Source organism: Marmota marmota, unplaced genomic scaffold (assembly GCF_001458135.2).
Source record: "Marmota marmota marmota unplaced genomic scaffold, marMar, whole genome shotgun sequence".
Taxonomy (NCBI): Eukaryota; Metazoa; Chordata; class Mammalia; order Rodentia; family Sciuridae; genus Marmota; species Marmota marmota.
The window spans coordinates 23,647-95,303 of record NW_025999895.1 but is presented as its reverse complement, the minus strand read 5'-3'; the positions used below and the strand labels follow the sequence as shown (position 1 = coordinate 95,303).

The window sequence follows — 71,657 nt, the reverse complement described above, 5'->3', positions numbered from 1 at the left end:
GGCAGGTGCCTGGGCCGGGGAGGCTGTGTCTGGGTCCGGGAGGCAGGTGCCCTGGGTGGTGGCTGGCTTCGCAGTCCTGTCCAGCCTGAGCTGTGGCTGTGGCCATTTGCATCCAGTCTGCTGTGTTGAAGACTTTGCACTGTGATTCAGCAGGGCCTTAAACCTGTGGAGGTCACGTCCCCAGCCTGCAGGTACTGCCAGCCCACCAGCCTTCCTCAGGGCCCTCGTCATCCAAGAAGCACTCCTCAGGCTCCGGAGGGAGCACGGTGTGCTTGCCTCCAGCTCTGTTCCCTTCCTGCCCACTTCCTGCTATGCTCTTTGTACTCCTCACAGGCCCACACCTGCTGGGCAGTTGGCAAGATCACTGCTAACTGCCTGGGAGATTGAGGCAGGAGGGCACAAGTTGAAGTCCAGCCTGGAAGACTTGGGGACACCCTGTCTCTAATAAAAAGGTCTGGGGGTGTGGCTCAGTGGTGGAGCACCCCTGCTTCAGTCCCTGGTACCACACACACACACACACACACACACACACACACACAGGTCCCTGGGTTCCTGCTCCCAGGGAGCACTGGTGTGGAGGTGGGAACACAAGTGGGCCACAGCCCAGCCCTGCTGACCCCCTTAGTTGGTTTGAAACCCTACCTTCTCTGTGTTTGCCAAGTGGGTCCTGGTTCCCACCTGAAGTCTCAGGCTCTCATATCTTCCTAGTCAGTCCCTCCAGCTCCTCATGAGAGACACTGTCCCGTCCTGGAAGCCCTGGCCCCGGTGCTCCCCGCTGAGCTGAGGTCTGCCTCACTCACCAGCCAGGCCTGCCCCCTGGAAGACCTGCCCTGACCCTTCTAAAGAGCCGTGTCTTAGCCAAGCCCTGCCTCAGCTCAGACCTCAGGGCAGTTCCCACCAGGTCCTCAGGGCTGCCCTCTTGATTCTGGGTGGTGACAGCCTTTAGTGGGACAGGAAGCACCAGGACCTTCTCAGCCAGATGTCAACCCTAGTCTTGCAGGTTTGCATCTCCTGGTTCCTGCAGGGGCTCAGGTCTTCCTGCCCTCGGGTCTGGACCCTGGCTCTGGCTGCACACTGTGCGCGGCCAGCTCCAGGTGCTACAGATCTCTCTCTAGCCAGGATGTACCTACACGCCATCTTGCCTTCTAATGATTAGTTCGGCTGTGGGGACTTCACCAGCCTTTGCTTTCAGGAGCTTCCTCTGAGTGTGGTCGCACATTCTTCCAGTCTTGGCACACACAGTATTCCTGGGATCTCTCACGGGCAGAGTTGCTTTTCACGTGCAGGAGCTGGTCATCTGGAAGCAGTCAATCTTCCTGATTTGGGCTTGAGGAAGGGGTCCAGCTCCATGCTTCTTTGTGTGCACAGCCAGGCCCTGGCACCTTTCGTGGCTCTGCACTTGAGTCCAGTGTAAGTCAGTTTCCTCTGTTCACGGGCTCTTTCTGGGCTTTCTGTTCTGCTCCATGGGTCAGTGTGTCTGTCCTGCACTAACACACCTGTCCTGAGCTCTGCCACTTGAGAATAGGTGTGGGTGTCCTGCAGGCCGTCCAGTGGACCAGGCTGGTGTCATAGGTCTGGGTGTCCTGTAGGGTGTCCTGTCAGGCAGGTGTTCCTGCCTGTTTTGTGTCCCCCACACAAGTGTTTATTGAGCACCTACTGTGTGATAAGTGTTTATTGTGTGTCCTACTGTGTGTTGGAGAAATTGTCACTGGCCAGTCTATGACTCTTCAAAGACTGCATTTATGTTGGAATATGTCATCTTTTTTGCATGTACACCAGCTTTCTAAGTAAACAGAAAATTCTGCCTTTCTGGTTAGAGAAAAATGAGTGGATCCAGCCATGGGGCGGGGGTGAGGGAAAGTTTCCTTGGTATTGGTCTATAGCTCACAATACTCCTGTCCATCACAGCACCTTGGGCCAATGGGCGGGCGGCTTCATCTGCAGATGGTACTCTTCTCCCGGAGCCTCCGTTGCTCTGCCGCCTACCTTCCTCTGGCTTCCTTACATTACTCACGCACTGCTTTTCTCTCTGTACCCATGTGCTGTCCCGTGATGCCCTTACCTCTAGGTGTTATGATCTTCCATGATGAACCATCATTTTTGCTTTAAGCAGACAGGTTTATTTTAAAAACATTTACAAAGAGGCTGACCCTTCACGTTGTGTGTGCTTGGGATACAACTGCTATCTGAGTTCACCCCTCCTTAAGGTACTGCACAGTACTGCTGGGGACACCTTCTCTAGGCTCCCACATGTCCTCACCTGATGTGGTCTTCTTTGTTTTGAAGGACGTCTTTTCCTTCCCAGCACTCTCAAGGTCCATTCTGCTCTGCTTTCTCTGCTTCTGGTGAGAATTCAGGGCATTTCTGATTAGTGCATCTTGTCAGGATCTACCCATTCTGGCTGGGCAGACCCTCTTCTGGTCCTGGGCAGCTGTAGACAAAACCCTCACTGCAGGCCTTTCCCTGGCCCTAGGGGCTGGTGTGGCTGGTATGGTGCCAGCCCAGGTGCAGAGCCGCTGAGCGGCCCTCTGGAGCCGCTCTCCTCAGATCTCACCTACCTGCGTCTCCCCAGCCTCTCTGAACTCTGAGGTCTGTTTGCGGCTCAGCTGAACCACTGTGCTCTCTTGGGTCTTCTTCACCTGTGCTGGGGTCAGAAAATGCCACCAGGAAAGCCATAGGGCCAGCCTGGTCTCTGGTGACAGCTGGCATGGTCTGCTGTCTGTGCATTAAAACACATTGGGGGCTGGGGATGTGGCTCAAGCGGTAGCGCGCTCGCCTGGCATGCGTGCGGCCAGGGTTCGATCCTCAGCACCACATACAAACAAAGATGTTGTGTCTGCCGAAAACTTAAAAATATTGAAATTCTCTCTCTCTCTCTCTCTCTCTCTCTCTCTCTCTCTCTCTCTCCTCTTTTCAACATTTTCTAATCTGCAGGTTAGTCCACCCGAGAGTCTGTCTGGTATTCCAACTGCCACGAGCACCCTCTCTGGCCAAGTCTAGATCCCCACTCAGTGGCTGAACAGACTTTCAGTCACTCACCTCTCCTGTCTTCTTCTTGCTTTTCTACAGCCTTTTATGGCAACCACCAGGGGACGGCTCATGCTGCCGTGGCCCCGGCTGGCCAGCAGCTGAGCTGGGATCCATCCCCGGCTGCTGACCCACTGAAGCCTCAGGAGACAACCTCCCCAGAGTCAAGGTCCTCCAGTCCTCGCAGCAGCTCAGGATCTGGGGTGCCCCTGCAGCGCCCCTCCCCTTCTAGTCTCTGACCTTGGGCTCTGCTGAGCTGTCTTCAGCACCAGTTCCTAGAGACTGCCCATGACTCCCTGGCCCCTCCTGGGTGCCAGTGCTTCTGGGTTCCACTGTGTTCCAGGGCCGGCTCCTGCTCTCAGGCTCACTGAGCACCCCACCATGTCTCCAAAGCCCTCCGCTCCATGGTTTTGGCCTCTGGATACATGTCTTTTGGGGATGGGTTTGAGAGCACAGGACCTTCTGGGCCAGGCTGAGGCCCTTGAGCCTGGGAACCACAATGCGGGTGGAGTGTTTGGTGCCCTGGCCCCCATGGTCTGGCCCCTGCTGCATCAGCAGTCAACGCTGGGTCCAGCCCCACGCCTCTTCTTTTGGTATTTGCATTCTGACTCATCATCTACTGTTAAACATGTGAGTTTTCTAATTTGCAATTTCTGGGCGGTGCAGGCCTGATCTGCTGGCTGTTTACAAACTGTCCCCCAGCGGGCTCCACGTGGCTGCCTCCCCTCACTCTGGGAGGGAAACTCGAGTCCATACCCTGGACTCCAGCCTGGATGAACCCGTGCGGTCCTTAGCTTTCTCACCCAGACTTGTCGGCAGGTTTGTGCCTTCTCCGAGTCTCTGCAGTTGCTGTCTTTCCTAGAGAGCAGTGGCCCCTGGGGACAGGACCACATCCCTAGTACCGCAGCAGGAGAGTTGCTGGCCTCGGGCTCCTAGGACAGCTAGAACTCGTGAAAACCTGGCAAGTAAACTCAGCTCTTGGCTGGACCTCAGCCCAGGGCCAGACAGGAGCTGTGCCACTGGTGGGCTTTGCTCCCTGTGGTGCCCTGTGTGGGGTGGCTGGGCAGCCTTGAAGCCCAGGAACTGCAGCTGGACATAGGTGGCAGAGTCAGGGCTCTGACCAACTGGGAGACACTGCCCTTTCCTCCCACAGGCATTTCCCCAACCCAACCCTCCACAGTGGATTGTCTGGCAGCTGCTTCTCACGGGACCCCAACTATTCCCTGCAGAAGTGGCTCATCCCCAACAGGCCCAGAGAAACTGCACTTCTTCCTCCCCAGCTATCCACTGCTGGCGGGAATCCTATACCCACACTGCAACCCCCCCCCCTCCTCTGGAGGGTGTGATGGCCTAGCTGTGGGGGGCCAAGCAGAGTGGCATCTCCCACAGAGGCTAGAGCAGGATGAGGAGGGTTCCTTGGCCCCGGGTCAGGTCCACATACCCAGGAAAGGTGCACAGGGCAGGGCAGTGGTGCAGATCACACGGAGGCTGCCGGCCCCCAGGCAAGCCACTGAGGCTGTGATGCCAGAATGGTAAATCGAAACTCCAGCAAGGTGTGTGTGACTCAGGAGAATATTCTAAAGTGGTTTCTCCAAATTTAGCCTTCTGGGTATTTCATTGGAACAAAAGCCCCTCTCATAATGCCAAAAATTTTCTTTAGCACACACTGATCATCCCCTGCAGAGACCTCACAGAGCCAGGATGAGGACACAGGAAGGGCCTTGCAGTCCTGGAGCTGCAGCAGGCCCCATTTAGGTCTACTCATGGTTGAGTCTTGCAGAGAAGGAAGAGCTGAACGGAGCAGCTGGACCACAAGGCCTGAGCCCTATTCCCAGCCCCTCCTGGCAGCAGGGGGCCTGGCCCAGAGCACCCGGTTCTCCACCTGCGGGGTGTGTGTGTGTGTGTGTGTGTGTGTGTGTGTGTGTGTCAGCAGTCCTGCTCCTGGGACTGATGGGGGTGGTGGGGAAGCATTGCTACAGATCAACTGACAGAGGCCGGCCAGGAGGGGACACTGACACACTCTAAAGCCTGTTCGGATGAACATCTTGCATGGACAAGTAATTTCTTCTGATTTTTAAGAAAAAAAACAACCACCCTGAGGGGAAAGTGGCAAAGGACACAAACTGGCCATCTGCAGAGGCTCCTCAATCCCAGGGGGAGTTGGAGGAAGTCAGAGGAGCTTCAGCACGGGACAGTGAGACACCATGGCTGGGGTGTGATTCCTGGGCTGCATGAGGGTGGCCCCACACATTGGACAGGACTGAGCTGACTGCCGTGTGCTGTCCACGGCAAGCTGCCGTGGACAACAGACATGTGGGACACGGGCTCTCGACACTGAGCACTCGGCAGCAGTCCCTGGCAGCGAGTTAAGAAGATGGACCAGGACTGCCCGGCCCAGGGGAGGACTGAGGCAGTACCGCCTGGGCAGGGGTCAGGACAGGCTGGAGTCTGAAGTTGGGAGCTGCCAGTCTCCCATGGCACCTGGGGACATGAGGATGCTGACTAAGAAGGTGGAGCCTGACACATGCATCCTTGAAACTCAGAGCAGCTGGTCATGTTTCACAACATGTCAGAAGAGCTGCCTCAGGTGGGAGGAGGACTCACAGGGCAGAGGGTGACCAGGCCACGCTGACCACCCTGATCCACAGTTGCACAGGAGCTCCTGGCCTCCCGCCCCAGCAGGACAAGGCCGGACGGGGCTGTTCTTGGTGTGACCCGTCACACAGATGTGCAGCTGTGAGGCTGGAGCTTAGCTGGTTCTAAGAAGGCCCTAAATTGTGGGGGATGAGAAGAGAGCACCTGATCTCCTCCCCCCAGGTGGTGGACAGCCACGGTGCCGTGAGCGGGGCCGTGGCTGAGCTCATCTGGGCTGCGGAGGACTGAGAGAGGGGCAGGACTAGCTTGGGGGCGGCTCGTGTGGGGTGAGGAGAGGTGGGAATGGCCTGGTGGACAGCTCTGGGGAGGGGCTTCATGCACAGGTGGTGGCCTGGCTGGCTCTGTGCCTCTCCCCACCTGGAGACATACCTACTGGGAAAGCTGCCCCAGGCCAGTCCTGCAGCAGGCGGCCCTGGTCCTATCCCCTGGCTCTGCGTCCCAGCGACCTCCCCTGGGGTCTCTCTTCTTGCCCTCTGTGCTGGGGCTTGCTGACACCCCAGCCAGGAGCCAAGGCTACCATTTGCCGGCCCCATACAGCCTCCAAGGAGGAGCCCCAGGCTCTGCTGGGAGTGGGAGGTTGGGCCCTAACCTGCGCCCTGAAGACCGATGCATCCAGCACTGACCTGGCTGTGTCTAAGCTGGACACTCCCCACCCCAATGTCCCGAGCCCAGCTCTGGGCGCCTGGTGGGGCCAACACCCAGATGCCCCTCTGCAGCACCCTGGAGAGGGCTGGGTACCTCCAAAGGTAGGGAGCATCTCTCTGGCCCACATGTTTCCCAGTGCAGCTGCCCATTTGCCTGGGTTCCAGGCACAGCACTGAGGACAGTTTCAAGATGTGGATTCTTCCAGGAAGCCACACGAGTGGCCGCTGTAGGCTGCGGTTTGTGAGGAGTAGACAGAGGAGGACTCGGGAGCTATGGCTGGGACAGAACTAGTCTGTCAACCACTGTGGAGGAATGACAGGGAGAGCTCTGGGGGCCTTAGCTCCAGGGCACGGAGGCAGCAAGAGGGAGCCACCTGGGCCTGGTGCAGATTGTCTCAGGTGACTTGTTCTTCACCAGGTAGTGGGCCAGAGATCAGACCACCAGGGACAGCGGTCCCAGAGCATCAGGATCGTGTTCCGTTGGTTCAACTGGTGGCATCAGGCAAGAGACCTTGACGCCATGGGGTCCTCAGCTTGGCAGAGATGGGCTTCCCTTGAGCAGTTTGGAGCATGTGTGGAGGTCTAGGCAGTGGCTTTAGTCTTCCAGGTCAGGCCTGCAGCACAGGTCTTGTTGAGGTCTGGCTTTGACCACAGACAGGAAACCATGGACCTACCTGGGACAGGGCCAGGCCAGCCTCTGTGTGGCACGGGTTCCATTTCTAAACCCCTGAGAAGGCCCTGGTCCCAGAGGGAAGTCACAGTTGAGTGGAGGGGAGGGAAACTCAGGCATGGATTGAGAAGGTAATGCCTAAGACAGAAGATCCCACCTGATCCCCTGGAGTTTGAGATGACTGAGAATTAAGTGTGTTGGAGTGTGTTTCTGCTTGGGTTACCAGGAGCAGAGCACAGGCCAGCCGGGCAAAGCAGGAGTGCTAAAAGCCGTCCCCAACCCCAAGGCCAACCTGGAGCTGGCCCGCCCGCGAGGCCGTGAGGCCTGGGAGAAGCAGGGTGTTCTGGCAGGCAGGCCCCAGTGCTGCTGTCCCCAGAAGCAGGCAGTCGGGTCCCCTCCAGTGCTTTCCAGACCTGGACACTCACTGCTTCTGCCTCACATTCCCCTGCCCCATCTTCCAGTTGAGCTGGACCTGGCCACCTTTCCTAGAGCACATAGGGACCCCTGATGGTACCACTGCTCGTTAGGGTTCCAGCAGGTTGAAGAGCTGTGTGGGGCCAGGGCGACACCTCCAGTCCACACCTCACACTCACGTGAGAAGCAGAGTTCTGCGCCCACGGCTGGTCTCAGCTCCTCAACAGCACTGTCCCTATCATTAGTCTCGGCCTCTGCTCCCACCATTGCCACCGTGAGACTTTCAGGAAGCATGCTGTGGCCAGGCAGTCCTCTAGAGTATGTGTCCCCTCTACACGTCCCTCTTCAGCAGCCATGTGTCTGGGCCAGAGGTGTGGATACTGAGACTCAGAGAGACTGTGCAGCTTGCTCAGGGGCACACAGCTATGAATCAGCAGAGCCAGGATGTGGGCCAGGTCTGGCTTCAAATCCTGGATGTTCTTCTGCTTGCTAAAGCACTGACCCAGCTTCAAAGTGCCTTCTTTCCAAGGGAAGCCTTTTTCTGAAGTGGCCACGCAAACATCCAGGTGGGCGGGATCCCGGCAGGGCCTGGGATCAAAGCCTCAGCGGACTGACTGCAAGAGCAGGGCAAAGGCCCTGGCCAGAGCAGATGAGCTCTGTCCACCCTGTTCTAGGCCACCTGGCTGGCTTGGTCAAGGTCGAGACACTTGTTGGCATAGGCCCAAGGCACAGCCAGGGCTGGCTTGGGTCAGGGACACGGATACAGTGGTGACTTTGGTGTCCCTGGTACGGTGACCCCTCTTGGCTCATCCTGCTGTCAGTCGCACTCCCTTCCCACCATGTTTCCTTCATAACAGGAAGGCAGATGGTGTAGCCCTCAGGGGCTGTGTGTGGCAGACACACCCCACAGGCTTCAAGGCGGGTGTCCACTCCATGACCCTGGATGGGGATGGGGCACCTGGAAGTGCCCCAAGCATGCCTGGTGGGCAGGATATGTGCTGGGGCCTAGGGTGCCCTCCATCACCATGTGGCTTGTGGCTCGTGAAGGCGAGATTTCCTGGGGTGGCCGCGCTCTCCGTCTGCTGCAGGCCCACAGTGCTTTTCTGAGGTTGTTTTTGACTCAAGGTACTTTGTCCAGTGTAATAGAAACAACTAATCCACTCTGATATTTTGCTTGGAAAGCTCTTTGCCCAGAGCCAGGATCACATTAGGTGCAGTTCCTGTTTCTAAGTTACTGCAGGAGCCAATTCTGGGACTTTTGTTGTTTACCATTAATTAACACAGGTTGCCATTTCTTGATTCTCCACACCAAATTCTCTGAGGTACTGCCAGGATAATGCCATGTAGCAGACAGTCCTGCTAATGCCCTGCTTAGAATTGTACTAGTCCCTCCCTCCTGCACCTGGGCCTCAGGCTGCAGAGCTGTGCAGAGCCTTCCCATGTGGCTCCTTCTGAGACCTGTGGAGAGGCAGAGCCCTCTGGCCCCTGCCCAGGCTGGATGGCGTGAAGGCCAGGAGAGCCCACTTTGGAGACGGTTGCTCAACACTCCCCCATTCCTCAGGCCACCTTCCAGCGTCCACAGCAGGTCCACATCCCTGCCACAGCAAGGTGGCATGTAGGCCAGGAGGGGAGGGAGGATGGTGGACGACTTGCTGTGGGCTGCTGGAGGACTAGATGAGGTGGAGGTGAGATGAGTCGTCCATCCCTCTGAAGCCCTTGCTATGCAGACAGGACAGGACTCAGAGGTCAGCAGCTGCCCCTCACATTCTGCCAACTGCCTGGTTGCCCTCCGAGGTGCTCAGGCATGCGGCCTGAGGGGGAGAGCTGGCTCTGAGATTCGGACAGTCACCACCTCCCACCTGGCTACAAGAAGAGGGGCTCAGCCCACAGCCACAGCCCCCCAAAGCAGAGACATCTGCCTGCTGCTCCATTCAGCTATAGACTTAGGGAGGGCAGAGGTGATGTGTCCCAGCCCATGGAGGTTGTGGCCCCAGAGACAATCCCACTTTAGCCATGAACACACCTTCACTGCCTCTGGGGTCCAGTATCTCTAGTGGGCTGGTGGCGGTGCCCAGAAGTGTGTCCATATCTTAATCTCCAGAAAGTGACCTTATTTAGACAAGGGGGTCTTTTCAGGTATAAATTAGGGCGCAGACATAAGGAGGTCAGTCTGGATTGTCTGGATGGCCCCATTCCCATGATAAGTGTCCCGATGAAAGACAGAGGGGAAGAGATGGAGGAGTGGACCCCAGAGGCAGAGCCTGGGCATGTGGCCACAGGCCAGGGCATCTGGGGCCCCAGAAGCTGCGAGAGGTGGTAAGGATCCCAAAGGGGATGAGCTCTGCCCACACCTCAAGTTTGGGTTTCAGGCCTCTGGAACTGTGAGAGAATAAATTTGTGTTGTTTTAAATCATCCTATGAGTGGTAATTTGTTACAGCGATGCAGGAAACTAACACCCATCTTATTTACATTAGGAAATTCCATGTGGCAGATCCTTGATACCCATTCTACAGGAGGATAAACCAAGGCCCAGCATTTAGGTAATGTGACCCTTGTGGCTGCTAATGGTGTAAGCAGAATCCATCCACTTCCACTGCAGGAGCCTTGGCCCTGAGTCAACCCACAGGCGGGGCAGGTTAGTGGGGAGTGGCGATGGTGTGTTCTCCGAGGAGGAGTGAGGAGGCTGGTGAGCTGCCTCAGAGGGCTACTGAGTGAAGTGTAGAAGTGGATTTGCTGAGTTGGCTTCTGGTCCTCAGGGAAACTGGGGTCTCAGGCCCCCACGCCTGGGGCTCTCTGGGTTCGGCTGACACAGGGCCCAGCCTCGTGGTGCCTGCTTGCCTGGAGTTGACAGGAAGGCCCTCCTCCTGTGGTCCTGTCTGACCACCAAGACCACCAGATTCTGTGACTTTCAGTAGCTGGAGGAGACCATGAGGTGCCACGGGGGGCTGGGCCTTGCTGGGCTGGGGAGCCAGGGGACCCCCGTGGGCTGAGACCCAGTACCTGCTGTGCCTGGCCATGTTGCCAGTCCCTTTTCCGGAGAGGACAGAGGAGTAGAGGAGAGCTTCTGGGCAGAGGTGAGTGGTAGCCTCTGGCCTTCCCTGCTGAGGTTCTCCCTTTTCCCTCCCATATTCTCTCTTTTTGAGCAGGCAGGTCTGTCCAGAGAGGAACTTGCACCAGGATGGGTCACACCCAGAGTCTCCGCCTTCCTGACTGAGGCTCTGATAGAACTTCTGAATGATCAGTCTCACATGATTGATTGGGGGCTTTATTTAAGGCTGTAAGGGGTTTGACTGTTATAGATGTCAGGATGGAGTATTTTGCATGTGAATTTTTGAAAGCCAAAGGGCAGACTGTGGTCAGCAGAATAATGACCCCCAAAGGAGTCCACATCCTGATCCCCAGCACCAGTGACGTATGTAAGGTCAGGCAGTGGTGACCAAAAGGAGGCAGATTTTAAAAGGCTGCTGAACGAGGCTTTATTGAGATTTCACTCCTGGGTGGAACCCTCAGACCGGCAGAGTGGGTAAGAAGAGGGTCTGAGGAGAAGGAAGTGGGGGCTTGACCAGACTGGAATTTGATTGGGCTTAGGGCAGGGAGGGAGGGCTGGGGACAGGAAAAGAGGTTTTCAGAGTCCCTTGTTTTACTGGAGTTGGTCGGGGGGAGCTGGCTAAGATCCAAGATTGGCCAGGAGACCTCGCTGATTGACAGGTGGTCCCATCAGGCCTGATGGGTATTTCTTTTGTGCGCGGAGATTTCTTGTTGCTTTGTTCCTTAGTCACCTCCATCTACCTAACATCCCAGCCTTTTTGATGATATAGGGCGGCTCACGGCTAGGGGCACTATGGGGAAGTGGGTGGCTCTGGGGTTGGTTCGGTGGGGAGGCGCCGGTAGGGGTGTAGGAGTGTCTGGTTGTAGGTCACTCTGGCGACTTTACCCAGGCGCTTCAGGCGAACCTGAGACGGCAGGGAGCAATCATTAATAGCAGTTCTATGACTGATACGGGACTGAGAAGGGGAGCCAGCCACGCAATGAGGGTTGAGTTTAGCCAGCCTGGCCAGGGGTCATTTGATGGTTGCTGTGTAAGCCTTTCACCCAAACGATGAAGGATATCAACATTTTTTTCGACCAATCCAGTTTCATTGATAGAGTAGCAGCATTCTTCTTTCAGAAAGAGACAGGTTCCTCCTTTGTCTCTCATCAGAAGATCTAGGGCTCGACGGTTCTGTAATGAAACTTGGGCAAGAGATGTTATTTGCCTTTGTAGGGAAGTGAGAGAGGCGGCCGATGCCTCTATTGCGTCCCGACGTTGTTGTTGAAGCTTCTGAGTAGCGGTTACTGCATAGCCAAGGCCTCCTGCCCCCAGTCCAGAGGCAGCGAGGGAGGAGGCCAGGGAGAGTCCAACCGATACTGGTAGGAAGTCGCCCATCTTGTCCTGGGAAGGGAGGTGGTGACAAGCCATGCCAATTCAGCCTCACTGGACAGAGTTAATTGAGGGGCCAAGGTGGAAGGAACCCAAAAAGCCAAGGGCATATTGAGGCTTAGACTTTTTGTTAGGGTACCATTGCACCAGAAAAAGAACCCGGGCAGAGCAAAGGTGGGGGAAGAAACTCAAAAATATGGTCACAGGGTGCTGAACCAGAGGAAGTGTAGCAGCAGGGAAACTCCCTGAAGAGTTACGAGAAAGAGGTACTTCCTCAATGGGAATCACAGTCAATGGAGTACGATCCAAACCTATGCAGAGGAAACAGTCTGAAATGTTATTAACTTTGGATAAACTAAGAAGCTGAAGGCGCTGATGTATTAAGGCCACCCATGAGAAAGGGTCAGCTTTAGGATGGGCAACTAAATCCAACTGGTGTTGGAGTTCTTTCTCTTATTCCTGGATGGTTATGTGAATTTGAGGGAACACTTGTATATAAGTTCTCCAGATTCTGATAGAGGCTGAGGGGTGCTTGGCAAAACCCTAAGAATAAAATTAACCATCAACACCAGAAGCCCATTTCGGGTCCCATGGGTCCCAAATAGTTTTTTGGTGTATGCTCGACTCTCATAGCAAGGCTTATCTGGAAAGCATTTTTTTTTTTTTTAAGAGAGAGAGAGAATTTTTTAATATTTATTTTTCAGTTCTTGGCAGACACAACATCTTTGTTTGTATGTGGTGCTGAGGATCGAACCCGGGCCGCACGCATGCCAGGCGAGCGCGCTACCGCTTGAGCCACATCCCCAGCCCTGGAAAGCAATTCTTGCATGAATTATAAGGGCACTCGCCATAGGTGTTAGGTCAGCGCTTACAAGGTTCCTCAGTTTGGTCTGATATGAAGCATAGCCTTGCTGAGCATAGGTAAGTTGAGGTGGCCCGGTTGAATCCAGTAATGTTAAGAGTGACTGTCTGATTGCAGCCAGCGGAAAGACAATCGCCTTGACCCATAAACTGAGAGTGGGTGGTGCCATCCTGTTGCCATGTCGCTTGGATGTAGAAGTGCCATCTGTGAGTTGGAATAGAAACTTGAGAGAGATTAACGATTAGTAAAAGAAGAAGAGGGTTGGCGAGAAATCTTGAGTTTGGTGGTCCCCAGCATGGCGGAAGTCCAGAACTGGACATTTGGAACAGGTGCTTTTTTAAAGCGGGAGTCATGGTACCAGGGGAAGTGGCCCAAAAGCTTGGCCGCCGTGGGTAGTAAGTATGGTGCATCCACATTTGAAGTAAGACCCTTGCGGAGAGGAATGCTGGGTCCCCTGCGAAGCTCCCGCTTGAGCCGTAGGCCTCAGGGCCACTGCCAAGGCCTGGTTTGGAGTGTTACCTTTTTCTGCCATTGAGCCTGACTGGCTAGTTCAGCGGATTCCTCCCAGGCATTATAAACTTTAAAGGCCATTTTCAACCAGATCTTGGACAGGGGTCTGAGGGCCCTTTTTAGCTCATTTGAGCTTTTTTTCTAGTATCATGGGCCAATTGAGTAATGAAATGGGTTACTAACGCTGTAGCCCTGGAGGGAGACTCAGGAAGGCAGTTGAGAAATAAGGCTGGATTCTCAGCTGGATCCTGGGTGATTTCTCTTAGCTTATCAAAGTTAACCACCTTATGGGCACCTTATTGGAAACTACCTGCAGGCCCACCATAAGACATCAAACCATGCGGACGCAGTGACGGCGACCTTGTTGGCCATCGTGATAGTCCCAGTTGGGTTCCGTTAGGGGAACGGCTGCTTCACCTGTGGAGAGAGTCGTGTCTGTCAGATGAATTTGATCGGCATGATCTCGTGCAGCCTGCTGGATGCAGACTTGCTCACTGGGGGTAAGGGTGGAGGGCAGAAAGACGCAGACCTCGTGCCAGGTAAGATCGTAAGTCTGGGAGAGGCATCGGAAGGCCTTAATGTAAGCAGAGGAGTCAGCAGAGAAGAACCCAGGTGCTTTTCAATCTGGGAAAGATCTTGAAGTGAGAATGGACGTGTACTCGGACAATCCCTTCAGCACCAGCCACTTCCCTGAGAGGACAAAAGAGCTTTGGGTTATCTAGCAAGAGGGTCTGGTGGGACCGGGTGTGGGCACTGACAGGAGAAGAGAGGGGTGAGTGGGCGGAGGTAATCATGGCTGCAGGAGAGGAGGGAGAAGAGGAGGGGCAGGGTCCTGGAATGGGGGAGGGGGAGCTGTGGTAGCAGGAGGAGGGGGAGACGAGGGTGCAGGTCGGGGAGGGGAGGAGGGAGAGGATGGGCCTGGGTAGGGAGGGGGAATTTGGGAATGTGTGGCCGAGAGCAGCTTGGGTGGATCTGAGAATGTGGAAGGAGAGGTTAAAGAACAATGGAGAGGGTTTGGGGATTTTCCCTGGCAAGGAGGACTTGAGCCATTGACAGACAGAACAGAGCAAATATCCCCAAAAGCCTGAATGTAAGGGACTTGTACCCACTTCCCTGCCTGGTGGCAGAAACTATCCAAATCAGTGAGGACTCGGAAGTCAGAAGTTCCTTCTGGGGGCCATTTTGACCCACTCTCCAGTTTATATTGGGGCCACGCCACAGTGGAGTAAAAGACCAGGTGTCTATGGTGTAGGTCTTGAGGGAGTCCCAGTTTGGCAAAATTTGAGTATAAACATCCTAGAGGAGTTTTGGGGTCTGAGGAGGATGTGGTGTTTCACATGACCTTCTGGCACCCTCAGGGGTGAGTGGGAGTAGAAAAAGGCATCCCAAATTCTTTTCACACTCACCCCAGGAATGGATCAGGGCTGGGCGGGGTTGAGGCATCCCTGCAACCCACCAGGGGCCCAGATGTATTGGAGTGGCTCACAGGAGGACTGGGACACCTCCACAGTTCCCGGAGCCTTGAGTGGAATGGGTGGGGGTCTAGGGCACGCGTGACTTACATATAGACCTCGCGGACAGAAAGGGGCTGGAAGTTCAGGGGAAATGGGGCCCGGATGAAGGGAGAGGGAAAAAAAAGAGCAGCTTAGGAATCTCCCGATTCATTTGAAGGTTGGAGGGTGGGTCTCAATCCCTTTTGGGAGAAGCCCGAAAATCCCTCCCGGGTTTTAGCACCAGATTTAAGGTCAGGCAGCAGTGACCAAAAGGCGGCAGATTTAAAAAGGCTGCTGAACGAGGCTTTATTGAGATTTTGCTCCTGGGGGGAACCCTGAGACCAGCAGAGTGGGTAAGAAGAGGGTCTGAGGAGAAGCACGTGGGGCTTGACCAGACTGGAATTTTGGTTGGGCTTAGGGCAGGAAGGGAGGGCTGGGGACAGAAAAAGGGGTTTTTAGAGTCCCTTGTCCTACTGGAGTTGGTCCAGGGGAGCTGGCTAAGATCCAGGACTGGCCAGGAGACCTGGCTGATTGACACCATCGGTGCCTCATCGGTGTTTCTTTTATGCGTGAGGGTTGCTGGGTGCTTTGTTCCTTAGTCACCTACATCAACCTGACAAAGTACTTCATGGTAGGTCACAGGGGTCTGCAGGTGTGGTTAAGGTCCTTGAGGTGGGGGGGGGTCTCCAGCTGGGTCCGATCAATCATGAGACCCTCACAGGAAGGGGCAGCCCTTCGGTGTCTGAGTTGTGGCCTGGTGGCAGGAGAAGAGGTCAAATGATGACATAAGGGTCTGTAAAGTGGAGGAGGGAGGGGCCAGGAGGCAGAATTGTGGGCAGCCTCGAGGAGAGGCCAGGAAGTAGCTTTGGCCCCGGAGCTGCTGGAGGTAGGTAAGGCTGCTGATACCTCCAGTTAGTTCAGTGAGACCCATTTTGGACTTCTGATCTCCAGAATGGTAAGACAACAGACTTGTACTTTTTGGTTTTTTAAAATTTGTTTGTTTGGTTCTTGGGATGAAACCCAGGGCCTGGCACATGCTAGATAAGTGCTCTACTACTGAGCTGTACCCCACCCCTTATTCAGTTTTTTGAGACAGGGTCTCACCAAGTTGCCCAGGATGGCTTTGAACCTGGGATCCTCCTGCCTCAGCCTCCTAAGTTGCTGTGGCTACAGGCTGGAGCACTGTGTCCAGCAAGATTTGTGTTGTTTTAAAACACAAAATCTGTGGTGCTCGTTAAAGCAACAATGAAAAATCAACACAGAGTGTGTGATGGAGATGCAATTGAGTCCAGCAGCAGACAAAGCTGGGAACCACTGCCCAGACCAGGCCACTTGGAGGCCACTGGAGGCCTTAGCAAGGGCATTTTTGTGGCATAGGGGAGATAAAGTCAGGGAAGACGAGGAGGAGGGTGGAGGCTGCAAGATTATCTGCCAGGAGAGGACCAGGGGTTCTAGTCCTGCCGTGGGGGCCAGGTCCAGCTGTCTCTGCAGAGAGGGCCAGGGTGGGCGGTGCCTGGAGGGAGCACGTGGAAATTCTTTTCTGATTGCTTCTGTTTTCTCAGTGAAATGGAAAACGATTGTATTTTTCACTTGGGAAAAGTGCTGAGCAGGCTGAAGGGATGCACGGAGGCGGAGAGCAGGGGAACGTCCCACATGCAGCTTCAGCAGTGTTTGGTCAGAGAAATGGTATACACCCCCCTAGTTTATTTTAAATTAGACAAACACCCAGAGCCCACCTGCTGCTGGAGGGTCGGCCCAAGGCTGTCTGGGGGCTCTCAGTGCTGAGGTCAGCTCTGTTTCACATTCCTGAAGTGTGAAGGGCGGAGCACGGCCCTGGGCAAGCTGCTCCGTGGAGCTGCTCCAGGGTCAGTGATCCTGTCTGAACATCTGCTGGTGCTCGTGGAACGTAAGTCAGGCTGTGCCGCCTACTGCCCTGAGAGGGCCTTGCGCCCCACAGACCTGGTGATGCATGAGTCACTGCCAGCCCCGACCAGACCCCAGATCACATTGCCACCTGCCCGTATGGGGCACAGCCAGACTGAGAACAAGGGCCGAGGCTCCCCAGGAGCTTATCCCCTGAGGCCAGCTGTGAGGGCGGCATGCCCTGCCTCCCATCCTCTCCTGGCCAGATGCCCCGTGCCTCTCTGGTCTGTCTGTCCACTGAGGCCTGTCTCACTTCTCTCCTGGTGCCCCCGAGCACATCAAAGCAAACTCTTCCACCCACCATGAGTCACATTCCACACCCCCGTGGGCGAGGCAACTCACAGCACTGTGTTCTATTCCTTGAATCCATCTGGGGCCAGTTTAGAATCCCATTCTTCTGGGGTGTTGGAAATGTGAGGCTCAGGCTTTGGGAGGGTGCTGCCTGGCCTCTCCCAGGGTCCCCTCCTCCCAGGCTGCCTCAAGGCCCCACCCACAGGCAGCTCTGTTGACCTACTTGCCCTGGTCTGAGCTCTGCCCCGCAGTGCACTGCAGGCCTCTTGGTTTCCTGAGGGGCACGACTCTGTCCACTGCTCTGGACGCATCTGCAGGCCGAGAATGATGGTCCACATAGGTGAGAAGGAGGGCCAAGGAGCACTCACTGACCTCAAGAACCTCATTCCGTCTCACCTTGGAAGCCAGGAAACACAAGTCTGGTGTTGGCCATGGCTGATACCTGGCAGAATAAGGCCCTGTTTTCAGTCACAGTGAAACAGTTCTTCGAGTCTATAGCATCTTAGCACATCTGTCCTGCTGCCCACCCATTGTCCAGCTGTCCAGCTGTCCAGTGTCTCTGCCTCCATTTCCACCCTTCATTTGGTGAGATATTCACACACATACCCTCAGTCCCTGGCAGTGCTGTGTCTGTCTGACCTACAGCCTTGCTCACCTTGACCCCACTGACCCCTCAGTCCCACCTCTGCTTGTCTGGCCTTTCCATGTTTCTGCCCCTGCTGGATGCCCTCTGGGGTTAGGGCCTCCCTCGTGGTGGCCTTTTCCCCAGGCACACAAAGTGCACAAATGGAGTGTCCTCGTAGCCTGCTGGGTATCTGCAGGGAGGTGGAGCTACACTGCTGGGGGGCCAGACCTTGCTTCTGCTTCCTAACTAGGGTGGTTGGAGGCCCGGAGAGAGTGACCCATGTGGGGCACCGGTGGGTGAAGATGTGGTCAGTAGTGACGGTGGAACCCGCAAGCTGAGCCAGCCTCCCTTATGCCAGGCGCCATCTTCACCTCCTTGCCAGGCAGCTGCCTCTGAGGCAGGACAGTGGACAGCCAGTGTGGGACTGGAGGAGGGGTCAAGCACCTTATGGGTGTCTATTTGGAAGCAGGAGGCCTTTGTGCTTTCTCCTGGGCCACACCCTGGCTGGGGTGGTCTCCTTCCCACATACCTAGGCACCCAGGCCATGAGGAGCTGCTCCTCCCAGGGCCACAGGCCCCTAGCCTGCCCCATACCATAACCTCACAGAGTCAGGTAGGGACAGACCACGGGGTCAAGGGAGTTTTGGCCAGAGGGGCAGCCCTGCCTGTTCATTCTGAGAATGTGACCCCAGAAAGAGGCCTCTGGCCCTGCTGCCAGCACCTCCAGGCAGCAGAGGAGCACGCCTGGCACCGTGACGTAAGCTCGCGAACATTCATGACGAACCTCGATTCCACAGTTACTCCCAGGACCAAATGGTCTCACTGGAGACAGAATGTTCTGGATGGTGTTCCCCCATCAGGCGACAAGTACTTGGCTCAAGAGTGGGACAGACAACGGAGTCTGTCATTTCAGCAACTCAGGAGGCTGAGGCAGGAAGATTGTAAGTTCAAGGCTAGCCTCAGCAACTTAGTGAGACCTTGTCTCTAAAATAAAAAGGGCGGGTCTGGGGCTGTCGCTCAGCAGTAGAGCGCTCTCCTGGTATGTGCAAGGCCCTGGGTTTGATCCTCAGCACAGAAAAATAAATAAATAAAGGTATTGTGTCCCATGACAACTAAAAAAATAAAATAAAAAGGGCTTGGGGTACAGCTTGGTGGTGGACACTGGTGCCTCTGTTGTGGGCAGGCCCAGCGCTGCGTCTACCCTGCTGATTTGGGAGCAGTGGCCCCAGAGCAGCTGCTTCCCTCTACATCTGTCAGCTGCCCTGTCCTCCTGCGCTGGGAGCAGAGGGGGAAGCACGCTTAGCCAGGACCCACAGTTGGTAAACTCGTGTGTGTGTTCCTCAAGATGCTTCAGAGAAAAGCATCCCAGACGGATAGGGGTGGACAGGACATGGGCTGGGGCTGCCCCCTCCAGGGGGGCTGTCTGGAGGTGGGTAGGGGCTTTGGCCCTGGAGTGGGGGCTGTTTCTCACAGACTTTTTTCCTGTCTCACCCAGTGAAAACACTTGGGTTCCACCTGAGAACAAGCCAGTTTACTGGGGCTGACACTCTTTCCCAGAGGCCTGTGCTGGGAGACAGGGGGCCCTCCCTGGTTATGGGAGCCTGCCTGTGGGCTCTGCCTCTATGCGTGTGACACCAAAGCCCAGGAAGGGGGTCTGGTGCCCCTCCCTGCAGGTCCAGTGATGCCCCGGAAGCCTGCCTGTGCTCTGCCAGTTATTCCTGGTGGGAGGTCCCTCCAGGGTGAGCCCAGGACAGGAGTGGGCTCCCTAGCTGCCCCTAGGTTTTCTAACCCCCTCTCAGTCCCCTGGGGGGCTGTCCTCTAAGGACAGTGAGTGTTTCTATGCCGACCCAAGAGGGCTCAGCCCTTCACAGGAGGTAAGGTCTTGCTGCCACTGGCTGAGACTCATTTTGGGGCCAGGTTCAAGGACAAAGGGGTCGCCAAGGTGGCTCCAGGGTCCCACAAGAACACTGATGCCACCTTCTTCCTGCTGCTGTCCCTGTGCCCACTGGAGCACAGAGCTGCAAGGTGCGCAAGCTTTCCAGTTCTGGGTTGCTGATCACGGCCAGTTTGGGGGCAGCAGGCTGGGAGCATCAGCAGGCCTTTGAACTGGGTATATCAGGGAGGAGATTTGAGACTGAGGAATGGGCCAAGGTTGAGGTCCACAAAGACCCCAAGCATGAAAAGGGGCTGTTCCCTGAGTTGGGGGCAGATCCACCTCCGGGGACAGGCATGGCTATGTGTGGAGACCCCAGCTCCAATTTAGGCTGGAGAGCTGAGAAACTTGCCTGATGGTGGGTCACTAAGCCCTGGGAGCTGAGGAATGGGAGGGACCCAGGTGTCCGAGGTAGGTGGCTGAGCTATGCTCACACACCAGGGCCTGGAGGAGCTACTACCCGGACAGTGCTTCACCAGGCAAGGGGTCCCCTGGTCCTCTGGGCCCCGGAATTTGAGATATACTCTGTGTAGGGACTTGGGTAAATTTGGATTCAGCTGGAGTCTGTTTGTTGGAATTCCAGGCAGTGGGCTGGTGCTGGCCGCACCACAGGGAGGCTTGGCTCCAGGAACAGGGCTGCCAGCAGGCTCCTCCTGTAGGGCATGGCAGGCCAGGGTTGGCTGGAGGGCTGCCCGAGCCTGGCACCCACTTGAGCCATAGGGCGGAGGCTCCCATGGCTGGCGATGCCACAGGACAGAGCCTGGGCTCTGGGGCCCTCTGCTCCCACCCAGCAGGTTCCTGGCCTGGCTGCTGGCCTGGGGTACATTCCTGAACTCATACCTTGGACCTCCCAGCTCCTTACTGCCCCTTGGTCTTGGCCCTGGGGGAACTGGGGCGTGTATCTTTTGGAAATGACTCCGATTTGTGGTCATCCTTGGTAGACATGTCCCCTACTAGGGATGAGAGCTCTCCCTGGGCCTTGGTTTAGGGAGGAAAATGGGCTCAGGCCCATGTTAACCTAAATAGTGTTTTGTTCTATAAGTTCCAGAGTCATATTTGAGGCTGAGCTCGGCTCCTGCCTGCCTATGGTGGCTCTGAGATTCAGGGCTTCCATTCTGAGAACATTCCAGTGAGGCACCCTGGGCACACCCGACACGCTCACCTGCTGAGCTGCAGGAAGAGTGCTGAGGGGTCTGTGGGAAAGAACAGGCCTCCTCCTGTGAACCTGGGCGCGATGCCCTCACTCAGTGCCCCCCTCCCGCATTTGTGGTTCCTTCTGACCTTATCGCCCCAGGGATCCCCACCCAGCCTCAGGCTGGGCCCAGTGCTCAGAGCCCTGGGCCTGGCCCTAACACCAGCTTTGCCCCAGGGCCAAGGGGGCTCTGTCCAATCTGCTGCTGTACCCTCGAGGGGCATCCAGGCAGGTGGGGACAAGGAAACCTCAGCATGAGGTCAGGGTGCCAGGGAGAGGTCCCCAACAGACCTAGTGCCTTGCAGGAGGCCCTAGCTCCAGCCACAGGGTGCTGCAGCTAATGCTCATGGGTCCCGGCACGAGTACAGGTCAGGTCCTGGTGGGGACGCCATGGAAAACAAGCAGTGAACACATTATGTGGGTACCTCGTGTCTTGTCTGGGAAGGAGAAGAGGAGAAACGCTTTGTGAGAAAACATCCGGGTGGGGCCGGGCAGTGGGGTGTGTGTGGCCTTTGTGGGGTCGGCCCCTAGTCAAGGCCTTGATGTGGCCTTGAGGCGTCTGTGACCAAGTTGAGGGTTGTGGGTGGGTTTCATGAGGCCACTGGGCCATAGGGCGAGTGGCTCCAGGCGACATGGGAGCCGGGCAGTGGCTGGGTGTCCACAGCAATTCTGTGGCTGCATGTGGGGTCAGTGGCAGGGGACAGCTTCCGGAAGTGTCCTCGGTCTAGCTGGGAGCTGGGGGAGGAGGAGGATTCCCTCCCACTGTCACATGAGCTCAGGAGGCACAGGGTCCTTCCTCGCCTCCCAATCCTATGGTGTGGTGAGGAGGCCAGCACGGGGCAGCGGGATGGCCTCACTGTAGAACAGCACCCTCTGCCTCCCTATGCAGCCCATGCTCCCTTCCAGGCGTGGCTCCAGCCCAAGAGGGCCCCGTGGTGCGAGGGTGGAAATGTGGAACAAGCTCCTGATTGTTTCCCAGGGAGGGGCCCCCCTAGACCTCACTTGCTGATTCTTGAGACAGGAGCCCCACCCAGCTGCCCACCATCTACCCCCAAATGATCCCTCTGCAAATTTTACAGGCATCTGGATCAAATAACCAGCTCATATCGCATATGAAATTAGAGGCTGAGCTCTCCAGAAGGCAGAGGCCGCTGCGACTCATTCCAATACAGTGTTTGCAGGGGGGCTGTAGCTCACTGGGAGACAACGCTGCCCACGCGCAGGAAGCTGGAGTCTGAATGGGTGGGGGAGGAGCCATTGGTGAACTCCAGGGTTGGGGGCGACCCTGAAACAAAGCAGGAATGGGCTGTGATAGAGAGTGGGAGGTGCCACAGAGAGGAGCAGATCTCCCAACCTCTGTAGGACCTCCCCCCAGCACCCTGTTTCTCCACCAGGCTGTGGGGCCCATGTTGGGTCCGGGCCAGACAGCTTCACCAATTCCCCACACACAGCCCCTTGGGGCAGTGGCACCAGGTCTGCAGGCTGGATGGCCTTCTAGGCCACCACCTTCCCTGTGAGGAGTGGTTCTCCAGGTGGGGGAACTCCAGGGGCCCGGTGACTGGGCCCCCTTCTCATACCAGCTGTGAGCCACGGACTTCACAGGATGTCTCTAGGCAGGGCTGGGGTCTCAGGACACCTGCACCAAACCCAACAGACTCCAATTCACCTTTCAAAAGGCTGCTTCTGTGCACATCTCTGCACAGGTGTGGGAGTGGCCTTCCCTCACCAACCCACACTAGGGTTTGTCACTTCTCATTTCGGTACTTAATGGGGAGGCTGGATACTTTGTTGTGTTCTCTAGTTTGTTTTGATACCTTTTTCTCTTCTCATCTGTTGCCACTTTTCTACTAGGTTGTCTGTTTTTGCTTATGACTTGTGGGAGGTGATGAGCTTCATTGCTTTGCATTTATATGCAAATACTATTTTACCTCCAAATGCCACCTTTTTCACCACTAGAAGTCTTTAGGTTTCACCCTGTCAATGGTTCCCTTAGGGCTTTGTATCTTGCATCCTGCCTGCCTCCCAAGAGTGCTCAGATCTGTTCTGGTCTCCTAGTGCTTTTATGATTTTTGCTTTTTGTCCTTCATCTATCCAAGTTTATTTCTGTGATGGGGTGAGACAGAATGGAACCATTTTCCCACATTAAACCTTAGATATCTTGAGCCCTGGAAGACACAAATTATAGCCTAGGGGCCTGGAGGACTCTGGAGCCAGCTTCCTGGGCTGGAGTCCAGCCCCGCCCTCATGTCCGGCTGTTCTTTGGTTGCTGACCCTCCGTTTATTCTTCTCCAAATGGATGGTGTGCAGAGGAGAACACCTTGCTGTACACACAGACCCGTTATAGCCCTAGGAATGCAGCAGGCTGGGGGTCCTCCTCCAGCCAGTTCCTGGTCCCCTCTAGCAGAGAGGGGGGTCAGGGTAGGGTCCCAGGGGAAGGAACCCAATCCTCAAAGCCTTCAGGTGACCAGCACTCTGCTCAGCACTCGTTCACTCTGGCGCCCTGGGATGAAGACAACCCTTGGCTGCCTAGGCTTCTGGGAAGACAGTCTTAGTGTGGCCATGTCCAGCCAGACTGTCAAGGAGAGGGCATGGGGCAGGGGCAGAGATGACTGGCATAGTTTGCAACTTTCTTCCCTGTGAAGTGGGGCCCAGAGCACCCACCTTCCTTCTCTGGGCCGGAGAAGGAAAAGCCAGCCACGCCTGCTTTCCCCAGGAGGCTGATGTGGGGGGCTGGAGGCACTGCCTGGCCACCTTTCCCAGCTCTAACTCCAAGGGACACCTGAAAGGAGGCCCTTCAGCTGGGTGGGCCCTGTCTCTGCAGCCCTTCCTTCTCCTTGCCCTGTCCCTCCCAGATCTGTGGGGCTGCCTCCAAATGGTCCCCCCTCAGTGCTAGTCCTGATGCTCATGAAGCCCCTCCATTGGCCCCGTCCCTGCCCTGTCCTGCTCCAGCTGTGATAGCCACTGGGCTGAAGGTAGCAGCCATGATCCTGACAGTTGGTAAGTAATGGTTGCTAATTTAAGAAAAGCAAGATAACTCTGGGCTGGCCCTGAGTGGGTGCTATGGATGTGGTGCTGCTGACCAGGCCAGGGATGAGTCCTGCTGCTGCCTCCTGGCCACTGCAGCCTCGAGCAGGAGGCACAGGTCTGCCTGGCTGCACACCCCACCCTAGCAGCCTACTGCCCTCAATACTGCCAGTGGAGGATGACTCGCTGGGGTCCTAGGAGAGGCCATCCCTGTGGCCAGCAGGCCTGCCCACCCCCACAGTGACGTCAGCTGCTGGCTCCTCCAGAGGGCAGCCACCGCTAGGAGACAGGCACAGAGATCAGGGCCAGCACAAAACACTCCCCTCCAGCATTTCCAGGGTGGGGGTGGAATGTGTGAGTGGGGTGAGTGTTAAAGAGACAGTGTGCTTTCTCACCATGGGTTTGCTGATTCTCCAGAAGGGCCTAAGCTTGGAGCCTCCACTCTTTCAGAGTGAGTGCATTTGAGCCTGACTTGCACTTCCAACCTCACTGACTCCCACAGACTCTGGAGGCCAGTTCTGCTGAGCTGGGCACTTGTAACACCTTCCTGCACTGAGCTGAGGCCTTCCTCGTATGAGAAATACATAATTCAGCTAAAAATAGCCCTCAGATCGGATGTGATGCTGCCCCAGCTGTCACAGGAAACATGTGAGTCAGCTTCACCCTCAGACACGGCAATGTGGGGATGACCAATGGTCTTTGGACTCATCCTGGGTGGCTTGGGCCAGGTGGACCCCCACCTTACCCCCAGGCCCAGCCCCAGCCCCAGCCCCAGCCAAGACCCTGGGGAAGAGATGAAGACCTTCTTGCCAACCAGAGAGCTGGCTCCAAGGACAGCTCAGTGGCAGCTCCTCCACTTAGGCTGGCTGGCTTGTGGGCCTGTGTCCAGCCTCACCCTGGCAGGAAGTGGTAGGTGTTGCCTGGAGAACTGGGCACAGCACAGTCTCTTTTTCTTGTGAAGAATTGAGACCTAGGTGGTCACAGAAATTTCACACCCATCGTATATGGTTGCCAAGACTCAGTGTTCACAGTTCACACGTTTAGGAGCTGCTGGGGTTCATTCTGACTCAGCAGAGCAGGAGTTAAGGCCGACGCCACCCGGAACAGCCTCAGAGGCTCCAGGAGGACTGAGTGCAGCAGGCCCCTTGGCATCATTCAGTTACCACAGGGAGGGACTGGGTCCTAGATGCTGGCACAGTTTCCAAGGGATGTGCACCAGCAGCCTGCCCTGATTTGGGGGTTCAGGTCCACGGGTGCAAGGCAAGTCATGTGTTTCCCCATGAATATCCTTAGCACTACCTGATCTCAGGTTTCTGTTGCTAGAGTAGGAGGTGGGGAAGAGCCCAGAGAGGGTAAGTGCAGCTCCAGACAGCCAGTTATCTGTGGAGTCAGGATGTAAATGTCAGCACAAGGCTCCTGCGGGACATGCCAGGCTGCCAGCAACCACCGAGGAAGGCTGCACGGGCCAGGGCACCTCCCTGAGGAGTTTGCACTAGGCTGGACTTCCTGCCTTGCCCATGGGTCCCTCCTGGCTGGGCAGTTGCCTGTGGTGAGCAGAAGTAAACTGGTTTGGGGACAGACTGTGCCCTTTCCAGGAAACCCCCCCAAACAAAAGCCTGGTGGGATTTTACAGATACTCAAAAGTGCATTCCTTTTTACATATTGGAGCCAATGAAAGTTATTTACCCCCAGTTTCAATATTTTCATAGGTCCTTAGAAGCTTGCCAAGCTGGTGCCTTGAGCTGTAGGATCTGATGGGTACAAGAACAGAAGTTCCAGACCCTTTTCCTGGGGCGAGGCTCCCAGAGGGTGAGAGAAGAGCCTGCCCTGTTCACTCAGCCTGGCCAAGGGAGCCAGGGGCAGCAGCAGCCTAGCCCCAGGTGCTCTGTGCTCACACACTCACACAACCCACATGCATGCGTACACACGCTTTCCTCTGTGCACATGCATACATGTGTGTACACACATGCTCCACATGCTCCTTCTGACATCCACACACATGGCTTGAGGCCACTGCCTTCGTGTTCCTCTCACCTGGCTGTGGGACCCAGAAGGTGTGCCCTGGCTATTTGGTGGCATAGATGAATTAACTCAGCGTAGCCTAAAGACAGGCCAGAGCTCTGTGTGGGCAGAGAGGGGACGGAGCCAGCATGATGGGGATGGGCGGTCGATTCGGAGGGGCTCTGCCTGTGGATGGCTCCTGAGTCCCTTCTTTATGCCAGACCCTTTCACAAGCCCCCCAAAGGGGTATGGGATGGACTTACTGTCCCTACTCGGCAGAGAGATTCAACTATTTCCCAAATGCACAGGTGCAGCCAGGATCTGAGGCAGTGGCTCTGCTCTCTACCTCCCACTCCCGGACCCAACCCTTCATCAGACCGGTCCTCTGGTTCCCTGGTTCTCCCCCCCCCCACCACCACACCCTCTCTGACCACCCCACCCCACCCCCACCCCCTCCCCATCCCAACAGCCTCCACCGACCACGCCCACTTCCCCACCCCTCCCGATCTCTGGCCACGCCTCCACTCCCACCATCCCTCCTCCTCCCTGTCTTGCCTCCACTCCCTGCAGGCTCCTCACATCTCTTCTATCTGGCTGTTCCCTGGATGAATTTCCTTACGTCGTCGTAGGACACCAATTGGTGAACAGAGACTTGGAGAACTGGCTGCTGATATGACACTTGGTGTCAGGAGTGTCAGGAACAAAAGAGTAAAAAGACATCCCAGCACTCAAGGTTGTGGACATTTGGGGTGCTGACACTGTTTTCTGCTCTCATATCCCTCCCCAGATTCTCCCAAATCCAGGCCCCTGGACATAGAGGGCACCTTCAGGGTGTGAGTGCCTCATAAGTACCAGTAACTGAGTGTGCTGCTCAAGTGCAGATCTGCGGTCACCACAGGCTGCCATCTACTCTGACCCCCGCAGGGCAACATCTCCAGCAGATGAAGACATGAGGCCTGTTCCTAGCCTGACTTTGGAAAGGTCTGGGGCATCAGGCCTGATGACATCCATTGTACAGATGAAGAAACAGGCTAGAGAGGTTGAGGGACTGGGCCACTGTCCTTCTGGCACCTTACTCTGCTTAGGGCACACTGGAGCCTGGGAGGTGACCCTCTGCACAGTCTGGCTTCTGTCTGAAGTGACTACAGCTATTGACACCTCTGGGCAGGGCTGTCAGTGGGTAAGCATGATCCCAGGCCCTGCTGACAACTGGGCATTCAGACAGCATTTGTCTCCCTCTAATTGGTGCTAGATCAGGTCCCTACAAGGGGGAAGGCTGCTTGTCAACAAAAAGGACCTAGACTGGAGCCTCCAGCAGCTCAGGTAGGAGTGGTGGGGGAGCCTGGGGCTGACCTTTGGTGGTTAGCAGCCGCCTCAGCCGAGGCTGGGCCACAAACCCTCCTCTGCCTTTTGAGAGCTTTCACTGTGGGCTCTGTACAGTCCCCAAGGAGTAGGGCTGGCTCCACTAACCTGACCTCCTCTGTGGGCCTCCTCTGTGGTAGTACTGGCTCAGCATTCTGAGAGCCCTTCAGACATGCCTGGGAACTCCCAGAGCAAGAACAGCAAGGCCTAGTGGTGCCAACCCCCTTCTGCTTACCTGGGTGCAGAGGTCTTGAGGTGAGGTCCTCTAGGGAGTCTCTCTGCACTATAACAAGGTCCAGTGAGACTTGGCTTCTGCCAAACTCATTTGGACTGACGACAGCCTTTAATAGAAATCAGTGCTGCATGTCCTACCAACACCCTACCCACCTTCTACAGAAGGTCAGGCCAAGTGGCTACTGGCTTCTATTAACCTGATGGGGAGCAGATGGGGAGAGTCTTCCAGGAAAGTGTGGGGAGTGTCTAGGAGGAAAAGGGGATCAAGTGATGGAGGGTCAAGTGGGTTACGACCCCTGACTCACATCTGCCTATAGGAGCCTGGACTTTCTCCTGGCATAAACAGAGCCAGCAGGCCATGCTCATCCCTGAGAACACATAGATCCGAGGTCTGAGAAGGTCTTCCACAGCAGATGGTCAGGCTGGGGTCAACCTGTTGTCCACTGGGTACCTTTGGAGCACACTTGCAGGCTTCCTGCCTGAATTTAGCCCTCTGGGACCTTTCAGTGGGGCTGGGAGCTGCCCAGGTTCTGCTCACAGCCTGCTCTGCACCCGGACATGTCTCTGTTTGTAAATCACACACAGGGTTTCTCTATCATAGCAGGGTCCTACAGGGGACCTCTGCCCGACACCTTCCATCTGATCTGATTTTAAATACAAGTCTGACATCACAGGGCCTATGGCTCAGTTCCTGCTCCCAGGAATAGTGGTAGGCATGACAGTTGTGTGTCAGGGCCCACCTTGGTCTGGCTTGGAGCCACTTCATGCACCATCCATGGCCTGCGAGTGCCCATGTTCCTATGCTTCCCACAACACACCGAGAGTGCTCTGTGGTCACCACTTCTCACATTGTCTGTGTGGGGAGGGTGGCTGAGCCCCCTGTGGCCAGGGATCACCCTGTGCTAAACTCTCATGAGGGGGCTTATAAGCTCAAATCGTAAAGTACGAGCGTATCCTACAGGCTGGAGGTGACACGTCCCAAGGAGGACAGACAAGGTGGGGTTCTAGGAGCTAGCCCCTTGTCAGCTCAAAAAGAGAGGCTTGAGGGATCAGATCTGGCTGTGGGGCGCAGGGCTGGCTTGCCCGCAGCATGGGCAAAGCCTCAATGTGGCAACCCTCTGAGAACAGGGCTGAGCGGGGAGGATATGCAGCCTCTTGGGTTGAGTCATCCTGGCTGGAGGGAGCTTGGACACATGATTCCACGTTGGAGGGACATGGAGGTTGTACTGAATGAGAACCACCTCAGCTCCCTAGGTGAGGTGTCTAATGCTGCCCTGAAAGTGAAGGAGCTTTTGGGTCCAGACCCTGGGTATCCTGGGATGGGCAGGACTGGCATGGACGGCCCAGGTATGAAGTCCTCAGGAGAGAAGGGCAGAGAAAAATAAGGGAAGAGCGGCACGACCTCATATCTAGGTGAGGTGTCCTAAGGATGGAGGGGCTGAGGACATGGGGAGGGGCCACCACCTCAGCCCCCTAGGTGAGGTGTCCTAAGGACAGAGCAGCTGAGGATAGGAGGAGGAGATGTCACCTCAGCTCCCTGCTCAGCAGATGCAGAAGCCCTATCCGGAGAGGCCCCCTGTCCATTGAGGACCCCCAGGAAACATGTGGCCAGCTCGTTTCCTCTCTCCTGTGGACTCTTGGGGTGGTGCTGGTTGCCCACTGTGGCAAGGATGATGACCTTTACTTCATCTGAGAAGAAATCAGCTCTTGTCCCAGTGGTCAGCTCCAATGTCTCCTGGAACTGCTGCCAGTGTTCGTGTCCATGGCACCTGGGCCTCCCAACAGGCTCGTGGTGGACTCTCAGCCTAGCTCAGGGATGAGTCAGAACGGTGGGGGAAGGAAGGTTAGGCACTAGGACTTCCATGTCGAAGATGATCCTGAGGTCAGAGGAGCCCCTTCACCTTCAGCAGGAAGTGGGTCCTTGGCTGGGTGGTGGTGAGGGCCACCAGCCAGGGCCCTGCCATGGGACAGATGCCTTTTGTCCAGGTAATGGGCACAGTGGCCTCAGCCACCAGGCCCTCCTCCACATGTCACTGGTTCAGTAGGACAGGATGGAGTTCTGTCTGAGGGCAGCTCCCTAGTCCAGCAGGGGCCTTGACACCTCTGTGTGCAGATGCTTGGTGTTCCCCATGGACAGGGAACATGCCTGGAACCAGGTGGTATCTGCCTAAATGTCAGAGCCTAGGGGAGAGATGAAGCCACTGGCTCAGAGAGATTCAGGAACACAAGGCATCCATACACTCAGTGTGACGCCCCAGCAACCTCAGCAGCAAGGTGCTCACACACCTCACATGCCATATTACATGCAGTGCTCACCAGAGAATGCACCACATCATACACAGTGCTTGCACACATCACATGTCACATCATACTCAGTGCTCACCAGAAAACACGCCACATGGCACTTTGCTCATCAGAGAACACACTACATCATACACAGTGTTCACACAAACATGGTACAGCACCTGCAGTGTTTACACGCTTACTGGTAGATACACGCCCTCATGCTGCACACAGCCTTGGTTGGTGGGTGGGCAAAAGATCAAGACTCCAGGGAAACTGAGACCATGAGATGGCAGCAGAATTGACAGGAAGATCATCAGTGAATCCCAGTGGATGCACCCTACCTGCAAGGGCCTCCTGTGCTGAGCGGTATGTGCCCTGATCCCACTCCTAGCTCAGCTTCTGCTTCTTGGTCATGAAGCCAGCATCAGAGGCCAGCCAGGGAGCCTGAGTTGACCCACCAGAAGCATCAGCCCTTAAGGTGCATGAAGGAAAAGAAAACTGGGGAAGTGGTAGGTGGGTGGTGGAGAGTGGGCCCAAGTTCCAGCCTCCCCTGACGCCCTCCCATGGCCCCACCGCTCCCTGTGTGTAGCCCGACACTGGCCTTGAGCCCAGACCTGTGTGCCACCAGGAAGTCTCAGGACGGTGGGGCTGCAGAGACGGAGGGCCCCCAGAGCACGGCTGCAGTGCCACCTGCTGGTCATAGGGAGCCTGGCACCCTCGTCTTCCCCGGCCCAGGGTGTCCATCCCACAGAGGGGACACCATCCCTCCATCTGCTCCAGCTCTGTGGAGCCCCAAGATCAGGTGGCTCCAGCTCTCTGCGTTTAGTAAGCTGAAATTTGTGATGGTATGGGGGTAGGTACCAGGCTGCCAGGGCCAGAGCGTGGCCTCTGCTACTAGAGAGCAGGAGGTGCAGAGGCCCCTGGAGGGGGGTGAGCACAGGAGGGCTGGACACTTGCCTCAATGGCCGCCTCTCACTTGGGATGTGCACTGCCTCCATCCCAAGCTGCCATGTCCACCCAGGTTCTTTGCATCTCCTCTACCTGACCCTTGTCCCCTCTCAGATCAGCCCTTCCAGACCTGGTGATCCTCTTCTAGAGCATTCTGGGATGTTCTTGGGCAGCAGGAGCACTATAAATGCTAGACCTTGCTGAAGACGGTGTGAAGGCCTTAGCTCTAGGACAGTAACAAGGAGGTCTTTGGTTTGTTTTTTAATTTCTTAGTTGTAGATAGATAACAATACCTTTATTTTATTTATTTATTTTTCACATTCTCACACTCACTCACCCAGGATCTTGGCCCTATAGCCTTTCACTGTTAGGTGTAGGACAGGATGAGTCAGTTGTCTGCAGGGCAGGCCAAACAAAGTTAGCTGCAGGATGACCTGGCCACTCAAACCCTCTGTCTGGTTCTTTATCACCTGTTTGCTTCAAGCCCAAACGCCCAAGCCCCCGCTCAAGGCTGAGCGCTTCGCCCCCCTGCTCAAGGCTGAACACTCAGCCCACCACTCAAGGCCGAACACTTAGCCCCCTTGTGCCAACAAGGCAGCTTGCAGACCCAGAGACCCCATTAGATTTGGGCTATAGAAACTCCCGCCTGCCGGGCCCTCCTCTTGCTCTCTCTGTCTCTCTGTCTCTCTTGCTCTCTCTGTCTCTCTTGCTCCCTCTCTTACTCTCTCTCTTGCTCTCTCTCTTGCTCTCTCTCTTGCTCTCTCTCTTGCTCTCTCTGTCTCTCTTGCTCTCTCTGTCTCTCTGTCTCTCTTACTCTCTCTCTTGCTCTCTCTCTTGCTCTCTCTCTTGCTCTCTCTGTCTCTCTTGCTCTCTCTGTCTCTCTCTCTCTCTGTCTCTCTGTCTCTCTCTCTTGCTCTCTCTCTTGCTCTCTCTTGCTCTCTCTCTTGCTCTCTCTCTGTCTCTCTCTCTTGCTCTCTCTCTGTCTCTCTCTCTGTCTCTCTCTCTGTCTCTCTCTCTGTCTCTCTTGCTCTCTCTGTCTCTCTTGCTCTCTCTCTTTTTTTTTTTTTAAATATTTATTTATTTTTTAGTTCTTGGCGGACACAACATCTTTGTATGTGGTGCTGAGGATTGAACCCGGGCCGCACGCATGCCAGGCGAGCGCGCTACCGATTGAGCCACATCTCCAGCCCCTTGCTCTCTCTCTTGCTCTCTCTCTTGCTCTCTCTGTCTCTCTTGCTCTCTCTCTTGCTCTGTCTGTCTCTCTGTCTCTCTTACTCTCTCTCTTGCTCTCTCTCTTACTCTCTCTCTTGCTCTCTCTGTCTCTCTTACTCTCTCTCTTGCTCTCTCTCTTGCTCTCTCTCTTGCTCTCTCTCTTACTCTCTCTCTCTTGCTCTCTCTGTCTCTCTCTTGCGTGCGCTTCCTCTCTCTCTCTCTCTCTCTTTTCTCCTCTGTTTCACTGCTGCAATAAAGATCTCTTTGTTGCTCTGAGTGTTGTGGTCACTTTCCTTTCATTCACCAAGATGCTTGCTGGCCACAGACTGGTGCTGACTGCTCTGGCTTGCTGGTCCCCTGGAGAAGCAGCTCACTCACCCCATGAAGTGCATGCCATGCCTTGCCTACTCACTTGCAGTCAGGAGCTGCTGGTGGCATGTTTGGAGACAATCTGCTGGATAGGGAGGAGCTGAGGCCCCTGGGGCAGGCAGGACGCAGTTCCCAAGGACACAGTTCCATTAAGCATTAGACCAGGCCACTCTCCATACCTAACTTCACCTGGCCCTGGACTCGACTCTGGGCAGTTTTCACCTAAGATCTCACTCAACCTCCATGTCCTCTTGACCCAAGCCGGGAGGCCTGGAGCTCTCTGGAGTTCCCATGAGGACCCCAGGATGGGAGGCACCCAGGCTTTAGGCAGGTCATTTGTGCCAGAGACAGAGGAGAGCAAGAGGCCTGTTCCTGGCTCCTTGGTGGGATAGTCAGCCTGACCGTCTCCTGGTCTCCTCCATGACACTGGTGGAGGTGTCAGGACGTTCTGGCCCCAGCTGGTGTGGACAGGTGAGGTGCAGGACTAGTGAGGGGTGTGATCTGCACCCAAAACTGACTCCTGGGAGGAGGCCCCACCTCCCTGTGCCGCAATCTGGTCCTGGGGTGCTGTGGCAGCCACACTTATCCCTCCTGGGAGCTTGTCCAGCTGCAACTTGTGCTGGGAACTGATTACTGTGATTTCTGGGCTCCAGCGAGCTGTATTTCATTTCAGTATTGAAGGGTCAACAAGCAGCAATGGCTCAGGCCACGAAGGCCCTTCCTGGGCCTCTGCACAATGGAAATGCATCATCACAGCCAGGAGGTCAGTCAGGTGTGGGGTCTGTTTTGTCTACAAGGTGCAGAAACCCAGCAGAAAACACCAGAGGCCCTGTCAGTGAACCATGACTTGTCTCAGTGACATTCTGGATGTCATGAGCTACTTGTTTTCTACATCCCATCAAATGATCTCCCAGCACATCACGGGAGAAGGGCCCAGCAGAGAAGAACTGCTCAGCTCATGGAGGTCAGGACACAGAGAGAGAGAGAGAGGGAAAAGAGGAGGCAACCCCCATGACCGTCTTATCCAGCCACGCCCACAGGTACCACCTCCAGCTGGGTCACAGCTCTCAGAGTCCAGCCACCTCGCCCGCCCGTGAAGAGTCCCGCATGAATACAGAAGCCTCTAGGGGTGCCTCACGTCTGAAGCCCACACGGGCCTGTCTGTGTTGGCCTGGCTGGGCCTCTCCCTGCTGGTACAGCAGTGGCCTCTGCTCCAGGAGCCTACTTTGGGGTTGACACCGGGGAGTGATGCATCTTCCCACAGGGTCCCAGCTGTGTGGGAAGTGTGGAACTTCACTCTAGACTCCAGGTGTCCACCTCCCCAGCTCATGCCCACTTCTCAGGGTTGTGTGCCTGACACTAGACTGTTCCAAAAGGACTAAAAAAGAGATGAGTGGCTGCTCTCCAGGTTTGGGATGTCAGCCAGCCTCTGGCCAAGGAAGCAAATGAGGAGAGAAGCTTGTGTATGAAGACACCACTCCTGGGTGCCCTCCTCTTCCGCTGCCCACCTGTGGGGGGTGCCCTGGGCAACCCATAGGCTGAGACCGTGCCGGCTGGGGGCTACATCAGAAGGGGTAGAGCTGGCTTATTCCTCAGCCTCAGGCTCACAGAAACCCCTGGCAGGGCCACCCTGCCCTACCCAGGCCTCACGGCCTCTGCTGGTGCTGGCCACTGCCTTGCTCAGGGCTGTGGGGTTAGGGAGTGTCCCGCTGAAGCTGCCGACCTGACAGAAGCTCCTTGCTGAGAGTGGAGTGCCAATCTCTGGGCTCCTCAGCGAGTCTCCCGCTGCTCCTCATGTCCCGGCCCTGGGACTCCTGTCCTGAGCTCAGCCTAGAGTTTGGGCAGCCTCAAGGGTGGAGGCAGGCCTGGAGCCTGGCAAGACCCCCCTCTCCTGGCTGCCATGGACATACACCTCCCTGAGGGCCTCTGGGCTCTGGGGAGAGTGATGGAGCTGAATCCCGTGGGCAGGGTGCACGGCCTCCTAGGCTCTGCTTGGTCGGTGTGGATGGGGTTCAGGCCTCAGGGCACTAGCTGGGACAAAGGTCACACCTTTAGCAGGTTGTACGTGGGATTGCAAAGTTCTTGGCATTGAGGTTCTGTGTTGTACGTGTGTGCCTGTATTCATGTGAGCCCTCTTCTGTGACTCGGATGTTAGCTATGCTTTGGGCTGAATCGAGGACACGAAGGAGGAGCTGCAGCTCTGCAGCCCCGGCTTCATTTCTTTCCAGCTCTTATTCCACCACGGGAAGCGACCTAATGTCTCTGCCATCCTTCTGGTGGTGGGTCCTGGCATGTGAGGCTTCTTCAGCTCGTGGGCATGAGCAGGGGTCTGTTCCACTGGAGCTAAAGGCAAGCACCGACCCAGCTGTTTGGAATGGACTGTTCCCTATAGGTGTGTGGAGGGAGAGGCTCTCTGCTCTGTGTTGCCCCGGGCACCCTTCCACTCCTTCCTGGGAGCCTGGGCTGCATCCCAGGGTTTGGACTTGGGGTATTGACAGACTGGGCCCTGAGATCTGGGTGGGTGGGGACATACCTGGAGATGTGTAGAGAGAGTGGATGGCCTCACCTTCGTGCTTTTGAGGCCTGGGTCTGCATAGACCTGACTGTCACACATGCCAAGTGCCCCAGATATTCCCCTGAATTCTGGAAAGCAACTGTTTTTAAATAATCCATGTCCCTGAACACTGTGGAGTTTCCACTTCTGACCATGTGGTCATGGTGGTCACAATTTCATTTGCAGTTGTGATTTCAGTGGAAATACAGAGGCTTGACACATGTCCACATGTTCTTTGGGGTCTGCGGCACCAGAGAGTGTGGGCTGGCTGAGATGTGGCCTCAGCCAAGCTGCAATCCACTTCCGAGGATTTTATGGCTCCTGGGACATGCTGAGAGGTGGCTGCTCCCAGTTTCTCCTCATTTTGGCTGCTAGTGATGTGAAGAAGTACTTGGAGTCTGGCTCCCAGTGAGGCCACAAGCATGACTTCTGGGCCTGAGGGCTGCAGGCAGGCATCAGTGGCTGCCACCTCTTTGGGTTCTTCTTGTTTCTTCTGCTACTCATGATCTCTGCTGTGAGTCAGATTTAAGAGGGTGGTGGCATGTGAGTGAGAGTGTATGCTCACGGCCATGTGAGAACTGCAGAGACAGGCAGGTGAGGAGAGGGGCCTCTGTCCTCACCTTCCCAAACACCAGCTTCATGCTACTTGGCTTAGTTCTCCTGAGGGTGCCCACCTTGCTACTTACCTAGAAGCCTGGATTATCCCACAGATGCAGCTCTGGGCCTCAGGTGGCTACCTTCTGCTTGAGGCCACCTGTGAACCTGAGTGCAGAGACCGTGGTGGCAAGTGCTGGTCCACCCTTGTCTCATTACAGGAGTCAGGGCTGTGGCCCAGCTGTATGCTGTTTGCTGCTGTGATCAGATCTGCCCCAGAGTGGAATGCCACCTGCTCTGGTCCCATAGCTGGTGGGGCTCAGCCTTCCTGGGTTGGAGTAGCTCATCAGGCTGGACACCTCAGGCCTGGGGACTCGGACCTCATTGGTCTCCTTCCTTGAGGTGGTTTTCCTTTGTACTCTTTCTCCCTGAACATCAGATGATTTCTGAATGGAAAACTGTTTTGGAGGCTTCTGTACCTTACATCTGACATCACTCCTCCTTGCACCAGCAGGTCCAGCAATCTTGGCTAAGCTTCTCAGCGCAGGCTGCAGCCCTGTGCTCTGCCAGGATGCAGAGATATTTTATCATTTACTTATTCACAAATATCACCTAAGATCCTCCTAGGAAACATGATGTATAAATCTGGGTCTTTATTTCTTGTGAACAAATGGTGGACTGTCTGTCATCTTTTTATCTCTATGAACCCAGGACTGCCCACTGGCTGCTCATTTGTGACTGAATTCAGAAAGCACTTGTCACATTCTCCTTTCCGCATCCTGCCAGGAGTTCTGGCTGCACTTGCACCTGCTGGAGTGCAACGGCTGTTCTTGTTTCGTCAGTACAGACCATTGTGTTGCGTTTCACCATCCTTGGCTGTAGGATTTCTAATTAACCTGAGGTGTTTGCAATCATTGGTAATTAGGCCTGGAGATTTCAATGACTAGATTTTGAAGTTTGGATATGTTTCATACCCACAGCCTGTACACTGGACATTGGCTGGTGTGGTGGTTCTTGGTGACCTCATCTGCACTCTGATCTTTGGGGCAGAGGGTCAGCCGGGTGAACAGCATGTCGAATGCCCTTGCATCCCCCAGATCATCCTCAGCAAGTGCTGAGGTCAGAGGTGGGGCTGCTGAAAGTAACACCCCATGGGGCTGGGATTGTGGCTCAGCGGTAGAGCGCTCGCCTAGCACGGGTGGGACCCAGGTTCGATCCTTAGCACCACACAAAAATAAAGGCATGTGTTGTGTCCATCTACACCTAAAAAATAAATAAAGAAAGAAAGTAACACCCCAAGTGCTGGTGGAGGCAGCCTCAGGAGGGGCGAAGTGCCCACTTTCAGTGCACCTCAGTTTCAAGAGTTCCTTATTTCTTCTTTGCAGGAGCAAGTTCTGGCCCTCAACTTATTTGTTCCTGGCCCACAAGATGTGTATGGAGAGGTGATATTTATGCGTTTGCTGATGTTCAGAGAACACTGCTGGTGTCTAAAACCTTGACCACTGTGGTCTCAGCGATATTTCTGCCAATGTCCTGGGATTTGCTCTCTGCTGTCACTCTGAGAGTACTGGTCCACAGGGGCCCTTCACTTGAAGGTCCCTGCCTACATTTGCCTCTCTGGAGCCAGAGTCACAGAGATGCAGGGATAATGCACTAAGCACACCAAGTAGACAGCAGGACTGGTCAGCCCAGGAGTGTCTGAGCCCACGAGTGCCAGGCCACTGAGAGCACTCACTGTGTTCTCACGTGTCATCCTTGAGGAAGCTGCTCACAGCGCTCGTTCAAATGGCAAGAGAGGTCACTCAAAGCCACTGCCAGGGGGAGAGCCTGAACACAGCAGGCAGGTGGGCAGAATAAAGGGAGGGAGGGAGGGAGATCACCAAGAGAGCTGGGTAGGTAGTGGGCCAGAGGAGCTTGATTAGAGGCAGTGTGGGAGCCTTGTAGACTAAGTACCAGGGAGAGGGTACACAGGAGCCTGCACAAGTGGCCAGAAGGGAGCCCTCTGTCACCCTGAAATGGCTCAGCTCATGACCAAAGAAGCAGAGGCTCAGACAGGTCAGGATGCTTGCCCAAAGCAGGAAATGCTGGCTCAGGGATCCAAAGCAAGGGATTATGGAGACTTGAAGACTTGTTTTTAGAAACTCAGCATGGGATCTCTTCCCCAGAATGTCTCTTGGGCTCCATGTCTGCAGGTCTGTGAGCCTCCTTCCCCACCCGTGTCTGTCACCATTCTTGGCTTGTTTCCCTCAGACTGGCCTCTGCTCTGCTCCCGTGGAGGTGTGACTGCTCCTTCTCCTTCCTACTCTGTCCTTGCTGGCCACAGCCTAGACTCTGTCACCCAGGTTAGGTTGTACTGTGGAGCACATTTGAGTATGCATGTTTTTACAGGAGATGAGCACAGTTCCTTATCTCCTCTTCTTTCTTAAAAGAAAGAAAAATACAAACACCAGAAGAAACCTCTCTTCCTAGATGGTGCAGATCTGAGCCTTTCCACAATAGCAGAGCAGTAGGGGCTTTGGAGGGAGCTGCCCAAGCTGTCTCCACCTCAGACCAAGGCTGTCAGAGGAGGTGGGGTTAATCTCCTGAAACTCTCTCCCCAGAGAGAAGGCCCTGGTGTGTGGCCAGTGAATTTCTCAAGGCCCGAAACTGCTTCCCAGAACCAGCCAGTTTTTCCTGCCTGTCCTGTTTGGGCAGTTGGAGGAGGCAGCCAGGAACCCAATCTGCAGGAGGGGGAGAGGGAGGAGAAGGAGGAAGGAGAGGAGGGAGAGGAGACAAACCGAGACCCAGGCCTGGCTGTGAAGGGGTCTGCTTCCCTGCATCATCTTTGGAGGCTGGTGACCGTCGCTGCTGCCTGTGCACGGAGCAGAGATGCAGGCCAGTGGGGCAGAGAAGAGGGTGGAAGGCCACAGTTCTGGTGCTTTGAGCTGATGGCTCAGCATTAGCCCCAGATGCTTCTTCTGCAGGGTCTCAGAGTCTCCTTTTCCTTGAATGCTCCTTCTTGAGGTGCCCTCAGTTCCCACCTCGTACCTTCAGTCAGGGTGCCCTGGGCTCGCCTCCTTGAGCAGTCTCCCCAACACTGAAGCTGTTTCTCCACCAACAGTTTGGAACTCCTTACCTGGCAGTCTCCACATGGACCCAGTGGCATCTCATGTGTGTTACGTCCAAAGTGGACCCCATTCTCCTGAAAACTGCATCTTCCTGTCCTAGTAGCATCATGCGCAACTGGGCTCTTTCTCACAAACCTCAATCCCGTCTTGATTTCCTGATGGTGCCACTTTCACAATACATTCCAGATGCCCGTTCGTCTGCACACTGCACCCAGAGCTCCAAGCTCCTAAATAGGAGCTCCTGCAGGTCCCTGCGTGCTGCCACAGTGCAGGTGGACAAGGAAGGAGCAGCAGCAGCAGGCTGAGACGGAGTTCAGGGCAATCATCAGTGTGCCCTGGGAGTGCAGGCTTGTCCCACTCCTGCTTGTTAGGGACCATGAGCCCACTTCTCAGGAGACACTGGCTTGGGGACAGGAGGTAACTTGACTGAGATCCTGGGCCTCTTCACAGCCCTGGTCGTCTGGGTCTAGTTTCCACTCTCAGAGCGCTTCACAAAGCTTCCCACTGTAGTGTGAAGCCTTTCCTTGGAGAAGCTAACCCAAACCAAACTCATCACAGAGTGAATTTGTGCCCCACAAGGGAGGATGTGCTGGGATTCTGAGTGTTGCTTTTGACTTTGCTGCCACCCAGCGCTTACACAGAGAAACTGCCACATAGTGTCCTTCAGCCCAGCTGTGTGTTTTGAGTCAAATGATCCTTTCAGAATCTGCCTAATGTGGAGGGCTGTGTTGCTGCTGAGGCCCTAGGTGTGGGAGGCCACTGGGTGGGTCAGAGGTTACACGAGAGAACCCCAATGTTAGTGGATAGCCAGCCCCAGACTAGAGCCGCTGCAGCTGCATGAGGAGAAGCTGTTCCCTGGGTGGGACTGAGCCTGAAGACTGGCCGTTTAGAGAGCAGAGTGACAGCTGGCCCCAGCAGGGACAGTGGTGTCCCTAACTGCTTTGGAGCTGGGGGGCTCAGGGCTCAACTTACCTGATCTTGTGGGGAGAGAGTGGGTGCAGAGCCCCACATTCCTAGGCTCAGCCTTTGCCTCTGGGCTACAGGGTGGGGAGGCTAAGCCCAGCACTATGACTTGGGAAGTCCAAGAACAGGAATATTCCCACCCACTTTGGGGCTGACACCTGCCAGCAGCAGAGTGGACAGTGACTTCAGTGACCTGCACACAGCTTAGGTGCCCTGGGTGCCTCTGTTCTTTAAGCCATCAAAATGGACTCACCCCCAAAGGTCTGGTGAGTTTTACATTTTTACAGGTTTGGGGGAGACCATGGAACCCCGTTGAACATCCACTTCCAAGCAGCTCTTGCTTCCCCCCCAATTCCTCTTCCAGCAGCAGCTTCCGCATTACAATTCTAGAATGCCTTTTTTTTGGTATAAATCAGCAAACCAGTTCTAAAGTTTATATGGAAATGTATAAGACCAAGAAATGGCCCTTGAAAAAGGCACACACAAGGAGAAGGTACTTGATATTGAGATGTATTGTGAAGCTTCCTTGACTGAGACAGCATGGCATTGTCCATGGAGACAGAAACAGAGCAGGGGTCAAACCTGGCCTTCCTTTTGTTTTTGAATGGCCTCTGAGTTAAGAATGGTTTCACATTTTTAAATGGTTGAAGAAAAAAACAATATTACTTCATGAAGATGATATAAAGTTCAAGGTTTGATGGCCATACACCATCTTTTGGATGGAACACAGCTATGACTCTTGTCTGTGCATCTTATGCCCTTGAAGAAATACCTTTTGGAGAGACATGATTTGAATGAATTTGAGAGAAGTTTTGATCTAAGATCTAAACTTATTCCACAGTATATTATTAATTCGAGTGAGAAACCATATATATTTGGCCAATTTTAAAAAGGTATCAAACGAAATTTATCTCCAATAAAGGGCAAAGAAATTTTAGAAAGAAAACTTATAAGTGTAGTCAATGTGGAAAAAATTTCAGTGACCATTAAAACCTTATTCATCATCAGAGAATTCACACTGGAGAGAAATCTTATAGATGTGATGATGGTGGAAAGGCCTTCGACCAGAGTTCATCTCTTACTGAGCACTAGAGAACTCATAATGGAGAGAAACCTTATGGATGTGATGTTGTGGAAAAGTGTTCACTGAAAATCCATCTCCCATTCAACATCAGAGAATACACACTGGGGAGAGACCTTACAAATGTAGTAAATGTGAAAAAGCCTTCAGTGAGTACTCACCTTTACTCAGCATCAGAGTTCACCTTGGAAAGAAGGCCTGTGGTTGTTGTGATTATGGGAAGGCCTTCACAGACATCTCTTCCCTTACACACATCGGAGAACCCAGAGTGGAGAGAAGCCCATAAATGTCATGACGGTGGGAAAGCATTCAGACAGAGCCCACACCCCACTCCACACCAGACGACTCACATGGGGAGAAGCCCTGTAAGTGTCATGGATGTGGAAGAGCATTCACTTCCCCACTCAACCTTTATACAACACCAAAGAATTCACGCTGGGGGAAAGCCCTACATGTGCAGTGAATGTGGTCAGGGCTTCTCTGGAAACTCCTCCCTTACTAAGCACCAGAGAGTCCACTCTGGAGAAAAACCCTCTGAATGTGACAGATGTGGGAAAGCGTTCAGCCAGAGTGCTCACCTTACTCAGCCGGAGAATTCACACTGGAGAGAGACCCTTTAAATGTGTCCAGTGTGAAAAAGCGTTTGGGACCACTTCTGTCTTGGTCAGACATCAGCATTTTCACATTTTAGAGCAGTCCTAACAATGCTACGATTTTGTGAACTACAATCATGTGTCGCTTGATAGTGATGTGCTCAGAGAGAGGCCCCATTGAGTGGTTTTTGTCTTTATGTGAATGTGGTAGACTGCATGACTGCTTTCACATGACTGGAAGTGCTGTAGGGTTGTCCACACCAGCATCCTCACAAAGCTGCTGTGACAGCTATGACATCACAAGGCACAGGCGCTTCCCAGCGTATGGTCTTGGGAAACCACCATCATTTGTCGTCTATCATTAACCAGAATATGGTTATGCAGTGCATGACTGTCCTTTATTCTTTTAGTCTGCTCTTACTTATGTGTTTTCTCCTCCTCCTCCTCCTCCTCCTCCTCCTTTTGTACCAGCAATTGAACTCAGGGGCATTCGACCACTGAGACACATCCCCATCCCTATTTTGTATTTTATTTAGAGAAGGGGTCTCACTGAGTTGCTTAGTGCCCTGCCATTGCTGAGGCTGGCTTTGGACTTGTGATCCTCCTGCCTCAGCCTCCCGAGTCGCTGGGATTACAGGCGTGTGCCACCGTGCTCAGTGTTGTTGTGTGCTTATTTACCATACCTTAGGGTGCGTGTGTGGTCTGTAGATCCTGGGAGACTCCACATGGATAATCTGCATGCAGGCCACATCTCCTCTGTGGCTATTTCTAGATGGTACAGAGAGGGCTCAGCACCTGGAGTCTCACTGGGGCCTGAGGGGAAGTGTTACTGTGCACTTCATTGCTTGCTTTTATTCATGTTTTAATGATTCATTTTCTCATAGTGTTAAAGTATTTTAGAATTATTGAGAAGTTGATGTGTTAAAATTCAAAGTTAGTTTAAGTATGAATATTGTGTTTGTGTCTGTTACAAGAAGAACCTTGTGGGTGGGATTAGGTGGAGTGGTGCCTAGCACCGGTGAGGACCTGGGATCAATCCCAGGCACTGCAAGAGAAAACAAAACAAACAAGCAAAATACAGACTTGGGAGATCCTATAGCATAAATTAATTACTTTTGTCAATAAGTAGGTGACCCAAAAAGGAAGACTTAGGACATATTCATCAAATGCAATGAATCCTCCTAATTTGAACCTGATTTGCTTTTGTCTAACTATAAAATTTATTTGAAATACCTGGAGAAATCTGTATATTAATTGGGAATTTGATATTAAGAAATTTTCACGATTATTTTCCATTGTATTAAAGAGTTCTTTCCATGATGACTACAATGTTTTAGAAGAAATCTGATGATGCTGAGGTTTGCTGTGTGAGTCTGTTCACAGTGGGGATGGGGCCTCTGGCAAGTCTCAGGGGCCACAGTCGTGGTGGCAGTATGGATAGTCTCCTGGGGTACCAGGGCCAGCCTGTGTCCTGCAGCTCCTATGGGCCATACATTGAGGCTTGTGGGCAGAATGCTGGACTGCATCACCCAGCCTCCACAGGCTTCTGGGGTGAGAGCTGCATGGCAGAATATGAGACCACACTGCCAGAGTCCTCCAGGGTGCCTGGGCCAGCTTGTGGCACACAGCCCCATGGTCCTGCATGACAAGGGCCGTGTGGGCAGAACACCAGATTACACAGTCCGGAATCCCTGGGAATTCTGATCGAATGTTAGCCTGCAGCTCCAGAGGCATCCAAGGTGGGAGCTTAATTATCTAGAATGAATTATCTGAATTATCTAGAATGCCCCAGGGCAGGGGTGTGAGGCCTGCAGCTCTCACAGGTTTTGGCTTCTCTTCAGAGCAGCCTTAGGCAGTTAGGTTCTCCTCAACTTGACAGTGGCAACCATAGGCTGGGATCTCACTTTTTTTTTTTTGCACCAGGGATTGAACACAAGGGTACTTACTGAGACACATCCCCAGCTCTTTTTTTCCTTTTTTTATTTTTATTTTTTTAAATGGCTTTTATTTTTTAAATACATGACAGCAGAATGCATCACAATTCTTATTACACAGATAGAACACAATTTTTCATATCTCTGTTTGTATGTAAAGTATGTTTACACCAATTCATGTCTTCATACATGTACTTTGGATAATGATATCCATCACATTCCACCATCATTGCTAAACCCTGCCCCTCCCTTCCCACTCCTCTGTCCTATCTAGAATTTGTCTATTCTTCCCATGCTCCCTCTCCCTACCCCACTATGAGTCAGTCACCTTACATCAAAGAAAACATTTGCCATTTGTTTTTTGGTATTGGCTAACTTCACTTAGCATTATCTTCTCCAACTGCATCCATTTACCTGCAAATGCCATGATTTTATTCTCTTTTATTGCTGAGTAATATTCTATTGTGTATATATGCCACATTTTTAATCCATTAATCTACTGAAGGGCATCTAGGTTGGTTCCACAGTTTAGCTGCTGTGAATGTGATGTTATAAACACTGATGTGCCTGTGTCCCTGTAGTATGCTGTTTTTAAGTCCTTTGGGTATAGACCGAGGAGAGGGATAGATCCCAGCTCTTTTTATTTTATTTTTTATTTTGAGACAGGGTCTTGCTAAGTTTCTCAAGGTCTTACTAAATTGCTGAGGCTGGCCTTGAACTTCTGATCTTCCTGCCTCAGCCTCCAGAGCCACTGGGATTACAGGCGCCACTGCGCCCAGCCTTAACTGCTTTTCTTAAAACCCATGATCCTAAAATGAGGCAGTCTCTGGCTAAGTCACTCTGTCTCCAAGACCACACTTCCCAGAGATCTCTGTAGTGGCCTGTTTCTGGCCTTCTGCTGCTGGTCACATGAGTAAAGTGGGCAGGGGCTCCCCGCAGCTACTGTATGTCTGCCCCGTCTGCTCGCCTGGCCTCTGGCTGCTGCAGCACTTGGCCTGGCAGAGGGCAGGGCAGGGTGCAGGGACAGGGTATCCTGGACTCCCTTTTGTCCACTCCATGATGCCACAGATAACACAGCCAAACCTAGTTACAGCAGTGGGAGCAGGTTTTATTCAGTAACAGCTGAAGGTGGAGGAAGGAGGGCTGACAGGCACCCGGAAGGAAGTCAGGAGTAGCACCACCTCCCTCCGAGCTTTGCGCCGCCTCCTCCGCTGGGCGTGGCCAGAAGGGGCGGGGCCTTGTGACGCCATCTTCCTTACCAGTCCCGCCTCCTTCAGGGTGTGGACAGGAGCCTTCTTCTCAGGACCCGGGAGAGGTGGCTGCGGGACACTCTGCATCACCCACAGCGAGGGGCAGAGCTGCCTTCTCAGAGCAGCCTGAGGGGACGCCTGGCTTGGGGACCTCGTGGGTCATGTCCCTAGGGAGGCCTGGAGCTCCCTTCTCCTCAGACCCACCTGAGGGAGACGCCTGGCTTGGGGACCCATGGGTCATGTCTCTAGGGAGGCCTGGAGCTCCCTTCTCCTCAGACCCACCTGAGGGAGACGCCTGGCTTGGGGACCCTCATGGGTCATGTCTCTAGGGAGGCCTGGAGCTCCCTTCTCCTCAGACCCACCTGAGGGGACGCCTGGCTTGGGGACCCTGTGGGTCATGTCCCTAGGGAGGCCTGGAGCTCCCTTCTCCTCAGACCCACCTGAGGGAGACGCCTGGCTTGGGGACCCTCGTGGGTCATGTCTCTAGGGACGCCTGGAGCTCCCTTCTCCTTGGAGCAGCCTCAGAATCTTCTGGAAGGACTGGCAGCAGGTAAGGGGAAAGTAGGGAGGGTGAGGGACAAGCCCCACCCTGGGCCTGCGCCTGGCTGAGAGCCCTGCTCTCCGTCACTGTTTCATACAGGCTAGCTGTATAACTGTGCTCCTCCTGGGGCTGTGACCCTCATCATCCTAACACAATGATCCTGGGTGGCCTGGCAGGGACCAAGGAGGAACACTGAGGCAGGGTCCTGAGCCCAGGGGGAATGAGGCCCCATTGCGCTCCATTACTTGTTTTCCTTGTTGTTTTAATTGTTATTTTTCTTACAATGTTAAAGTAGTAGAAAAAATATTGAAAAATGGAAAAGTACATTTAAGTTTTAATATTTCTGACCAATGTATTTATTAAAAACATTCCATGGCTTTCATAGAACTAAACTAAACCACATTTTTTTTTTGGTTCAGAAGGTTCCAGGTTAATTGTCAGTTTATGTGTATTTTCCCTCTTTTGAAAATGTTTTTATTAGTGCATTTTAGTTATACATACTAGTGGGGTCCATTTTGACGTATGAAGACATGCATGGAATATAATTTGATCCATTTCACCCCAGCACTTCTACTTTTTCTTCCTTCTTTGCTCCCCCTCCTCCCTGTCCTCTACTGGTCTTCCTTCTATTGATTTATTGTCTTGTCAAATTGGTGGTTTGTAGATTTATAGATGTACATCAAGGTGGGATTCATTGTGGTATATTTATATATGTATATACATCATTTGGTCGATTTCATTCTGCAGTTCCTCCCCCTTTTCCATTCCTGCTCTCTCACTCTATATCTCATTCTATTCCATTGACCTGCCTTCTATCTTCATGGGATCACCCCCTTTTTTTATTCTTTTATTTAGCTCTAGTTTCTGCATATAAGATAAAGCATTTAACCCTGACTTTCTGAATCTGGCTTATTTCACTTAGCATGTTGTTCCATGCATTTACCAGCAGATGCAGTAACTTCATTCTTCTTTATGGATAAGTAAAACACTGTTGTGCGTGTATACCATGTTTTCTTTATCTGTTCGTCTGTTGATGAACACCTGGGCTGGTTCCATAGCTTGGCTACTGTGATTTGTGAATTGTGTTCCTTTAAACATTGATATGCCTTTATATCATGGTGATTATTGTTCTTTTGGATAAATACCAGGGAGTGGGACAGCTGGATCATATGATGGATTTATTTCTAGTTTTTTTTTTTTCTTGAGGAATCTCATGTTGTTTTTCAGAATGGTTGTACTAGTCTGCAGTCCCACCAACAATATGTACCTTTCTCCATATCCTTGCCAGAGTTTGTTATTTTTCATATTCTTGATGTTTGTTATTCTAACTGGAGATGAAACCTTAATGCAGTTTTGATTTGCATTTCTCTGATTGCCAGGAATGTTGCACTTTTTTTATACCATGTATTTGTTAGTCATTTGTATTTCTTCTTTTGAGAAATATCTATTTAATTCCTTCCCCCATTTTTGATTGAGCTATTAATTTTTCTGTCATTAGTGTTTTGAGTTCTTTATATATCCTGGATATTAATCCCTTGTTGGAAAAGTAGTTTGATTTAGTTTTCTTATTTTAGAATTACTTTGCAATGTCTGTATTTACTAGGAAATGCCCCATGTCCTAGGTTGCCAATTCTGTGTAGTAGGTTTCTCCTATTCAATTTTTAATTTCTTCTTTTTCTAGTTTTCTACAGAATTCTTAACCCTGTGAACTTCTGCTGTTTTTCATCAGCAATATTTAAAAAATATACTTTTAGCTTGCTTTATTTTTGATTGAGAGAATCGACTTGTTTGAAAATTCTCATGATAATCTTAAATGATTTTAATTAATTTCTGCTTATTAAGATGTCTTTGGGGCCTGGGTGTGCAGCCTGGTGGAAGAACACTTGCCTAGCATGCTAGAGACCCTGGGATTCCATCCCAGCACCACCCACACATACAGATGTCTTTGACAGGACTCAAGCATCAGAGGTGTCCAGAGATATGTTTTAAAAAATCATGTATTTACACATATACACATACATCACAGTATACCTGTTCCAGATTTGGATGAAATTATTGTAGGAATAAATTTTGATGTTAACTATTGTCTTGCATGATATTTAAACTGCTGTAGATGAAACTTACTCAAATCATTACAATGTGCAAGAAAATCAGTAGCTGCTTTTTATAATTCAGATACATTTACTAAAAATAAACTTTTTTAGACAGACATTTTCTTTTGTACTTATCAATTTGGAAAGCATATACCTATGTCTTATTAATGTTCTACATTCATAAAAAGTTAGTTCTCTTATTTCTTGCAAGCAAGGGATTGGGCTTTCTGATGAGCATGATGCTTTATATATTGCCAGGAATTCTTGTTAGAGAACTCTATTAGTGTTTTGCATCTGTTCAAAGTATCACTTAAAAATATACCATTGTGATTTTGAGTTCAGAAACTTGAATTTCTTCTTTTGAGATTGTGAATTTGTTAGTATTTAGGGTTATTTCATGTGAAGTCCATAATGACATTTTATCTTAATGTTGGCACCCCCATGTGCTTATAAGGTGGCTTTTAGAGTAGAGTTCAGTATATCTTATATCTATTGGATTCATTAGAAAAGTATATACACTTTGTGCATGTGTATGTGTGTGTTGGGGGGGGGGCGGTGCTGGGGATTGAATCCAGGGCCTTGTGCATGCAAGGCGAGCACTCTACCATTTGAGCTATGTCCCCAGCCCACTTTTTATTATATTTGAAAGCTTATCATACTTGAATTAGTAGAAACAGAGGTTAGACATGTTAGTCTTGTGAGCTGGACAAAGTGCAGGTTTAGTTTAATCTTTTTTGGGAGGTTGACATAATGATTTCTCTCTGTTCTACTTCTGCTATGGTTGGTTGTCTGGCCTGGAGAATATTTTCCAACTGGGGATTGAACTCAAGGCCTTGTATGTGCTCAGCAAACACTTAGCTATGTACACCCCAGCCCTTTTTAAATTTTGTTTGATACAGGGTCTTGCTATATTGCCCAGGTAGGCTCAAATTTATGATCCTCTTGCCTTAGCCTCCCAAATAGCTGGAGGATTTTGATGTCAGTATCACATATTTCCTATGTGTTAATAATTTCCTAAGATATATTATGTTCATTTTTCTTCTCAGCAGTAAAACCTTTTTGTTGTTTTATGCTTAGCATGAACATGCTCTATGATGTGACACTGCTATTCATGATAGCCTACTTACGCAATACACTGTAAGGAGAGTATTTTGATTCTGAGAGTCCAAGTTGTGTTTCAGGTCCAGCATATTTTCCTAGGAGCAGTGATTACTCATTTTCTATTTGACTACATGAATAAGACACAAATTCTTTTTTTTCCTTTTGTGGTGCTGCGGGTTGAATCCATGGCCTCCTGTATGCTGGGCAGGTGCTCTTCCACTGAGCTGCATTGCCAGCTCCATAGATCCTGTAGTTATCATTAGCTTCATGACTAGCTAGAGGGATAATGAAAATGTGTAGAAGTGCTACTGAATTTGGAACCATTCAAGAGTTTGGGCATCCAATAATTCTTTGTGATTTCTAAAAGTTAGAGTGTTTTCTCACAACACAGCAGCATCTAAGGTCAACTCCTGGACTGACTGCCATTTGTCTTTCTCTCAGCTCATCACTTCCTGCAGAGCACCACGGAGAATGTGGATGCTGGTGTCCTTTTACACTCTTCTGCCCAGAAGGCATCACTCATCATGGTCACCAATTCTGTTACCTTTTTCTTTTCTTTGACTATTTGTCCAGGGCAAATATTTTAATTCTATTACTGCTAAAGAATATGCCTAGAAACAAAATAAAGGCAAGAATTCTTTGGGATAAGTGATCCAAAGTCAAAGTGAGTCAGTTTGCTATTGGAACATATCCTGACTCATATATTTTTACAAAGCCACACTTTTGAGATAGTTCAGATATGAGTTGAAATAGAGTCTCTAAATTGTTGTTTTTCCTCTAGTCTAAAGTGATGAAGTTTCTAGAAGGCAAACCCAGGACCTCATAACAGCATAAAAAGTTTACATGTGTGTTTTTACTTCCACATAGAACATATGAAAGAGGCACTTATCTTGAATTAAATATTAGCTTGAATTACTTGATTTTTCTGTTATAATAAAGTTTGTGTTCATAATAAATATAGAATAGCTAAGAGTTTACATAACCAATAATCAACTGTATAAATAACTAGTAAGCAGGGTTTCTGAAAAAACAGCCTGTTTAAGGTTTTATATGAGTAGTTTTATCTTTATACAGAAATTGCAAAGAAAGTTCAGAGATTTCTCCGGTAGCCTCAACCCGGTTTTTCCTTTGTCTCAGATGTGTTAATATCTTAGACCATTTATCATGGAGAGCAAATACTGGCGTGCTACAATTAACTGAAGTTGAATTTCCTTTGCATTCTCAGTTCTCTCTCATCCTGTTCCAGGACCCCAAATGACATCCAGTCATCATGTATCCACAGACTCCTTTGGGGGTGACAGTTTCTCTGACTTTTCTTGTTCCGATGACCTCCACACTGTGAGGAGGACCTGTCAGGTATTTTATAGATTATTCTTCTTTGGGGTTTACTTGTTTTTTTCCTCATATTTAGACTGGGGCTGTGGGTCTGGGGGAAGCAGGTCACACAGGTGGAGGCCTACTCTGTCATCTCAGGCCCTCAAGGTGAATGTCATGTTAGTACTGACTGTGCTCACTTGTCTGAGGCAGTGCCTTTCAGGTTTCCTTGTTTTTCTCTTACTTAGCCTGGGGCTGTGGGTCTTGGGGAGGCAGGTAACAGGTATAGAGCTGCTCTGTCATCTCAGGCCCTCAAGGTGCATGTCATGTTAGTACTGACTGCTCACCTGGCTGAAGGCTCATTTGCCTTCACCCCTGGTAGCACCTTTCAGGTTTCGCACTGTGAAGTTACTGTTCTCTGCATGTCCACATTGTCTGTGTTCTTTTGGAGGAACTCACTAGGCAGAGCCCACACTTAAGGAGCAAGGAGTTAGCTCCACCTCCTTGATGACCGTGTCTGCCTCAGTTATCTGGAATTTTTCTACACTAGAGGTTTCTATTTGACCCCAAATGTTTATGTATTCAGTCTTTTATTTATACAAGTGTGGACATTGGGTAGTTACTTTGAGCTGCCCTTTGTTATCTAATTCTATGTCTTGTTGCTCAATCCATTTCTGCTTTAGCCATTGGAGTTCTTTCAGGAGCTCTTTCCATTATCTCCTGTTGTCCTTTAACGTATTTTCTGTTTTTGTTCTAAAGTTCTTTCCTTCTAATACTTAAAGATTATCCTGACTCATATATTTACTATCTTGGTCCTAGTATCAGCCACTTCTTCATAGAGCCCTGGCTCCTTGTATTAGAGTGGTATTAAAACTTTCATCTGGTAGCTAAATGTGCCCATTACATCTTTACCCTCACAAAAGACAGTGAAAATAAGTGTGTGTGTGCTCTAATCTATACCCCCTAATTATAATTATGTTTATGTGGAACCATCTGTGTTTGTACTAAGATAAACATGAGTTTATCTGCAGTCAGTGGATTCTGATCCATTATGCCATAGATCATTCTGCCTTCACCCTTTACTGTCATGTTTCACGACTAAACACTCAGGGTCACTCCAGGTGAACTGGGCTGGCATGAAATGATCACACAGAGACAGAGAAAGACCTTTTTTGGGGGTCCTGTGATGACTTCTCTGACCTTAGAGGTCTGTGTAAAGAGAAAGAGGGAGGGAGGAAGGGAGAGAGGGAGGGAGGGGGAGAGGAGAGAGAGAGAGAGAGAGACAGGGGAGGGAAGGAGGGAGGGAAGGAGGGAGAGGGATAGGAGCACATGCTGAACCCTTTTATTGGGAAGGAACTATTCTAATGAGGCAAGGAGTAGGATTACAAGGGAACAGGTGAGTGTAGCTCAACCCCTCTGGGTGCTGCCTACTCCTAGGGCCACTTCCAGGGCCACACCTTATTATCCCAGTGAGGGAAAAGCCTGAGTCACATGGCACTATTGCGCTAGACTACAGTGATCTTTCAGATCCCCATGGTGCATCAGACTTAAAGGTGTGGGCATTTGGAGTGGCTCCCCATAATATCGATACTGTTGCATCTAAAAATAATGTAATACCTAAGCTGTGGCCTTTAATACTTATGTAATTTTCATACTCAAGCACCTAAAACATATAGTAGTTGCCCTGAAACCTTTAATAGCAATGTAACACCCATAGTATACCATCTTATACTAATATATTAGTGGTCTTGTGGTCTTTCATATTAATATTATATCCAAAGTACATCTAAAACAAATGTAATAGCTGACCTTTGGTCTCTAATACTAATATAATTTGGACATAATAATTAGATGCACAATATAACATCTAATACTAATATAATAACTGTTTTTTGGTCTTTTACAGTAATATGATATCCATAGCAAAACATCCCAATCTAACATAATAGCTGTCTGGTAGTCTTTCATACTAGTATGTAACATACATACTGTCTCATCTAATATAATAGCTCTCCTATGTCTTTTAATATTAATGTACTTGTACCTTTGCCTCTATTACTAAAATGATGTCCATACTATAGCACCTAATGCTAATATAATTGCTGACCTGTGCTCTTTAATTCAAATGTGATGTCTATACTATAGCCTCTAAAATTGATATAATAGTTGCCCTGTGGCCTTTAATTGTAATATGAAATCCATAATACATCATCAAAAACTGATATTATATTGGCACTGTGGCCTTTCATATAATAATATAATAGCTTCCTGTGGCCTTCAATACTGACATATTATAAATTCTGGTACCTAAAATTTTATAATATCTGCCCTGTGGTCTTTAATACTAATGATATCTATAGTATAGCATTTAAAACTAATATAATAAGTGCCTGTGACCTTTAATATTAACATAATATCCATAATTTATCATCTAAATCTAATACATGCCTAATGGCCTTTTTAAAATATTTTTTAAGTTATAGATGGACTCAATACCTTTATTTTATTTATTTATTTTTATGTGGAACTGAGGATTGAACCCACTCCCTCATGCACACCAGGCAAGTACTCTACCACTGAGCCAGAACCCCAGCCCCTATGCTGTGGCCGTTAACATAAATTTAATATAAAAACTATGGTCCCACCCTGGGCTGGGGTTGTGGCTCAAGTGGTAGAGCGCTTGTCTTGTATGCATGAGGCATTGGGTTTGATCCTCAGCACCATATAAAAATAAAGTAAAGATATTGTTTCCACCTAAAACTAAAAAAATAAATATTAAAAAACTATGGCCCTTGAAATTAATAAAAAGCTTGTCCTGTGGCATTCCAATACTGATATTATATCCATCCTATGGCTTCCCTCTGCCCTTTAATATTAATATAATATCCTGTGATAGCATCTAAAACTAATGTAATATGTTCTCTGTGGCATTTAATTTTAATAAAATATTTATGCTATAGCATCCTATTCTAATATTATAGCTGCTCTGTAATGTTTATGATTAATATAATATCAGCATTATAGATTTTAAAATTAACATTATAGGTACTCTTTGACCTTTAATTTTAATATAATATCCATACTACAGCACCTAAAAGTAATATAATACCTGACCTTTAATATTAACATGATATCTGTACAATAGCATTGAAAATCAATATATTAGTGCCCTTCATCTTTTACTGTTAATATAACATCATTAATACAGAATATAATACAGATATACTACTGCCCTGTGTCCTTAAATGTTAATATTATATTGATATTGTAGCAATGAAAATTAATACAACAACTGCCCTGTTTCCTTTATTATTAATAATATCAATAGTGTAGCCTGGAAAAGTAATACATATACTGTGGCCTTTAACATTTTTGTAATGTAGTGTGGCCTCTGAAACTAGTAATAGCTTAAATATTGCCTTTCATGATAATATGATGTCTGTAATATAGTATCTAAAATAATACAATAGCTTTCCTGTTGCCTTTAAAATATTATAGTATTCAAGGCATGACATCTCAAATTAAATAAATAGTTGGGTGCAGAGACACACAATTGTCATCTCAGTGACTTGGGAGGCTAAGGCAGGAGCATCACAAACTAAAAGCCAGACTCAACAACTTAGCAAGGCCCTAAGCAACTTAGCAAGACCCTGACTTAAAATAAAAATAAATGGCTGGGGCTGAGGCTCAGTGGTAGCATGCTCACCTGGCACATGTAAGGAACTGGGTTTGATCCTCAGCACCACATAAAAATAAAATAGAGGTATTGTATCCACCTACAACTAAAAAATACATATTAAAAAATAATAAAAAGGGCTGGGAATGTGGCTTAGTGGTTAAGCACCCCATGCCCAATCCCTGATACCAAAATAAATAAATAAATATTTTTTTTTAAAAAAAGCATGCTGTAGCCTTTAATACTAATGAGATTTCAATATTATAGCATCTGAAACTAATATAATACTTGCCCTGTGTCAATTAATACTGATATGATATCCACAATATGATATGTAAATCTAACATCATACTTCTCCTATGGACTTTAATATTACTGTGATATTCTACTAGAACATTAGAGGTAAATAATAGCTGCACTTTTACCTGTAATGGATAGACTGTCCTTACTGTAGCATCTGAGACTAACATATTAGCTGTCCTATGGCCTTTAATATGAATATAATATTTCATGTTATATAATCTAAAAGTAATATATTAGCTGCCCTATGGCCTTTAATGTTAATGTAATATCCATATTTAGCATCTAAAATTAATATAATGGCTGCCCTGTAGCCTTTAATACTAACATGATGTCCTTACTATACCACCTAAATATAACAAAATAACTTCCCCTTGGTCTTTAATATTAATGTAATATCCATACTTTAGTATCTAAAACTAACATAATAGCTTTCCTGTGCCTTCTTTACTAATGAAATATATAAAGTGCAGCATCTTCCCTGTGGCTTTTGCTACTAATATATATAGTATAGCTTATAAAACTGACATGATAGTTGTCCTGTGACCTTTGATACTCATATCTAAATATAATAGTTGTGCTGTGGCCATTTATATGCATGTAATATTTGTATTATGGCATCTAAACCTAATATAATGCTGCCTGAGTCTTTAATACTATCATGATATCCATATGATAGTATCTAATATTAATATAATAGTGGCTTTGTAGCTATTATCATTCAAAACTAATATAATAACTGTCCTATGGCCTTTTGTAGTAAAATGATATCTATACTATAGCATCTCAAGTTAATAATTGCACTGTGGCCTTTAATACTAGTTATATTACCTTAAACATATAATATCACCTTAAACATATAATATATATGCTCCGTGGCCTTTAATGTTAGTGTAATATGCATTCTATACTAAAACTAATATAAAATTTGTCCTGCATTATTTAATATAATGTAATATACATATTAAAGCACCTTAAAGTAATGTAATATGTGTCCTATGGCCTTTATTACTAAAATGAGATCCATATTTTAGCATCAATACTAATATAAGAGATTCCTTGAGGCCTTTAACACTAATATGATATCCATACTGTAGCTCTAAAGCTAATGTTATAGCTGTTCTGTGGCACTTAACATCAATGTAATATTAATACTATAATATGTTAAACTAATATAATAGTGGCTATGTAGCATTTATTGCTAATGTGATATCCATAATATAGCATCTAAAATCAATATAATAGCTGCACTGAAGCATTTAATATAATATCCACATGATTGCATCTAAAACTAATATAATTACTGCCTTGTTTCTTCCTTCTACTGGCAGAGGGGTCTGCACAAGCTGCAGCCCTCTGCAGCTGAGAAGTGTTGCAGCTCTCAATGGTGGCCATATCCTCCAGTGACACAGCAGACCCCAGCAGCTCACTGTCGACAGTTTCTTCTTCTTTCTGGGTTCTTGTCTTGTGAATTTGAAGAATGAAATCACAGACCAGGATGCGTGAGTGTGAGAGCAGGATTTATTCACACGAGCATAGAAACAGGACTCCTGTAGTGTGAGCAGTGCAAGAGGAGCCCTGAAAAGGGTTGCCATCTGATTGTGCCAGTCTAGGTTTATACAGCACTTGGGTCAACACTATGGGTCCAAACTTATGCTAATCAGCATTTGGAAAAAGTACCAATGCAGTTGGTGCAAACATTATGCTAATTAGGGTTTGGAAATGCACTGACACTGTTTGTTAGCGCTGAAAAAGTACCAATGCTGTTGGTGCAAACATCATGCTAATTAGGGTTTGGAAATGCACTGACACTGTTTGTAAGTGCTGAATCCCATTCCGGTTTGCCCTCTTCCTTTATCTCCCTGCTCCTCTGGAATGACAGGTCAGTGCACCATGGCCTGTTGAAGGCGGCCGTGGCCCTCAACAATGGCCTGCTTGTGGCAGTGATCCACCCCACCTCAGACCCCCAATGCCAGCTTGACAGACTCTTTGAGGCTGTGGCCATGCTTGGCACCTGTGCTCCAGCCTGCCCAGGTTGTTGCTCCTCTGTTTTGCTCTGCTGCTTGGCTGCTGCTTCTCAACAGAGACCAGAGGGCCAGCTGCATGGCTTGGCAGCTGGGAAGCTGTGTCGCTGGCCTGTAGCACTAATAGGATATCTGTACTGTACCATACACACTTAGTATAGCAGTTGCTCTGCAGCCTTAAATATTGATCTAATATCAGTATTGTGGCCTTCAAAACTGAAATCACAATGGCCCTGAGGCTGTTTAATTCTAATATGATATCCAAATGTTAGCATCTAAAACTAAAATGATATTTGGCTTGTGATCTCTAATAAGATATTTATGCTATGCAACCTAAAATTAATATAATAGCTACCCTGTGGCCTTTAATATTATTATAATATTCATACTATAGCATCTAAAAGTAATGTGATAATTGCCTTGTGACCTTTATTATTAATGTAAAATCAGACCAACACATCTTAAACTGATATAATAGCTGAGTTTTGGCTTTTAATACTAATCTGATATCCATATTATAGCACCTAAAATTAATAAAATATCTCCCCTGTGGCCTTTGATATTTATGTAATATCCATACTCTGGCCTCAAATCCTAATATAATAGTTTATAATATTTATACTGTGACCTCTAAAATATCAGAGTAGCCCTTGTGGTCTTTATTACTAATATGATATTTATTTTAGAGCATGGATATGTGATAATAGCTGAGGCCTTCAATATTAATATGATTTATAGACCATAAATTGAAAATTGGTATCAAAGCTGTACTGAGGTATTTAATACTAACATGATGATATTCATACTGCACATTTAAAACTAATATAATGTGGTCTTTAATATTAATATGATATCCCTACTGTGTACTCTAAAACTAGTGTAATAGCTTCCATGTATCCTTTATTACTAATATAATATCCATTCTATAGCATCTAAAACTAAAAGAATAGCTGCCCTGTGGCCATTTATATTAATATAATAGCCAAAATATAGCATCTCAAACTGATATAATATTTGTCTTGTGGCCTTTAATAATAAAACTAATATAATATGTGCCCTGTGCCCTTTAATACTGACATGATATTTATATTATAGCTTCCAATACTAATATAATGGTTGCCCTGTGGAATTTATAATTGATATAATATCAGTAATATAGATTCTAGCCAAGTGCAGTGGTGCATGCCTGTAATCCCAGCAACTCAGGAGGCTGAGGCAGGAGAATCATGAGTTCAAGCCAGCCACAACAACTTAGTGAGGCACTTAGCAACTCAGCAAGACCCCATTTCTAAATAAAATATAAAAAAGAACTGGGGGTGTTGCTCAGTGGTTAGGTACCCCTGGTACCAAATAAATAAATAAATAAATAAATTATATATATATATATTTATTCTAAAACTAATGTAATAGGTACCCTGTGGCCTTTAATTTTAATACAATACCATATATATTTTAAAATATTTACTTATTTATTTATTTTAGTTTTCGGCAGACACAACATCTTTGTTTGTATGTGATGTTGAGGATTGAACCCGGGCCGCACGCATGCCAGGCGAGTGCCCTACCACTTGAGCCACATCCCCAGCCCACAATACCATATTATTGCACCTAATACTAACATAATAGCTGACCTGTGACATTTAACTAACATGACATCCATATGATAGAATTGAAAACTGATATATTAATTCCCTGTGGCTTTTAATATTAATATATCATTATTAGTATATCATCTAATACTAATACAATAGCTGTCCTATGGACTTTAATATTACTATGATATCATACTATAGCTTCTAAAACTAAAATAACAGCTGAACTTTGTTTGGCCTTCATCACTGATGTAATATCCATACTATCTTACATTAATTCAGTAACTGCCCTGTGTCCTTCAGTGTAAATTTAATAATAACTATGCTATAGTGTCTAACACTAGTATAAAGCTTCACTTTTAACCCACATAATATCCATATTATAATGTATAAAACTAATACAATAGCTACAGCCTGGCCTTTAATGCTAATATGAATTCCATACTGTACTATCTAATACTAATATAATAGATGCTCTGTGGCTTTAATACTCAAAATCTGTAGTTTAGTATCTAAAACTAATAACTTCCCTGTGGTCTTTAATTCTAACATAATATTTATAGTGAATTTCTAATACTCTTGTAATAGCTATCCTGTGTCCCTGAACATTAATATAATATTCATATTATTGCATCTGAAACAGCTGACTGTGGACTTCATTACTAATATAATAGTCATACTATAGCATGTAAAATTAATACAATAGCAGCCCTGTGGCCTTTACTAGTAACACTTCTGCATCTAAAACTAATGTAATAGGTGCCCTATGACCTTAAATACTAATGTGATATCCATATTAGCGCATCTGAAACTGATATAATAGTTGCCTTGTGGCCTTTAATATTCATATCAATACTATAGCTTCTAAAACAAACAAACAAAAGCTGCCTAGTGACCTTTATAACTAATATAATATCTATATTATTAGCATCTAAAACTGATATAATAGTTGCTCTGTTCCTTTAGTACTGATCTGACATCCATAATCTGGTATCTAAAATTAATGTAATAGCTGCACTCTGGTGATTATAATTAATATATTCCCCATATTATAGATTCTAAAACTAATACAGTTGTGCCCTGTAGCCTTAAATACTATTATAATGTCCATACTGTACAAATCTACAACTAATGTGATAGTGCTTTGAGGCCTTTAATTTTAATATAATATCCATACTATAGCATCTAAAACAAATATAATAGCTGCCTTATGACATTTAATACTAATACAATATCCATACAGTAGCAAAAAGAAAACTGATATATTAAAAGAAAAATATATTAAATATATTAAAAAGATATATATATATATATATATATATATATATATATATATATATATTAAAATTTAAGATATATTAAAAAGAAAACTGATATATTAATGCCCTGTGTCTTTTATACTGATGTGTCTTTTATACATCTTTAATATTAATATGATGGAGATATTATAGTAACAAAAATTAATATAACTGCCCTGTTATTTTTAATACAATATCCATACTGTGGCCTATAAAACAGGCCTCTCAACTCAACACCTCTCAACTCCCATGTTTTCCTTCACCAACTGTTCTAATCTCCTGTATATTCCTCTACCACCTCCTTTCTCAGCCCCCTTTGTATTATATTAACAATACCTATCCTGTGAGCTCTAACATTAATATAATATCCATAGTGTGGCCTCCAGAACTAATGTAATTGCTTTAATTTCATTTTTCATGCTAATATGATGTCTGCATACAGCATCTAAAACTAATACAATAGCTGCACTGTGCTCTTTAAAACTATTATAATATCCATAGCATGATATCTTTTTTTAAAATTTATTTTTTAGTTGTAGTTGGACCTAATACCTTTATTTTATTTATTTATTTTTATGTGGTGATGAGGATCGAACCCAGGGCCTCGCACGTGCTAGGCAAGCGTTCTACCACTGAGCCTCAATCCCAGCCCCATAGCATGATGTTTAAATAAATAGGTGCCCTGTGACCTTTAATACTAATGAGATCTCAAAACTATAGCATCTGAAACTAATATAATACTTTCCCTGGGGCAGTTAATACTAATATGACATTCATAATATAGCACTCAAATAAAATAGAATAGCAGCCAGTGGACTTTAATGTTACTGTGACATCCATAGAACCACATCTAAAACTAATAAAAACTGTGTTCTGTGTACTATCCATGCTATGGCATATATAACTACTGTATATTCTGTGACCTTTAGTATTATTGTGATATTCATATTGTACCACCTAATATTAATATAATAGCTGCCATGTGGCTTTATACTAACAGGATATCTATCTTATGGCATATAAAACTAATAAACAACTGCCACGTGGATATCAATACTAATATAATATTATAGTACTGTACATAAATTATAGTCCTGTAAATTATAGTTCTGCACTGCCCTGTCACTTTTTTACTAATATAATTTCAAAAATATAGCATCTAAAAACTGATGTAATACCTACCCTGTGGCCTTTAATAGTAACAAAATATCCATAGCATAGCATCTAAATTTAATACTTTAGTTGCCTTGTGACCTTTGATATTAACTTAATAGCTCTATAAGAGCATCTAAAATAAACATAGGTATGAAATATGATATGTCAAGAGCTTTGTAATGTTTTGAACAACCAATAAAAAAAAATAAAGATAAAATAAACATAGTAACTTCTCTGTGGCCTTTAATATTTCTGTGATATCCATGCTATGGCACCTAAAATAACATAATAGCTGCCCTGTTGCATTTAACATTAATACAATATCCAAATTATATTATCCAAAATTAATATGATAACTCCCTGTAGCTTTTTGGAGTAATATGATATTCATACTACACCATCTCAAGCTAATATAAAAACTGCACTGTGGCATTTAATGCTGATGTAATATTCATAATATAGTACCTTAACTAATAAAATAGAGGCTTTCTATGGTCTTTTATCATCTTTAATATTAATTTAATATCCATACTTTAGCATCTAAAAATAATAAGAATATTCCCTGTTGCCTTTAACCTAATGTAATATTTATATTATTGTATCTTTAAAAAAAATTTTTTTAGTTGTTAGTGAACCTTTATTTTATCTATTTATATGCAGTGCTGAGAATCAAACCTAATGCCTCACACATGCTAGGCAAGCACTGTACCATTGAGCTACAACCCTAGCTCCTGTATCTTCTTTTTTTTTAACTGCAAAACATTTTATTTTATATATCACTGGCCATAAATTTTTGTAATTAGTTATTACGTAAATGCTGCCTAGTGCCATTATTCTGCCCACAATCCACTTGTGCATTTATAAACAGAATTTTCATGATTTACATAAGCACTTCTATCAGTGAAGATGTTACAGTGAGGTGCAATCTAATATCCATAATCTGATGCTTTGCAGATAGCAATGTAGGAGAAAATTATTTGTAATCATCTTTTGCTTCAGTGACCTTATATAAAAATCAATAATTTAGAATTAAATTCTCAGTTTCCAAAGGAGATTTTCAAATGTACATATAGAAATGGTTACAGAGAGCAAGAGTTTTAAGAAACATGTCCACATGTCTACATCCTATTGTAACTGCTGTACTATTTTTTTTTCTTCCAGCTTCTTTCCTTTGCCTGAAAGAGGGGTTCAGATAAGACTTCTTTCATGTACTGAACTTTCTGTAGCTCTATTTTTCTTCAATCTGTTCACTATAAATTTAGCTGGGAGTTTCTGTTTCATCTCTTCAACTCTCTTCATTGCATCAATACTTTTATTCCATAGTTCTCACTGGCATTTGACAGGTTAATTTCTACATTTTTCAAATTCAAATGAATTATCCACTGTAAGCTCTTTTTATATATATATATTTATTTTTTAGTTATAGGTGGACACAATATCTTTATTTTATTTTTATGTGGTGCTGAGGATCGAACCCAGTACCTGATGCATACTAGGCGAGCGCTCTACCTCTGAGCCACAACCCCAGCCCCACTGTAAGCTCTTGACCTACTGCTTTCCTGAATGCTTTAGTCCACCTGGCCTTGTGAGGATCATGCTTCTGTTAAAAGTTCTTAGGACATTGGATTTACAGGGTCTGAATACCTTACAATGACTGAATATGAACATCATGCCACGGACAGGGCAGATGGGCCCTGAACAGAAATAGCACTTCTTGATATGCATGTTGAGCTTGTGGGACCCCACCAACCAGGCCATGAGCTAGGGAGGAAGTGGTATCATATTATTACATCTTAAACTAATGGGATAGATGCCCTTGGCCTGCAATACTATCATGATATTCAAACATGCCATCTAAAACTAATATAAAAGCTGATCATGGCTTTTAACACTAATATTATATCCGTAGCACTCCATCTGAAACTAATATAATAGCTGCCCTGTGGAAATGAATACTAATGTGATATCCATACTATAGTATTTAAAACTTATATAATAGCTTCCCTGTGGCCTTTAACATTAATATCATGCTATAGTATCTAACACTGATATAATAGCAGCCCTGTGACCTTAAATACTAAGATGATGTTAATACTATAGCATCCAAAACCAGTATAATACTTGCCCTGTGATCTTTAATACTACTGTAATATCCATACTATAGCAACTAAAGCTAATATAATAGGTGTTCTGTGTGTTTAATATTCATATAATATTAATAATGTGGCCTCTGAAACAGAAATAACAACTGCCTTGTGGCCTTTTATTCTAGTATACTATCCTACTACATCTTGTAAAACTAATATAATAGCTGCCATGTAGGCCTTGAATACTAATATGACATTTATACTATACCTTGTAAATGCCCCCTCACCCTGCTTCATTACACTTCAGCTGCTCCTGGGACAGTATCCCATCCCCAGAAGCAACATCTGCCTCAGAGAACACTGTCCCTGTCAAGGACTGAGACTCCTCCTTCCTTGTCTTAGATATAGTAAAGGTGGTAGAGGAGCTGGGAGTGGGGTTTGGGATTGTGCCCACTTACCAGCATGTGCCCCAGAGAAGCCATCTGAATGCTCAGAGCCTGTTTTAATACCATTAACAGGATATGAAAATGTCCCAGGACAAGACTGCTGTGACACTCAGGTGCAGTATTCACAATGACTGTGGGAAAAGTGGCTTGATTGTTTCAGATCAAGTTCACATTCAGGCAAATCAGGATCTCTCCAACCTGGTCCAGAAGAATGCATTCCAAGAATAGAGCCGATGTGGCCAACCAGCCCTGGATGGAGGAGTGAGGCCTGCCTACAAATGTCATCCACACTGAAACCATCCCCTTCTCGAGGTCAGCCAGGCTGAAGCCCAGCCCCTTCTCAAGTTCAAAATCAGAAAACCAGAATTATGTGATGAACATTAGGGTTAGGGTGGGAATTATGGTTGGGGTTGAGCCTGAGCAAATTTTTGGTCTGGAGTGTGGTCAGTGTTGGGTACAGAATAGGTGAGGATGATCTAGAGAGTAGATGTTAAACAGAAGCACATGGTTTGTGGGCTTAGATTTAGGGATTCTAGGGTGAGGTAAAAGCTAGGAGATAGGAAATAGTGTTAGTGTTTTAGAGTTATGAATAGGTAAGAGGGGTCAGAATAAGGGTCAAACCAAGACTTCATTAGAATTCAGAACCCTGAGATACTATCTTCCACACTGTGTTAACATTGACCACCGCCTCTGATGACCTGCTCTGTGGCCCTACATCACTTATCGATTCCTGTGTAGCCCTGTATCACCTCCCACATGGCTTCTGGTGTGCCCTTCACTGTTTCCTTTTACTGATCCTGTGTAGCCCTCAACCTTCTCCTCTTGTCTCCTCCTGTGTAACACCCCACCAGCACCTTTCATCTCTGAGTAACCCTCCACCACCTCCTCTCAGCTTTCTGTGTAGCCCTCCACCTTCTCCTCTCATCTCCCCATTTAGCCCTCCACCACCTCCTTTTATCCCCTCCTGTGCACTCTCATGTCACCTCCTCTCGAGGACTCATGTGTAGCCCTTGACCATCTCCTCTCATGGCTTCTTTGTAGCACTTCACCATCTCTTCTCATCCCATCCTCTGTAGCCCTCCACCAACACCCCTCAACTCCTCGGTTTTCCTTCACCAACTGCTCTCATCTCCGGTGTATCCCTCTACCACCTCCTTTCTCAGCCCCCTGTGTGACCCTTGACAATAATCTCTTACAGGTCACTGTGTAGCACCACCTCCTCTCCTGACAAAACAGTCCTTCCCAAGGATGCTCAGCCAGCCTCAACTCAACTGTGTTCCTGAGACTCGGACCTATTCTAGAAGTTGTTTAAGATTCTCCATGTCTTCTAATGACTTGTCCATGCAATTGGCTTTTTAGGTATTTCCTTTACATTTAATTCTTTAAATTCTAAAACTTAAGTTACCCAGATTCTTCATCAACCTTTGATTTTCTTCGTTTGTGTTCTATTTCATTCAAAAAGCCAAGCTGCTTACTTCTTCAGGGTTGACTCTTAGTACTTTCCTCAGACAATGTAAAGCCTACTTTGGTAAGTCTATGCTTTTGTTCAAGTATTCAGAAATGTCACTTACTTACTATGTTGTTGTCATGCTTTGCCAACTTAGTGTTCACCTAAGTGTTCTGTCAGTCAGCCTCTCTCTCGACTGTCCCCAAACTTCATTACTGTTGATGTTTGCCAGGAGAACTGGGGACCACCTCTGTACTCTGCCAATCAGGTGTTCAACTCCTCCTTCATCTTGGGCAGTGGAGTTTTGACCTTAGCTGGTCCTCTGCAGAACTGTCATGGTGGCCATCCTATTACGGGCTTCATCTACAAGTCAATCTCATGTTGATGCGGGCACTGGGGTCAACTGCTGGTCAGAAGTTACCTTAGTGTGGCTGCGCTACTAAAGGGATCTTCTGTAGTGGCACCCCCTCCTCCACAGAAAATCTTAACTAGGTATCTCCATAAATCTTCACCATAATTAATTTTAGGATTATCAGCAAAAGAGTCTCTATCTACAAGAGAGTTCAATGTATATCTAAAATAAATGTAATAGCTGACCTTTGGTCTCTAATACTAATATAGTATGCACACTATAGCATTGAATACTAATATAATAACTGCCTTTTGGTCTTTTACAGTAATATGATATCCATATCAAAACGTCCCAATCTAATATAGTAGCTGTCTCGTAGCCTTTCATACTAATGTAATATACATACTGTCTCATCTAATAGATCTCCTGTGTTCTTTATTTTTTTCCTGTGTTCTTTAATATTAATATAATATCAATATATAGCATCTTAAACTAATTCATGTACCTTTGCCTCTAATACTTAATGATGTTCATACTATAGTACCTAGTACTAATATAATAGCTGACCTGTGCTCTCTTTTTTTTTTAAAGAGAGAGAGAGAAAGAGAGAGATAATTTTTTAAATATTTATTTTTTAGTTTTTGGTGGACACAACATCTTTATTTTATTTTTATGTGGTGCTGAGGATCGAACCCAGTGCTCTGCACATGCCAGGCAAGTGCGTTACTGCTTGAGCCACATCCCCAGCCCTGACCTGTGCTCTTTAATTCAAATGCGGTATCTATACTATAGTCTCTAAAATTGATATAATAACTGGGACTCTAAAACTAATATAATAGCTTCCTGTGGCCTTCAATACTAACATGTTATGCTCTCTGGTACTTAAAATATTATAAAAGTTGTCCCTGTGGTATTTAATACTAATGATATCCATAGTACAGCATTTAAAACTAATAAAATAGGTGAACTGTGACCTTTAATATTAACATAATATCCATAATTTAGCATCTAAATCTAATATAATACATGCCCTGTGTCCTTTTTTAAAAAAATTTCTTTTAGTTGTAGATGAACATAATACCTTTATTTTATTTATTTACATATTTATTTATTTATTTTTAGTTGGTGCTGAGGATCAAACCCAGGGCCTCACATGTGGTAAGTGAGCGCTCTCCTGCTGAGCCACAACCCCAGCCCATAATTTATTAATTTCTTGTGGTGCTGAGGATCAAACACAGTGCCTCACACATGCTAGGCAAGCACTCTACCACCAAGCCACAACCCCAGCCCTACCCTGTGGCCTTTTAAAAATATTTTTTCAAAGTCATAGATGAACACAATACCTTTATTTAATTAATTCATTTTAATGTGGTACTGAAGATCCAACCATGGCCTTATGCATGCCAGGCAAGTGCTCTACCACTGAGTCACAAGCCCAGCCCCTGCCCCATGGCCTTTAACATTAATATGATATAAAAATTATGGTCCTGAAATTAACATAAAAGCTGTCCTGTGGCCTTCCAATGCAGATATTATATCCATCCTATGGCTTCCCTCTGCCCTTTAATATTAATATAATATCCTTGTGATAGCATGTAAAACTAATATAATAGCTTCCCTATAGACTTCACTATTAATATATCATCCATATTATGACCTCTAAAACTGATAGCTGTCCTGTGGCCTTTGTTACTAATATGATCTCCATAATATTGCAATGGAACTGATAAAATAGCTGCTCTGTGGCATTTACTATTAATATGATTTTCATATTAGTGCATCAAAACCAAATATCAGAGCCATTAGAGGCCTTTAATACTAATATGATATCCAAACTATAGTACCTAAAATGAATATTGTAGCTGGGCTTTGGCTTTTAAATCTAATGTGATATCCATACTATGGCATCTAAAACTAGAACAATAGCTCCCCTGTAGCTTTTAATACTAGTATGACATCCATATTATGACCTCTAAAAACCAATGTGATAGATGTCCCGTGACTTTTAATATGATTGTGACACCTTTTCTACAGCCTGTGAAACCAATATAATAACTCTCTGGTGGATTTTAATATTTAATATACATGACATAGAATCTAAAACTGATAAACAGGTGCTCTGTGGCCTTTAATATTAACATGATATTTATATTATAGTACATTAAGCTAGTAAAATATCTACTTTTTAGCCATTAAACTAATGATATTCATGCTATACTATTGAAATTAATATATCAGTTGCCATGTTGACTTTAATACTAACATGTTATGCATACTTGAACATCTAAAAGTGACATAATTGTTGACCTGCCATTTAATACTAATATGATATCCATGCTACAACATGTAAAACTGATATAATGGCTTCCCCGAGATCTTTAAAACTAACAAAATATCCATCCTAATATAAGAGCTGTCCTGTGGCCTTTAATAATATAATATAATATATATAATACTAATGATATTCATATTATGTCATCTTAAACTGATAAAATAGCTGCCCTGTGACCTTTAATATTAATATAATATCATACTGTAGCATCTGAATTAATATAATGGCTGTACTGTGGTCTTAGCACTAAATAATATACATACTGCATCACCTAAAACAAATAGTTGCCCTGATGCCTTTAATACTGATATGATATCATACTAGTAGAACATCTAAAACTGCTTAGTATAGCATCTAGAACTGATATAATAGCTGTCCTGTAGCCTTAAATACAAATAAGGTATACAGGAGGCTGGAGGTGAAGGCTCTGGAGCGGTGAGTGTGGAAGCAATAAAATGTAAAACACAGGAGCTGTCAGCAGCCATGTGTCCTACCATATGGAACCAGCTGGTCTGCAGTGAAAAAGAAGCCAACGTGCAAAAAGCAGCAGAGAACCATGTGTGCTCAGTGCTACATCTCCTTTGCTGATGTTGAAAAACCTCACATCAACATTCGAGATTACGTCCATCTCACACCAGTGCTAACAAGCTCTATTTTGAATCAAGTAGCAGGACGCAATCTTTTCTTCAAATGTGAAGTCTTCTAGAAAACTGGATCCTTTAAGATTCGTGTGGCACTTAATGCCATCAGAGGCTTAATTCCTGCCACCTTAGAAGGGAAGCCCAAAGCTGTTGTTACTCACAGCAGTGGAAATCATGGCCAGGCTCTCATTTATGCTGCTAAATTGGAAGAGATTCCTGCTTATATTGTGGTACCCCACACAGCTGCCAACTGTAAAAAACTGGCAATACAAGCCTATGGAGCCTCTATAGTTTACAGTGAACCGAGCGATGAGTCCAGAGAAAAGGTTACAAAAAGAATTTTGGAAGAAACAGAAGGCATCGTGGTACATCCCAACCAGGAGCCTGCAGTGATAGCCGGGCAAGGCACAATTGCCTTAGAAGTGCTGAGTCAGGTTCCCTTGGAGGATGCACTGGTGGTTCCTGTAGGGGGGGAGGAATGGTTGCTGGAATGGAAATCACTGTTAAGGCTCTGAAACCTAGCGTGATGGCATATGCTGCTGCACTCTTGAATGCAGTTGATTGCTACAAGTCCAAACTGAAAGGGAAACTGACCCCCAATCCTTATCCTTCAGAAACTATAGCAGATGGTGTTAAATCCAGCATTGGCTTAAACACCTGGCCTATTGTAAGGGACCTTGTGGATGATGTCTTCACTGTCACAGAGGATGAAATCAAGTGGGAAGCTAAAATCTCAGGACACAGCTGGTTTGGGAAAGGATGAAACTACTCATTGACCCTACAGCTGGTGTGGGAGCGGCCGCTGTGCTGTCTCGGGATTTTCAAGCAGTTTCTCCAGAAGAAAGAACATCTGTATTGTTCTCAGTGGTGGAAATGTGGACTTGACCCCCTTAACTTGGGTGAAGCCCGCTGAAAGGCCAGCTCCTTATCAGTCTGTTTCTGTTTGATTTATATAAAAGAAAGAGATGGGTTCAGTGTCTCTCTAGATACATGAAATTTTTGTTTTTCATGTTCCCCCATTTGGGGCAGCTCAGTGGCAGAGCACTTGCCTGGTGTGTGCAAGGACCCAAGTTTGATCCCCAGCACCAAAACATCTTCTCGTAAAGTTTTCAAAGTCCTAATGGAGAACAGATATTTCAGTAAGTTTAATAGTTTTCTTAGACTAAGCAGAAAAACTTCCATACTTAACTGAGCCAAGATCTTTCGTAAACAGGACAGCAGACTGTTGGACTGAAGTATTAACTACAAACTGCTCAGTCACAACCTGCAGGCCCCATCTACAGTGCTAATTAGTAACAATAAGACAGAATCCTTCTGAATCCCAAATTCCACATTTTCTTACCTAAAGGCTCCCTGATGTGTCCTCTACGGCCCCACTTGGTTCTCAGTTCCACTGGTTGAAACCATAGCACATCCTCTTAGAATGCAGCATACAGAAGACCAAAATGAAACATTTACTCATAATGTAAACACAACCCTCACACCATAAAAGCAATAAGATCCCATCCTCTTCCTTTGTACCTACCTCTATTAAAAAACATAACGTTAAAATAAAAAACAAATAAGATATACATACTCTATCATCTAAATGGATATAATATCTCCCCTGTGGTCTTAATACTAATATAATAGCTGTCCGTTTTTTTTTTTTTTTTTTTTCCCTGTGTGTACAGGGAGCCCTGCCCCGGCTCCCACACTCCTGGGGCGGAGGCCTCTGGCATGGTGCCTGGAGAGAGTGGAAGGTCAGTGGGCAGTGCCCCACCCTGCCCTGTCCACCCCACACAGACCCGCTGTGCAGAGAGCTGTGGTCACCCTCAGTCGGGGGGCAGCAGGCAGGATGGCCCTCAGGCATCATCTGTGAGTGAGCCTCTGTGCTGGGCGAAGGGGGGACCCCAGAGCTCCCCTGGCACAGGCGCTGCCCTGGGCAGTGGGACACTCAGCTCCTCTCCTACTGCAGAAGAGCGCCGGCTTGCAACTGGGGGTCCACGGGGCTCACCCAGGCAGGCTCACAGGGAGCACAGGCTTCGCCGGGCAGGCGCAGAGGGGGCGCAGGGGAGGCACGGGGAGCCCTGGGCAAGCACACAGGGCGCTGGGCAGGCGCAGAGGAACGCAGGGGAGGCACCAGGAGCCCTGGGCAGGCACAGGGGAGGCACGGGGAGTCCTGCGCAGGGACACGGGGCGCTGGGCAGGCGCAGAGGGACGCAGGGGAGGCACGGGGAGCCCTGGACAAAGCACACAGGACGCTGGGCAGGGCTCTACTCACAGGCGTCCTGTAAAGAACCGACTGCTGACCCCCGAGCTTCACCTGCTGACCCCAGCTGGCCGGGGCACCCAAACGTTCACAGGCACCAGCGCCCCCTCCCCGCGTCTTCCTCCGCCCTCTGAGATGGTCTGGGCGCCACTCCCCCAGCCTCCCCTAGGCTCCTCCAGCGGCCTCTGCCCACGTGCCACTCCAACGACTGCAGTGGGGCCAAGGACCCTGCGTCTCTCCAGTCACCACCACTTTCTGCCAGCAGGATTGCCGGGACACTCCACAAGGAGAGGATTTTCGCGGGAGGTGCTGCTCTCTTGCAGGCCCACGCCAAGGGTTCCTCCCGCTGTGGAGGACGGCTTGGCACAGGCAAGTTGTACCCCCTCCACCACCCCCGTCCCCAAAGGAGAGGTGCTGGCTGGTTGGAGGTGGAGTCCCCGCACCCATGTCTCCATGCCGCTAAGTGAGCCCAGCTCCTCCACACCCCAGGCTCCAGCCCCAGAACCCAAGGACCCCAGGCCCCATGGTCCCCTCCCCATGGGCTAGAACCGGCCTTGTGGGTGAAGGACTCCCTTGGGAACCTCCTCCGCCTGGGTTCCAAGCCAGCGCTCGGCAGCATCCTCACCCCAACCCTGGTCCCAGAGCTCCTTAGGGCCCTAGACTGCAGACGCCTGTCTGGGAGACCACCAAGGTGGGTGCTGGGGGCTGATTCCTGCTCCCACAGCCCAGGAGAGGCCACTGCCTGGGTGGAGGGGCTCTAAAGGAAAATGGATGGAGAGCTGGACCTGGAGCTGGTCCACTCCATGAAAGGTGCTGGGGCTCTTGGGAGCACTGGCTGCAGCCAGGGGGCGCCCCCTCACCCCAAAGGTTCCTGCTCAAGGTGAGGTCAGTGTGTAGCCCTGGCTCTCACCAGATTGAGAGGGGTCCTCTGGTCCTTCTGATTGGCCCTCAGGGTTTGAAGACAGGCCAGGCCCCCCTGCTGGGCAGCCTGCAGTTACCGCTGGAGCCGACCCCAGCATGGGTGTGACCACTCACTCTCTGGCCACAGTGGGCAGGACACACACCTACTCTGTGGGGCTCTTGTTGGAGCAGACACCTCCCAGGACCACCAGTGACGTGCAACTCTTCAAAGCTAAGGGGACATATTTAGGGAGCCATGTGGGACCCTGAGGTCAAGATGGCTGAGGTGGCCCCTGATCCATCCCGATGGCTCTCCTCTCTAAGCTCAAGCCAAGGACAGGCAGCAGCTGGACAGCGTCAGACCTCAGGACATCTTGGGCATCAGGACACAATGCTGCCTTGGCTTGGTGGGAGGGTTCAGTGGGATTGAGACAGAAACCAAAGGTGGCAGGCAGTCCCTTGGCTGGGCAGGCAGGGTGGTGGCCTCCATGCAACAGGACCTAGCTCTCCCTGAGACACTGTGAGGGCACAGAGCCCCAGACGCCCTTTGCTCCCACATTCCAGGGGCCCTGGCACCAAACCAGTTGTCATGCCCCTGTGACCCCACAACAGGATGCCAGGCACCCACCCTTCTCCGCTCCCTGGTGGTCCGGCTGTCCTACCTTCAGAGTGCTCGTCCTCCACCTGCCAAACGCTGGCCCATTCCCAGGCCCTGCCTGGAGTCCCGGGGCAGCTTCCTTCTGCACCTGGGGCGGATGATCTCATCTGTCTCATGACTTACACCCTCTGACCTGCCCATGACTCCCCTGTTTGTAGATGAGCACACACGGGCTCCCAGATGGGACTCCGTGCCCAGCACCCTCTTGGAAGTCTATCAGGCATCCCACATGGGCTTGCCCACATGCCCCTGCTCCCCTGCCTTCCTCCTCCTGACAATCACCTGCCTTCCTCCTCCCCACCTGCGATGCCTCCCCATGTCCTACCCCAGTGGGGTGATTAGCACCCCAAGTGCACCTGGGACCTCGGGATAGGGCCTCTTTTGCATGTAGGTATCTGCAGATGTAATTAGGTAATGATCTCAAGATGACACCATCCTGGGTCAGGTGGCCCTCATGCAATGGCAGTGTCCTCACTAGAGACAGAGGAGGGGACACAGGCACAGAGGAGAAGCCACGTGGAGATGGAGGCAGAGACTGCAGTGAGGGGCCACCAGCCCAGGGCCACCTGGAGCCCCAGGAGCTGCAGAGGCAGGAGCCTCCCTCCCTGGAGCCTGTGCAGGGATCTCAGCCTGGGGCCCCTGGTCTTGGCCTCTGCCCTCCAGGGCTGGCAGAGGACAGTTTCCTGTGGTTTTCAACTGCTGGTTTGTGGTCATTTCCTACATCAGCCCCAGGGTTCCCCTGCACTGGCCAAGTGCTGAAGGGCCACCTTGGCACTCCTGCCATCTGTAAAGTTCCCTCTGTAGCTGGACAAGTCATGCCTGGAGCCTACCCTGGAGCCTGTGGAGGGAGCTAAGCCCTGTGACCCCTGGTCTCAGCCTTCTGCCCTCCAAGGCTGGGGGAGAAGATCCCACCGGACTGGGGAAATGGTTTCAGCCCCTGTGACACTTTGTTTCCAAGTGCAGAACACTAACAGGGCCATGAAATTGCATCCAAAGTTGGCCCCTCATCCCCGCCTTCCAGATGTCCTGTCCACCAGGCTCCTCCCTCCCTCCCCTCTGCTCAGCTCTGCAGCTCCCTGGGCCCTGGGGCTCCTTCCTGCCTCCCCTCTGCTGAGCTCTGCAGCTCCCTGGGCCCCAGGTCTCCTTCCCGCTCAGCTCTGCAGCTCCCTGGGGCTCCTCCCTCCCTCCCTCCTCTCTGCTCAGCTCTGCAGCTCCCTGGGGCTCCTTCCTGCCTTCCCTCTGCTCAGCTCTGCAGCTCCCTGGGCCCTGGGGCTCCTT

The 71,657-nt window shown here is 49.0% G+C and overlaps 2 pseudogenes; one reads left to right on the top strand and one right to left on the bottom strand.

The window, feature by feature from the left end:
• Positions 1–11,250: 11,250 nt before the first annotated feature.
• LOC107157815 lies at positions 11,251–61,428 on the bottom strand (annotated as a pseudogene).
• Positions 61,429–65,552: 4,124 nt separating this feature from the next.
• LOC107157874 lies at positions 65,553–67,517 on the top strand (annotated as a pseudogene).
• The last annotated feature ends 4,140 nt before the right edge of the window (positions 67,518–71,657 follow it).